General features: G+C 41.0%; 1 protein-coding gene across 1 annotated transcript; it reads right to left on the bottom strand.

Moving 5' to 3' along the window:
- Positions 1–34,719: 34,719 nt before the first annotated feature.
- LOC309693305 (snaclec agglucetin subunit beta-1) lies at positions 34,720–36,852 on the bottom strand. Its single transcript, XM_082512395.1, has 5 exons — positions 36,797–36,852; positions 35,745–36,071; positions 35,439–35,530; positions 34,876–34,969; positions 34,720–34,740 (listed from the first exon to the last, which is right to left on the bottom strand). The coding sequence occupies exons 1-5, from the start codon at positions 36,816–36,818 to the stop codon at positions 34,733–34,735; spliced, it is 543 nt and encodes a 180-aa protein (XP_082368521.1). The 5' UTR covers positions 36,819–36,852; the 3' UTR covers positions 34,720–34,732.
- Positions 36,853–72,089: the final 35,237 nt, after the last annotated feature.

Genomic DNA, 72,089 nt, shown 5'->3' with positions numbered 1-72,089 from the left:
CAACTAGCGCTATAGTTAGAAAAACCTCTTTGAACAATTGATGACGAAGAGCATCATAAGGGGAACCTGAGGGCTTCAGGCGAGAAACCAACTCCTGCAGGCAGAGCAAAGAAACTGGCTCAAACCTGTCAAAGACAGCAGAGCTAGGGACAGGGATAGAAGGGTCGATAATGGACTGGGAATCTGCGCTTTGACAGATAGCACTTTATCAATAAAAAAGTGTAGGAAGTTTTCACAAATTTCCTGAGAGGACTCGACACCAACAGTCTGTGGAGCATGAAGGACCATGTCAATAGTCTTAAATAAGATGTGAGGCTTACGACAATTTGACTGAATAATAGCAGCAAAATGTTTCCTTTTAGCATCTTTTACAGTCTCCTGATAGGAATTCCAGTAGTTTTGTAATATTTGGTATGACACCTGAAATTGATCCTTCTTCCATTTGCGTTCAGCTCTCCTACACTTTCTTCTGGCAGCACGGGTGTCTTCATTCAGCCAGGGTTCAAATTTGGCTTTAACTTGCCTACAGGTAGAGACAGGTAGATTGTGAGTTAAAACAAGATCCAACGTGTACCCATATTTTTGTGTAGGCACAGACACAGGTTGCACAAGATCAAAAGATAAGATAAGATAGAACTGTGCTCCCCCAGCACACCACAGCATAGAAAAGTACTCCAGCAACCACCGACTGGTAAAACATCCTCAGGAGCTTCCTGCAGATGTTAAAAGACCTCAGCCTCCTGAGGAAGTACAGTCGGCTTTGGGCTTTTTTATACAGGTGCTCTGTGTTGCATGACCAGTCCAGTTTATTGTCCACCCACAGCCCGAGGTACTTGTACTTGTTGACCACCTCCACCTCCTCCCCCTCTATCTGAACCGGCAGTGGACCTTCTCTGGACCTCCCGAAGTCCACAACCAGTTCCTTAGTCTTTGAGGTGTTGAGTTGCAGGTGGTTTGTGTGACTCCATGTGACAAAGTTCCTCACCAGACTTCTGTACTCCTCTTCCTGATCATCCCAGATACACCCCATGATGGCCGTGTCATCTGCAAACTTCTGAATATGGCATAATTCAGAGTTGTAGCAGAAGTCAGAGGTGTACAGGGTGAAGAGAAGAGGGGACAGCACAGTTCCCTGTGGTGCTCCTGTGCTGCTGACCACAGTGTCAGACGTGATGTCCTTCAGCCTGACGTACTGTGGCCTGTCGGTGAGGTAGTCGGAGATCCAAGCCACCAGGCAGGGGTCCACCTCCGTCCTGTTCAGTTTTTCCTGAAGCATACAGGGCCGGATGGTATTAAAGGCACTGGAAAAGTCAAGAAACAGGATCCTGACCGTGCCTTTTCCCCCATCCAGGTGTGAGTGGGCTCTATGCAGGAGGTACAGGATGGCATCCTCCACTCCGACACCCGCCTTGTATGCAAACTGTAGTGGGTCCTGGGCATGTTGTACCTGTGGTCGGAGGAGGTTGAGGAAGAGCCGCTCTAGACTCTTCATAAGATGTCTCAAAAGAGTCAATAAGATTTAAAAAAGTCCTTTGCCATTGGCTTGTCAGGGCAGCACACGTGAATATTGAAGCCCCCAATAATAAGGACATGATCATATTTTGGCATAATTTCAGCCAACAGATCATAAAAGTCATTTAAGAAGTTCTTATTGTATTTTGGAGGTCTGTAAACCACAGCACAGAGCACTGTGTGAGAGCGACCTAGCTCAAACACACTCAGTTCAAAGCTACTAGGTGATGTTGATAAGGGCAGTGGTTTACATTTATACTGCTTCTTAAAAACAACCGCTAGTCCTCCTAGAGTTGACTCTAGCAATAAAAAAAACAACACAAACACAACATTAGAGAACATTAGTGAACAAACAGCATGATGAAGCCCAAGGAAGTCACCAGACAGGCCAGGGATAAAGTTGTAGATGAATTTAAAGCAGTGTTAAGTTATTAAAAAAAAAAAAAAGAAAGAAAAATTCCCCAAGCTTTGAACATCTCAAGGAGCACTGTTCAAAAGTGTGCGACAACTGCAAACCTACCAAGCCATGGCCGTCCACCTAAACTGACAGACCGAGCAAGGAGAGCACAGAGAAGCTTCCAAGAGGCCCATAGTCACTCTGGTGGCGGTGGCATCATGCTGTGGGGATGCTTTTCTTCAGCAGGGACAGGGACTCTGGTCAGAGCTGAAGGGGAAAATGGATGGTACTAAATACAGGTCAATCCCGGAAGAAAACCTGTAGGAGGCTGTGAAGGAGATTCACCTAACAGCAAGACGATGACCCTAAAATTACAGCAAGTGCTACAAAGGAATAGTTTAGATCAAAGGATATTCGTGTTAGAATGGCCCAGGCAAAGTCCAGACCTAAATCCCATTGAGTATCTGTGGCAAGACATGAAAATTACTGTACACCAGTGATGGGAATAACGGCATTACAAGTAACGGCGTTACTAACAGCGTTACTTTTTTCAGTAACGAGTAATCGAACTAATTACTATTCCTATCGTTACAACGCCGTTACAGTTACTAACAAGAAAACGCATTACTATTTTTCAACAAACAGACGGTTGAAGCTGTGTCCAGCTTACTGCATCTTATATCAGTTGCAGGGGAGTAGCTGTAAGTAATCTGGACGCGACAGCTTTAAGCAGCTGCGCGCGCTCCCACGGATGGTAATCACGATCACTGTCTACAGTGGTTCCCAAACTTTTTTTGCTGGGTCCCCCGTTGTTTTACAAGGAAAATGTCCCTCCCCCGCGCGCACACGTACGCACGCACAAACACATCCTCCAACCACACACACCCATATTTTGCTCCATTGTGGTTTATTTCACACCTCAAACAGTAATCTGCAATAAATGACAGGTAGTAAGAAAATAAACTACTAACTCTTTTACGCTATGTCCACACCTACACGGGTATTTTTGAAAACGCAGCTGTTTCGTCCTCATGTAAACGGCGTTTCGAATCACCAAAAACTGAGATTTTTTAAAACTCCTTTTTTGCGTTTACGTGTGGACTTAAATACAGTAACAAAGTATTTGTATCTCATGACTTCCCACCCCTGACACCAAACAATTAAAGTCTTTAACATTACCATGACATCATTGCTGTTAAAGGGTAGTGACACCTTGGCTCATGTGATTAGGTAGAGGATCATGAGGGGGTCCTTTGTCCCTCTTTGGGGTGTCACTCCCACTGGGTTTAAATCTGGGACTCTCCACCATTTGACCCTAGAACTGAAGAAAGCTTCTCAGATGAGAAGTGATACCACAGTATGAGAGTTATTTAATTCAAATAAGTTTTACAGTAAGTACATTTAATCCTAAATCACCTTTAACCACCAAATTATTCTTTATTAATTCTTTCAGATCAAGAAGAAGATCTGCGTCTGTAAACCAACTGAACGGAGGACAAAACTGAGTTTATTTCATCTGAATTGAACAAAGCATTGAAAACAAAGCTGATAATAAACTTATTCCCCTTTGTATGAAAACAAAAAATGTAAAAAAAAGATTGAAGTAGTTTTGTTTTCATTAATGGATTAATTATCGTTTGATTTATTTCTAAAATCCTGTTTTACTTTTCACTCTTTTTTGATTGACTATTTTATGAATTAATAAACATATTTTTTCTTGTTTTACTTCCTGTAAGCATCCAGCAGTTTTAATTGTGTTATCTGATTATGTACACCATATAAACCATTTTTTATATAAATTTGAAAGTCATTACATAAATTAAAATTTGCTGGGATGCAAATGATAGTCTGGGCTCTCTTAGCTGTCTGTAACGGTTGTTAAGTGAGTGAGTTTAAAGGGGAAAAAAAGTGGTTCACAGCATGCATTTAAACTGTATTTTCAAATTATGACAACCTTAACTTTAAGTAAAACTACCATTAAGATATCTACATACAAGTAACAAATGGTGCTATTAATATTATTTATTTATTTATTCATCATCAGGATTGGGGATGGGTGGGGTCATATGAAAATGCTTAGAAAATTTATAAAATGGGCATCAGCTTTTAATAATCGTCCAATTGCATCGTCTAAAAGTTCGTAGTCTGTGAGGGCTGTTTGCGTAGTTGCTCCTTCCCACTAAACACTGGACATCGGATAGACGTGCAGATCATGTCTATATTTGGTCAACTGGTCCATGACAAATTCTGGACATTTGTACAACATCCAAACAAGTTCCACAATTTTTACATCCAACCATGACGGTCAACATTTGAACTTTGGACTGCGTAATTTTTTTGAACATCTATGAAGGGTGCAGGACATTTACATGATGAATAAATGTAATATTTTTTTTTAATTTACAAATCCTAATATTGATGTTTTCAATTTGGTACATATGAATACGGATTATGTATTTATTCAGTAAATGTGGGTGAGTTTTGGGGGGTTATTTTACATTTTCCTTAACTTAATTGTTTGTAACCAGGTTAAATGTAAATGTGTAAAATGTGTTGAAAACATTTAGATCCATTTTAAAATGTAAAATAATAATGGTTAAAGTAAATATCTTAAGAGAGAATTTGAATTATATACAGTTCATTTTTTACAAGTATCCTGTGTTATTGTGAAAAGCTTTGTAAGAGGAAGTGAGTGTGTTTGTGATCATCCATGTCGAAACGTTCATGCTCTTCATGGCGTTTCGGCCGATGACACGAAATACCATCATGTGGTGGCCTCGCTGGATCCACTGTCCACCCGCCGTGTGATGACCCTCCTGCGGGATCCCCCCACCCAAAGGAAATACACCACTCTCAAGGTGCTGCTGCTGCGCTACTCCCTCTTTGAAAAGCAGAGTGGCCGAGAAACTTGTCTCTCTCTCTCGAGCTTAAGTGATGGTACCGCACTCGAGTTCATGGAGAGCATGCTGCCGTTGCTAGGAATGGATGACAGCGGATTCCTCTTCACTCACGCACTCCTTCGACAGCTGCCAGTGCGAGCTGGCCTTGCCAACTCCCTGCTGCTGGCCACAAAGGATTACCACTCACTAGCCATTCTCCTGGCTACCAGGAGCTTCGGTATCCAGGCAATAGTTCCTGTCTCACCGGGGGCCTCCAACTCACTGATGGTGGCTGGGATCGCAGCACTGCAGAAAAGGGCAGTGTTTTTACCATCAGCTTGACAGCGTCATGCCACCTTTGCAGTTTTAAGGCCTCTATCTAATAACACGAGCCAAGATGTAAAAATGGGTGTGGGTCACAATCAGTCAAGATTTCTAGTGAACCCATTGTGAAACCTGGCCCCACCCTATCATGTTATTCACTAAGGTCAGATGGCCCAGGGTGTGAGTGGGTGTTACGGCGTCTGAGAAGGGATCTCAAAACTGGATTATAGATGGCAGAGAGTTGGTGTCGTAAACCCCGCCTCTGTTCAAAGATGGTCGCTCACAGTGGACATAGATGGCTTCTTTCACTCCTCTTTCAAACCATCTGTCCTCTCTGTCCAAAATGTGAACATTGGCATCTTTGAAAGAGTGTCCTTTGTCCTTTAGATGCAGATGGACTGCTGAATCTTGTCCCGTGGAGGTGGCTCTTCTATGTTGTGCCATTCACTTGTGAAGTGGCTGTTTGGTCTCTCCAATGTAGAGGTCTGGGCATTCCTCGCTGCACTGTACAGCATACACCACATTGTTACATTTGTTTTTAGAAGTTCTGTCTTTGGTATGAACCAGTTTTTGTCTGAGTGTGTGGCTGTGTCTGAAGTACACTGGAATGTCGTGCTTGGAGAAGACTCTCCTGAGTTTCTCTGACAAATCTGCTACAAAGGGGAGGTGGGAGTCAAAGAGGAGATACTAGTCCGTGTGTGTGGGTTTCTGGTAAACTTCAGAGTTGAGGTTTCCATTCTCCTCAATGCACATGCCACACTCCAAAAATGGCAAACTGTTATCTTTTGTGTCTTCCCTGGTGAACTTTATGTTTTTATCCCCAGAGGGTTAAAACAGCGTTTCTGTCGCTGTCACAGTGTAACTCATTTTAACCCAGTAACCTGAAGGGTCCATCAAAGTGACCAATCACATTAGGACTCTGGCCTCCTTTGGGCTTCGCCTCCAAACTGTCAAAAGTCAAAGTGATCTGTGCGAGTAAAGTTGAGTTTCATGAGCAGATAAACTGCCCACATCCGCTGTAAAACTACTGCAGTGCGAGCAAAGGAGAAACTCTGATGGGCGCAGTGTTTTGTTGGCGACTTCTACCCATACGGATTGTTCAATTTGCACACAAGGAATTCAGTTGCACCCTTAAAACGAAATGATTTGCTCAAATTATGTTTTTTTTTTCTCGTGCAGGACTTATGATATAAAGATCAGTCCATACTTGTGGGTTCAGTGGGTTATGTAGTGCAGTCTAGATAGGAAAAAGGGCAGAAGAAAGTTGGCACCCTTGTCTTGTTCCCCTGTGAAGTGTGGTGCTTGAAGATGTTAACCCAGTGATTGTGACTACAGTCTGTGGTGAGTTTTAGTGTTTTGATCCATGATAACAGACTTTTCCAAATCCAAATTTTGTAATGTAGAAGTAATTTACAGCTGACACCATCAAAAACGTTGCTGCCTCCAGTGTAGTTACTATCGTTTCTTTGTAGATGTGATTTGTTTGATGAATTTTATTAAACAATATATGTTTATTATTAGCTTGTTGGCCCTTAGTAAACCCTGTTTTATTGATGTGAATTACAAATAAGGTGACAGTTTCAGTTCTGGTGGATAAAGCTTTACTTATGAATTTTTTTTTATGATATATGGGTTGATAACGTGAAGTGAAAGTGTGATTTTTGTTTGGTTTTATTATTATTGTATCATTGTGCATTAATTCTGACAGATTTAACAAGTGCAATACTTGAATCAGCCACACCAAATGCTCATGTGTTTACATGCTCAGATAGCTGAAGGAGGGAGAACATATTCACTCCTCCAAGCTCACTCATATAAGAAATTTCAAAATATAATTTCTAAGTAAAATTAAAAGCTCTAGTACTTGCCTACTGGTGTTGGCCAGAGGGGCCGATGGCGCGATATGGCAGCCTCGCTTCTGTCAGTCTGCCCCAGGGCAGCTGTGGCTACAACCGTAGCTTGCCTCCACCAGTGTGTGAATGTGAGAGTGAATGAATAGTGGCATTATAAAGCGCTTTGGGTGCCTTGAAAAGCGCTATATAAAATCCAATCCATTATTATTATTAATTATTATTTATGAACACCAAAATATATGTTTTTTTATTCGAGTCTGACCTGTGGCCCTTTGCTAAATGTTTTCCCTTCTCTTTCCACTTTCCTGTCTGTTTACACTTTCTCTAGCCATTAAGGGCTAAAAATGTGAGACTGACAGCTAAGGGGGTGAAAATTCCTGTACAATGTGTGACTGTCACGGTTCACTGAGGACTCACACGTGGAACTCTTCGGTTTGAGGAGACACAGTGGGGTTTATTTCACATTCACCAGGTGTATTTACAGACAGTGCAGGGAACTGTGCTATATACAAGTGTGACAGGGGTCAGGACTCCAGGGAATCCAAGGTGGAGAGGACGGGGGAAAGCATTCGTTCTTCTTCACTCACTCACTGCTTGCTTCCAGCTATTCTCCAATCATCCAATACTGGGGATCTTCACCGGGAAACAGGGATGGGTCCCTGGGATCTAAACATAGAGTTTTATTTATACAACACCAAATCACAACAACAGACACATTTTTTGAATTTTAAGGTAGACCCTAGGGTCTACAATATTACATAAAGGCAAAACTTAACAATCATATGACCTCCCCCCCATGAGCAAGCACTTTGGTGACAGTGGAAAGAAAAAACTCTCTTTTAACAGGCAGAAACCTGAAGTGATCTAATGGCGTGATATGGTACTACAAGGTCATTAAGGTAAGATGGGGCCTGATTATTTAAGACCTTGTATGTGAGGAGCAGGATTTTGAATTCAATTCTGGATGTAACAGGGAGCCACAGAGGGAAGCCAAAACAGGAGAAATATGCTCTCTCTTTCTAGTCCCTGTCAGGACTCTTGCTGCAGCATTTTGGATTAACTGAAGGCTTTTCAGGGAGTTTTTAGGACTTCCTGATAATAACGAATTACAGTAGTCCAGCCTAGAAGTAAAAATGCATGAACTGGTTTTTCATTATCACTCTGAGACAGGATATTTCTAATTTTAGAGATATTGTGCAAATGGAAAGAAAGCAGTCTTGCATAATTGTTTAATATGTGCATTGAAGGACATATCCTGTCTTGACACCAGTGGGTCAGGGCGCTGACCTCCTCCTTGTAAGCCGTCTCATCACCGTTGGTGATAAGACCCACCACTGTAGTGTCGTCCGCAAACTTCACAATGATGTTGGAGTTGTTAGTGGCCGTGCAGTCATAGGTGTAGAGTGAGTACAGGAGAGGGCTCAGTATACAACCCTGTGGAGCACCAGTGTTCAGTGTGATGGGGGATGAGGTGATGCTGCCCAGTCTGACCACTTGGCGTCTGTCAGACAGGAAGTTAAGGATCCAGCTGCAGAGGGAGCTGCTCAGTCCTAGATCCTGCAGTTTCCTGTCCAGCTTCGAGGGAACGATGGTATTGAATGCTGAGCTGTAATCTACAAACAGCATTCTCACATACGTGTCTCTCTTCTGTGTGTGAGAGGGCAGTATGTAGTGTCAGGGCTATGGCATCATCAGTGGACCTGTTGTGGCGGTATGCGAACTGTAGAGGGTCCAGTGAGTCGGGTAGTGAAGAGCAAACGAAGTCCCTGATCAGCTTCTTGAAGCATTTGCTCACGATGGGGGTCAGGGCTACAGGTCGCCAGTCGTTCAATGAGGAGATGGTGGAGGATTTGGGTACAGGGATGATGGTGGCCATTTTGAAGCAGGCTGGGACTACAGACAGAGAGAGGGAAAGGTTGAAGATGTGTGTAAACACTCCAGCCATGCTTTTCCCAGTAAGATCCTGTGACCTGTCCGCACGGTGCACAGAGAACCCCGGTAGTTGTATTGCAGAGTCCGGTACCTTATCCGATAGCCAGGTGTCTTTGAGGCAGATCACGCAGCAGTCCCACATCTCTCGCTGGAATGAGATCCGTGCCCGAAGCTCGCATAGCTTGTTCTCCAGAGACTGCACATTAGCCAGTAATAAACTGGGTAACGGTGGTCTGCTAGTGCACCGTCTCAGTCGAACCAGAACGCCAGATCTTCTCCCTCTGCGTCGGCGTTTGCGGCCTCCAGGGTCAGAGAACAAAGGCGTCTCAGGTGAGATGAATGGGGGGTCTGCAAACGGAGGGTCCGTGTTGCAAAACTTGAACTCCGGAAAGTGATGAGAAAGTCCGTCTTTTATGTCCAGTAAGGTTTGTCAGTCGTACACAAGGAGACATGTGCTACTCGTGAAAAAATAAAGGAAAAGTAAAATTAAACACAAAAAACAGCTGTTGCTTGGGGGAGCTCGCGACGAGGCTGCCATACTCGGCGCCATCTTAGCCAGTTAAAATGTATTTGTTATTAAAATTATTATTGTATTAAAATGTAATCTTACTTCATTTTCTTAATGTCACATGCTCCGGTTATACTAGCCTAATGACTATCACTGGCTCTTTAAATCTCTTTTGGCACACCTATAACCAAATAAGTTTCAGTGTCTGCATAGTTTCTTTGCATAGTGTGTAAATCAAAAGACCTTCAGATTCAGAGAAGGTTTCAGAAGCAAATCAAGTCATTGAACCGCATCAGGTACTTGTATATCTCTGAGTATAAATTATTTATAGATCAACCGTTAACTTTCTTTGCTTGTTGGTACTTGTTGCTGTACTGGTTGCAAAATATTTAAATGGTGTATGTGGTGTTGTATGCTGTAGTTGAGAAAACTGAGTATTAAGTTGCTGTTTTGCTTTTTTTTCTAGACTACTTCTTCTGAACCATGGGTCATAAAACTCTCATTTGTGCAGGTAAATCCAAACAGTAAAAACATTTTTTGTGGGTGACATCTGGTCACAGAGATTTTTATATTCATTGACTCATTTGTATTGCTTTACATGCAAGTCCACAGTATCATAGAAACTCAATAACAATGGTAGAGTTTAGCTTGGTGATACAATACGCTACCAAACTTTTGAAACAAACAGTGAGCTTGGTCTATAAACACTGAAATTTTGCAAACTTCATCTTTTCAGAGTTTTAAGAAGCAATTTCTATCACAGTCAGAGAGATCTTTTCATCCAGTGACTCATTTGCATCATTTTACATACAATTCCCACAGTGTCATTGAAACTCCACAAGAATAATAGAGTTTAACTGTGTTATGACAGAGTACAGTGCAATCTAAGGAGTTTGGAAAGAGTCTGGACTTCTTTAAGTTTCTTGACGATGTTTCATCTATCATCTGAGAAGCTTCTTCCATTCTGAGAAGAATTGGTGGAGTGTCCCAGATTTTAAGCCCTATTGGAAGTGTCCCTGACAGGGTCGTGGACCAACTATTGATAAATGCCAAATCACACGAGCCAAGATTTGAAAATGGTATTTAGAGAACTCTAAACACCCCCCATTAAAAAGACATGTCAAGAGACCAAATGTGATATGATTCTCTGCATTTATAACAAATCTAACACCAAGGTTTTTGCAAGCCTAAATAAAAAAACAGTATAAAACAATTTATAGGAAATGTTAAGCTTGCTCAGTTAATTGGTGTCATCGACATCAAAGGAGAGTTATTGTGTGTAATCGTTATAGAAAGATTTAGCCATCCTGTACAAATGGGGAAGAAAGAAGAAGAAAAAAAATGGATGGTAAATTATTATGTCAAAGTTAGGATTTTTGTAACTTTCCATTTTACAATACATTAGATATGAACAATTCTTTTTATTATTCATGTTTACTACCTACTGCATCATTGAATAATGAATTACTTAGGAATTTAGTTAGGTGATTCAAAGCCTATATGTCAAGATATGTGTTCAGTTTTAAATTAATTAATTATCATACATGTGTAAAACAATTGTTACTCTTTTTACTCTTTCTGTAACTTCATAGAAAATGACAAAAAAGATGATATATTTATACATTCAGTTTGGATATATCATCAACTGAATATGGCAATATTCAGTAGATGAGTGCTAGTCATTCTTCTTTGGTTTGCAGGAATTTTCATAATGCATTTGATGACCACCACCAGACCTGCACTGCTTTCAGCAGGGTCCAATATAACAGGTAAACAAGCATGCACTGCAGTAGCTCAGTCAGTGTTTTGTTTAGTTTTTTTCATCCATCCATCCAGCCAGCCATCCATCCATTTTGTTCTTCTTGTCCGGGGCCGGGTTGTGGGGGCAGCAGCCCAAGCAGAGAAGCCCAGACCTCCCTCTCCCCAACCACCTCCTCCAGCTTGTCCGGGGGAACACCCAGGCGTTCCCAGGCCAGCCGAGAGATATAATCTCTCCAGCGTGTCCTGGGTCTGCCCCGGGGCCTCCTCCCTGTGGGACATGCCCGGAACACCTCATCCAGGAGGCGCCTAGGAGGCATCCTTGTCAGATGCCCGAACCACCTCAACTGGCTCCTTTCGATGTGAAGGAGCAGCGGCTCTACTCTGGGCCCCTCCCGAAAGGTTGAACTTCTTACCCTATCTCTAAGGGAGATGCAAGCCACCCTTTGGAGGAAACCCATTTCCACTGCTTGCATCCGCGATCTTGTTCTTTTGGTCACTACTCACAGCTTGTGACCATAGGTGAGGGTAGGGACGTAGATCGACTGGTAAATTGAGAGTTTCATCTTTACACTCAGCCCTGTCTTCACCACAACAGACCAGTACAGTGTCCGCATCACTGCGGCCACAGCACCAATCCGTCTGTCGATCTCCCACCCCCTTCTCCCGTCACTTGTGAACAAGACCCAGAGGTACTTAAACTCCTCCACTTGGGACAGGAACTTGTCCCTGACCCGGAGTGGGCACTGGCGGAGCACCCACCAGGAACGAGTCTGGCCTGTTGCCGGCGATGCGGACCAAGCTCTTGCAACGGTTGTGTAAGGACTGAATGGCCCGTAGCAATAGGCCAGACACCCATTACTCCTGGATCACCCGCCACAGCATCCCCCGAGGGACACGGTCGAAAGTCTTCTCCAAGTCCAAAAAACACAGAATGTCAAGAATGTCTTAACCAAGCCCGATAGGACTCTGGCTATTAAGAAATTCTTGCGCTAAAATATGTACTGTGCTTTCAATAACACATATGTGGTATTAAAATACGCCAAATGTTTTCCTTTTAAGCACATTTTACATAAAACCGATTTACCAGTAGGCCGCCATTGTTATTTACTTCTCAATGCACTCTGGGTAACCTTTCCAGTTTGAACCAGAGCAACCCGAGAGAGAGAATGAAAATAGTCAACTGCACTTAGTTTAGATGAAGATGAAAACAATCCGTCACACGAGGACGAGAGAGTGAGGGAAAATTACTGGTGTCTATGCGGCTACTGCTTGCCAATGACAACGGTGACCGAGAAGGTTTGTTGTAAAGCACCAAAACTTTTTGAAGCCGTATGTCTTAATCCAGATGTTCTTTGGGCAGCCCTTGTTAGCCTCCATGACCAGTATCCAGTCTTTAAGAAAGGGGACCGGAGGGTGTGTTCCAACTACAGGGGACTCACACTCCTCAGCCTCTCTGGGAAAGTCTATGCCAGGGTGCTGGAGAGGAGAGTTCGTCTGTTAGTTATTTCAAATACATTTTTATATTTTTTTTGAGCAATGATAAACCCAGCTGGATTTTACTAAAATTGAGGAGATTTTTTGGTGATTATAATGACAGTGAATTAATACATTGTCATACTTAAAGGGAAAACTAAAAGTAGACAAAAGTAGTAAGATCAGCTTAATCTAATAATTTCCAGTTTTTTGTTTTGTTTTTGTTTTTCAAGCCAAGAGGACACGGTTGGGTTTCGAGCCATATCTGAACTGAATTCTTGGCCAGCATTTATTGCAGATCTGTTTCTGACTGAATATTCCCGAGACCTACTGGATTGACGTGTTTATCAGAATCAGAATCAGAATCAGAATACTTTATTGATCCCTGGGGGAAATTATTTTTTTGTTACAGTGCTCCATTATAAACCAACATAAACCAACATTAAGACAAGACAGACAATACGCTAACAAAGAATAGTACAATATATATATATATATATATATATATATATATATATATATATATATATATATATATATATATATATATATATATACATACATAAGTCACTCATTAATAAATAGCTAGAAAAGAAACATGTGTAGTTGTAGCAGCAAACAGTGTGTTAAGTGGATGCGTTGTACAGGGAGATGGCCACAGGCAGGAAAGATTTCCTGTGTCGTTCAGTGGTGCTTTTCGGTAATCTCAGTCTCTCACTGAACGTGCTCCTGTGACTGACCAGCATGTCATGGAGTGGGTGGGAGGTGTTATCCAACATTGTCTTTATCTTGGACAGCATCCGCCTCTCCGACACCACCTTGAGGGAGTCCAGCTCCATCCCCACAACATTACTGCCCTTACGGATTAGTTTATTAAGTCTGTTGGCATCTGCGACGCTCAGCCTGCTCCCCCAGCATGCAACAGCATAAAGGATCGCACTGGCCACAACAGACTCGTAGAAAATCCTGAGCATTTTCTGGCAGATGTTGAAGGACCTCAGTCGCCTCAAAAAATAGAGACGACTCTGGCCCTTCCTGTAAAGTGCTGTGGTGTTTGTAGCCCAGTCCAGTTTATTGTCAATGTGTACTCCAAGGTATTTATAGTCCTCAGATTTGCCAACCAATTAATATTTTAAAGTTGCAGACGTTTTTCATCTCTTAAAACCAGCTTGTTTCTTAAATTCCTTATTTCATGTTTCTTGATTTCACGAGACAGATAATTCATTGGAACAAACTCACTGAATAAAACAGTATTTTAGAATAAAATAGTTATGAGATGGGAAACAAAATATATTTTTGGTTGGTAGGTTTAACTTGAGTAATCAGATGTGTATTTATGCATGAGAAAGTTGATGCTCTTTGGTGATGCAGTTTGTCTGTTTTTAATTGAAGAAAGAAAGGCTAATCTGCTGGTTTTTTTTAAGTGCTTCAGCAGTATCACTTCATCAATAAATCCCTGACCTGGTATGAGGCTCAGAGCTTCTGCAGATTAAAGTACACCGACTTAGCAACCATAAATAACATGGATGATGAAAACCAGCTGATCAACACACTGGACGTGACATCATCATGGATTGGACTTTACAATGGACAGACCAACAGGTGGCTTTGGTCTGATGGCAGCGGTGTAACGAGCTTCACCCAATGGAGCCCTGGTGAACCAAACAACTATGGAGGGGTTGAGGCATGTGGACAGATGAATGATAACGGCCTCTGGAATGACGTGCCATGTGGATTTGCCATGGCTTATGTGTGTTATGAAAGTGAGTAAATGACACAGTGATCTTTAAAGCAAATGTAAACTGATGCAATTACATACAGTGATTAAGTTGAAATAAAACCTTCAGGATTTTGATATGAATTATTTAATGGTGAAGATAAATATAAATTTATATTTCTTATATCTAAAACAAAGAAAGAAAAATCATTAGCTGGGTAGCACACAAAATGATAGCCCAGGTGTGATTCTTTTAAATGTGTGCACATATATGAATCAATACACAATTACGATGGTTTAAGGCATTTAGCCACACTATGGCCCTCCTAAATGTAAATCTGGCTCTAAAAATCTTACCTGATTTCTACTTTTCTTGGAAGAAAAAAGATGTCTAACTTCCTTTTATTCCTCTCTCCTTGTATGTTTTTAGTTCAGCAGGATGGCAGCAAGAAGTATGTGGTTTACACACAGGGACAAACCTGGCCAAACAGTCAAGATCTGTGCAGGCAGAAGCACACTGATCTGGCATGTGTGCATACAGCACAGGAAAATTTAGCGATTGCTGCAGTTACAAACGTAGTGTGGTTCGGTCTGTTTAAAGATTCCTGGTACTGGTCAGATGGAACAAAGACCTCCTTCAGGTACTGGAAAAGAGGCGGAAGTTATAGTGGAAACTGTGTTTCTGTGGAAGGATCACAGCAGGGACGCTGGGTACCAGCTGACTGTAACCAGAAAGCAACATTTATCTGTGAAGGCGGTAAGTTCCTGAAATACAAAAGCAATAAGTCATTTCTTGGAAAAAGTGTGATGTCAAAACTCGGATAGAAAAATAATAATATTCATAATAAGGATCGCAATCAACACAACGCTCAGATGAACCAAAACAACTTTCTTCTTCCTTTCCTAGATGTAAGAGCATTCATCAAGACAGTCTAAATAATGGCTGAGATTATATTTCTGTGTTTTTATTCTGCAGGTCTCAAGCTAAAGAAGATGGTCATAAAGATGAAGGTGCAGTCTGATGTGGATCTCACTGACTCTACTACTTCCAGCCTATTCCTACAGAAGGTACAAACATAGCTTCAAGGGTCCACCAGGGGAAACTGGTTATACTGCAAGAGTTCATAAAATTACAGTAAACAGAACATCAACCAAAAACTACCTACAGAAAAAAATAATACCAGTATGCAAAAAGTCTTGAGTAGAGTCAAAAATATAAAAAGAGTAATATTTTCAGTGAAGCACATCTGAAGCATTTTGTTATTTATGACATCATGAACTCATCCCTGAAGTCTAGCAAGACTGTCAATTCTATTTTTATACATAATACATTATGGTCTGTGTGCATTTGTTTTTGAAAGTAATAGAAACTAAATAAAAATATTTAAATTCAACACTTAAGTATCTCCTCAAAGTCCAACTGATGATTTAAAAATGGTTTAATTATTATAGTTATCTTAATGTTACACAGAGAGGTATGAAGCTGTGTGCTAAATCTGGAGAGTTCAGTTCAGTTTTATTTGTCATATGCAAGTTAGCACAGGGTCAACATCGCAATGAAATGTGTTTGATGAGCAGAAGACAGTCACTCAGCAGAATGGTACAGTAGAAAAAAAAATAATAAAAAAAAATAGAAAAATAGTAAGAGCAAAATATTAATAACATGCAGTAAAAGAAAAAAGAGATTTTCAGTTAACTGACTAAATATATATATATATATATATATATATATATATATATATATATATATATATATATATATATATATATATGTGTGTGTATATATATATATATATATATGTGTGTGTGTATATATAAATATATGTACACACTAGTGATTAAATAAAGAAAATCTTAAATAGGAATGTGTGGGGAGGGCAGATGTGCACTTTTTTTGTGGAGTGGAGTGACCAGTGCAGATTATACAGAGTACTTGTGAAGCTGCAGGGTAGCTTCTGTGTTGTGTGTGTTTAAGTGTTGTGGTTGAGGTGTCGTATGGCTTGATGGTAGAAACTGTTTTTAAGTCTTGTAGTCCGAGCAGACAGGCTCCTGTAACGTCTGCCAGATGGTAACAAGGAGAAGAGCTGATGTGCTGGGTGGCTGTGGTCCTTGATGATGCTGTGTGCTTTACAGAGGCATCGCTGAAGATAAATGTCCTGAATGGCAGGAAGCCTCATGTCAGTGATGTGCTCTGCTGGCAGAGCAGCTTCCGTACCAAACTGTAATGCAGCTCGTCAGCAAGCTCTCAATTGCACACCTGTAGAAATTTGAGGTGATGTTGGCGTTCATGTCAAACTTCCTCAGCCTCCGCAGGAAGTAAAGCCACTGGCGAGCTTTCCTGATAGCAGTGTCTGTGTGAAGGGTCCAGGAGAAGTCCTCGTGATGTTGACTCCAAGGAATTTGAAGCTGCTGACCCTTTCAACCTTGACACTGTTGATGGGTGTCAGGGACCAAGCAGTAAAGCATAAAGGACACAGGTGGTTTTAATTCAAAAAAGGGGTTTTATTGACCCAAAAATATATTTAACAAAGCCAAAACTTAAACAGGCAGACCAATAAAAGAGGTCAACTCAATAGACTAAACTAAAGCCTCAAACAAACATATGACAAACTGACCTGCTGAAATGACACACAGGGGAACTTAAATACCAGTTTAGCTAAACCAAATGACACACACGGGCAGTGCTTTAAGTGGCCCAAAAGAGGTGCCGGTACTCTATTCTTTTTCCGCCTCCCCTGAGGTAACAACAACTATATTTAATGGGTTTTATATACAACAGTCAACAGACAACCTTATACAAAATAATAAATCATTTTATTAGTTTGTGGATTTGCTTGAGCTAGAAAGAGCTACTGAACATAAATAAAATGTGCAAAAAGGTATTGAAATTTTTTTTTAACAAAATGTACATAAAATAAATTATAAACTAATTTGTATTTTGCTCTCTCTCTTGAGTCCCTGCTGGTATCAGCAGCAGCACTTGTAAAGTGTACCTGCAGAGCTTGGTAGTTCTCCCATACTGCTTTCACTGTTCTCTCACTTGAAGCAACCCAAACATAATAACCATAGAACAGTAGAATATAATCTTGAGTCTTGAAGATGGTTCATTTCTTTACCCCTGAAAAATATACAAAAGCAGATTCAGCAAAATACAATCACAGTACACCAAATGAAAAATGAGAAATACTGTACAAATCATTTTACCTAGAAAAGGCTCCAGCACGTTTTGGGCTCCACTTTCCTTTCACTTTGGGCTTCGCAGTTTGTGGATGCTGCACTTCTCCTCCCTAGTGCCAGCCATGTCTGCACATATGTTTGTGCGTTAAACTGATCCAAGGGTGGTCCGTTGCATTTCAGGAAAATCATATTTGAAAGCCTTTTGATGTCGAGAGAGTTTCTTTTATCTGTCAAAGTATCATTCATTGAGCTGAAAGCTCGCTCGCTCGCATTCACTTGTTGATACTGCAATGGTGCGGACAGCTGTAAGAAGCGGCTTCAGGGCTGCTGGTGTCTTGGAAGCTTTAAGGTCTTTATACGCCCTAAATCCTAGGACACTTTCCCTCTCCCCAACTCTGAATCTCTGACATAAACGTCTGACCGCTGCATCCCCATATTGAATATCTAGAGATGCAGGCCAGGAGTCAGACTGGAGGACCTTGATGTCTGAGAGGAGGTGACTATCTGTCTTTTCAGATGAGGTTTTACTGACATGCGAGGAAGTTGTTGGAGTCATCCTGCACTTAACATTTTCAGCCAGCCTACGGAAAAATTGGCCATGGTTGATTTTTATAACCCTCTGATTTTCATGCAGGCATACATTTCTGAAGATTTTCTCCTTTTCAGCTTCAATGGCAGTTTGTGTGTAGGGACCAGGTGTGGATACCATTGACTCAAACACCCGGATTTGTCGGTCCAGCTGCCTGTCGGCTTGATCCAAAGTCATGTCCTGTCTCTGGAGCATTCTTGAGAGGTCACTGAGTTCTGTGAGAGCGTCATACATGATGCCAAGATTGACCACAAAAGAAACAGTAGTGAGAACATCATTGAGTCCTTTGTATTTTGCTCTCTCTCTTGAGTCCCTGCTGGTATCAGCAGCAGCACTTGTAAAGTGTACCTGCAGAGCTTGGTAGTTCTCCCATACTGCTTTCACTGTTCTCTCACTTGAAGCAACCCAACGCACTGATAAAACACGGCCTATGACAAGGTGACGTTGGTGATTTTCACTGGAAATAGCTGACCGCAGGCACACGACAAGCACAGACTTTCCACTTATTGTAGTGGATTCATCAATGAGCACACACAATTTTCTTTCATTCATCACTATGTCATTGACTACCTTCTTTTTCATTTCAGCTGCAATGTGATCCAGTATATTTGCACATGAGTTATTAGAGTGCAAAACTCTGCCCATCTTGACACCATTTAAGACTTGCAACTGGACATCTATTGGCATGTCTGTAAAAGGACGCCCATGCTTGCCAATCTTATAAGCTGCTCTAAACACATTGAAGTTGAAGCGTAGTCAGCCTTTCTCATATCTTCAATGTGTTTTTGCATTGTATTTTGTGTTGCCTTCTCTTTTATTTCAACTGCTTTCTTGTGATAAATTGAGTCTCTGTGCTCTTTTATTTTCTTTCGTAGTGAGTTTTGTTGTGCAGCCTTGTCCCTTCCAAAAGACGAGATTAAGCACCCACTCCACTCCTGCGACACTCTCTGCCCTTGCTGCATGTCCACGCGAGCACAAACTTGACTACACACACTACAACCCAACTTTTGATTTCTGCTGATCAGCCACTTGTAATTTGTGGAGAAATACCGGACTTGTGCTTGGGACCAACATTCTGGCCACTCATGCTCGCTAACGCGGCTGTTGTCATCGGTAGAAATGGTGTCATTCTCGTCCTCGTCGTCGCAAAAAGTGCCGTCGTCCGCGGCTGCGGCACTAGTGCAGCTTTCATTAGCTTGCGTCTGACCTGCAGCGATATCATTCTGGCTCGGTGGGGTGTCAGCCAGCGAGTCCTCTGATTCTGACCTTGTTCTTTTACTACTCAGAGTCTGAAGCCAGGAGAGCATATTAAGTGTTCATTGTTTTTGTATTTTAACCGAGCAGCTGTTTGCGCGTTTTACACACCCTCTCCGGACCACGTTGAGTTGTTGACATGACAACGGCAAAAGCGACGCATGCGCTTTTCACTTGTAAAACACATTGGTGTATGGGTAATGTAGTCTCTGCTCTCGGTGGGACGAATTAGGAAGCGTGCTTGTGAAGGGCGCTCTGAAAAGCGGCAGCGCAGCCAAACGATTATAACAGATGTGCAAATGAGAGTACCGGTACGCTAAAAGCACGTTCTGGGCGCATGGAGAGGTGGCGGTACTGAGTACCGGTGCGTACCGGCCCACTTAAAGCACTGCACACGGGGGAAAACAAGATGGCTGCCATATAACCAACTAACACAAAACAATTAAACAAACATGAAACACCCCCCAGGCAATGAAGCATGTGGTGCAATCCAATTAGGCTGTCAGTGGTACTTCAGGTCTCGCAGCCCTTTGCCACACCTTTTACCAGACAGGAGAAGCCAACCCCCAGGTAACTCAAACAAAGAAAGATGTATTAATATAACATAAAACAGAACTTTGACCTTGCAAGGTTAATATGTGTGCACGCCATATAAACATTGGAAGGTGTGATGGAAAAATAAATACATTTAATAAAGAAACAATAAGTAGACTATTTTAAAGTAGTGACTGTAAATTAAACTAAAGTGAATCAACGGGTGGTGAGGTGTGGAGCTTACCATGTGTGGCATGCCATCACAATGTGGATGGGCTGGTGTTCCCTGACTGGTTGTTTCCCGTAGTCCACTATAATTTCTCTAGTTTTGCTGATGTTGAGAGTCAGGTTATTTTCCAGACACCACTGGTACAGCACCATCACCTCCTCTCTATAGGCCGTCTCATCATTGTCTGTGATGAGGCCTATGATGGTTGTGTCATCCGCAAACTTGATGATGATGTTGGACTCGTGTTTAGGAACAGGGAATATAGGAGGGGGCTGAGCACGCAACCCTGTGGCGTGCCTGTGTTTAGGATGAGTGGTGAGGAGGTATGCTTACCAACTCTCACCACCTGGGGCCTGTTTGTGAGGAAGTTTAGAATCCATCTACAGATTGTTTTTCCCAGCCCGAGGTCGACGAGTTTTGAGGGGATGATGGTGTTAAATGCCGAGCTGTAGTCGATGAAGAGCATCCTTGCATATGTATTCCCTTTTTCCAGGTGAGTGAGAGTATGTCAAACAATTCTTTTCTTTGATTGTATTTTTCTTTTAGTTGGAAACAATCCTGAGAGATCAAGGGGTGACTGATGTCCAACTTAAATATAAACGTGTATTTCAACCTCAGTTGAAGACCACTGAGAACACGGGTACGAGAGGCCTCCGTACAGGGAGCATCTATCATGCTAACCTTAATTTGAAACATACCAATCATTTTGTGCAAAGTAATTTAGTAAAAGAACAAACAAACAATCAGTGAAAAGTTTTTTTCCTCTCTTTACAGGATGCTGAGTGCAGAAGTGCCAATGTCGTTTTACTGCAACATTAGTGGTTATAGTGGTTTGTAGAGCTGATGGATGGAAACAGATTATTTAAAGATTGTTGCGTTCCCCAGCAAATTTATTTACCCTATACTTGTGTAGTTCATAACAGCTGATGTATATTCTAACCTAAGTTATTAAGTAAATTAAACTTTTACTTACTTTAAGAGTGTAATTAAAACAGTAGATCTTGTCCTCATTTTCCCCCTAAGGTTTTTGGTCATAATATTGTAACTATGGGTGGGAAGAAGAACCTATGCAATATAACATTAAATATTGTAATAATATGAACTCAAAATCAAAGTGCTAATAATAGATGCAAATCACTTTCAAGCTTTGAAAGCTTTGCATTACAGTGCTTTGGACATGGCATCTAAGTGCTTTATTTTGAAAAGACTTTCAATTTTTAAAAAACAATTGTGTGAAGAAAATTTTTTTCTGCTTCTTTCAGTCAGTAGAAAAAACCCCAAACATATTTATAGCTGCAACCAGACTGCTCCATTACTTTGTAGTGACTCTGATGTTTTCATTTGGTCACCATATTGTTATACGATAGCCATCTCTCCTAATCTGTGTTTATGGAGGCATGTGTTCTGTCTACAATAAAATAACTTTCTGAATGTTGAACCTTCTTATCCAGTGTTTTTCTGTTGTATTTATCCCCCCTTGCCTCACAGCACAGGTCTGAGAGAGATCATTTTTAAAACTAACAGTCTGAGATCACCTGGACAGGTAGAATCTCAGCCATGATAAAACCTTTCCAATAACTCTGGTAAGATGTTCTAGTCTATCCCAAAAAAATACAGTCATCCACAGTGGCTTCATGTGTCTGGCCCGTCGGTGTGTGGGAGCTGAGTCTTCAGTCCTGCAGAGAATACATGCAGGAAGAGGTGGAACTTCATTTTTATGGGCACACAATCAGCCAATCACATGCAAAGACTGAGATCACACCATTATGTGAAAGAAGGGCAGACGTTCTGAAGACGGTGGTACAGGCCAGGTATGCAGAGAGACGGGGAGCCGCATTTAAATGCAAGCGTGTCAGAAAAAGTAACAAGTGAACACATAAAATGAGCAGCATCTGACTACATTTCACTGATGTTGGAGACTGCAAAGCTGAATGCAGGATTTATAAAATTAGAAGATGGATAATGTGATACGCATTTTTATTTTTTAGCCATTTTCCATTGTGGAGAATAAAAGGTTTCAAACTTTTCCAGGCTTTAAACCTCATACGTTCTCCCTATTAGCAGTGAATGCATAAAAACAAGGCTTTTATGAAAACACTGAATAAAAAATTTCTTCTTGAAAAAGACTAAATGTACAGTTCAGTATTGAATATTACATAAAATAAACTATGTACAAAGTGTCTTTGAATGGCAGAGATGCAGAAATGTGTGCATGTAGCACAGAGGTATTGCTCGTGTCTGAGCGCATAAATGAGTCACTGGCCTGAATGTGGCATGAAGCCATTTATAATTCTTACTCAATTTGATCTGCTGCTCACCACAAATAAGCAAGTAGAAAAATTTTTTGGACTTTTATTTATATTTTCACAGCTTTTACACTTTTTCCTACTGATAAAAACTTCCCGTATGATCATTCATACTACACAAAGTAATTATGAAATAAACAATTAACTTGTAGAACCAAAATGTTCCCGGTATTTGAGGCAAGAGGGAGTATGTTATGTTATGTGAAGGTGCAGCCAGAGCTCTGTTCTTGTTGTGTTTCTGGGTGTAAAATAAAGGACTTCACATTTAACTTTAACTTGTGATCTCCTCATAAAAAATCTGCCTAACATGTCTCTGCAGCAGCAGGAGACAATAAACATGTGACAGTATGTTGTGGTCAGATCCAGAGGTGGGACCAAGTCATTGTTTTGCAAGTCTCAAGTAAGTCTCAAGTCTTTATCCTCAAGTCTCAAGTCAAGTCTCAAGTAATGTCAGGCAAGTCAGAGTCGAGTCTCAAGTCACTGGTGTAAAAGTCCAAGTAAAGTCACAAGTCTGAAACTTTGAATTTCAAGTCCTTTCGAGTCTTTAAAAAAAACAAACGAAAAAATAATGTTGCAGTTATGCTAAATGTAAATATTAGACCATGTAATTTTAAAATCTGTGTTTTTCTCAACACATACAAAATAGTGAATTAGAAAATATACACAAATTGTGAAATTGCACCTCTTTAAAATGCAGCTCAATTAAACCTAGCTCCAAGAATAATTTTCACCGACAGTTCTGAGATAAGCTGCATGTTATTCTTGGATGGGGTTGTAGGACCAGCTTTAAAATCGCATGACAAAAATATCATACACATTAAAAAAAACTGCATCACCAACGTAGCCTGGACAACATTTGCTAGTTAGATGAAGTCAGCTATCTCATCGTAGCATATTTATATGCATATTTATAATCATACGGTTCTTGGAGTGAGTGCATACACTCATGAAGTTTAGTAACTTCCGGTCACTGCAACAAGTCCAGGTACAGTTTACCGACGGATGGGTGCAGGACCTTGAAATGCACCGTGTAGAACAAAAGACCATCGTACGTATCATAAGTTTACCAGTCTCACAAATTGTCGTCATAAATACACATTCGTTAACCGTTTATTAATATAACCTTTGAGCTCAACAGTAATTAATTAGTAGTGGAAATAATTTCTGGTTCATTACAGAAATGTAGCAGTGACAATAATATTGTATGCTGTAATCGTACTGGACAATTAGTGATACAAAAACCCTGTTTTATCCTGTGAATAAAAGTATATGTTTTTGTCAATGTACCATAATAACAGAAGCGAAACGCAATATTGTGTCAGGACAATTCACTATTTATGCACAATAAATAAAGGAGCATAGCGTGACAATTTCTGTTCAGCGCCAGACTTGCTTGTAACCTATATCACTAATTATGTTATGAAAATGACGTATTAACTACTAAAAAACACTGACCTTCGTGTAAATGCTTGGAGCAGACTAACATGTGAGCTGGAGTGTTCTGGGACGTTATATTTGATCTTTGAATGGCTGCAATCCAGGCCACCCGTCGCGTCTTTGTTACTTCGGAAACATGGCTCGAACAATTTCTCTTCAACGACGTAATCCGATAACAACCGATCTCTTTACCCGTCGGCTTCCCGTGGCTGTCATGCGACCGGCTATTGCAGTTAATAATACAACAGCTTCTTGACATTTTTGTGTTTCTTTTTATCGCTGTGTGACTGATTTTAATTGAAAGCCTGCGTGCGCTAGTACCGCTTGCCACGAGTTCCCAGAATCCTTTGCGGTTCTACCCGTGAATGACGTCACATTTTCAATCTCCATATAATATGCATGTTAAATTTTATATTTGGGGTGAAATATCAAGTCTTTTCAAGTAAACCGGTTCAAGTCCAATTCAAGTCCCAAGTCATTGGTGTAAAAGTCCAAGTCAAGTCACAAGTCTTAGAACATTTTTTCAAGTCAAGTCTAAAGTCATAAAATCGAGTCCAAGTCATGTGACTCGAGTCCACACCTCTGGTCAGATCTTGTTGCTTTGTCTGTGTAAAAGGAAGGAAGCAAAAACTTATAAAAAGTATTTGTGGTCTTCACAGCTCTTTGGTATCTGCTGTGCTGCTGCTTCACTCTCTCTCTTTACAGAAAGTTGTAGAAGTTTTCAGACGTGTCACTGCTGGATGTGAGGATGGGAGCCACTTTGCTCTGTGAGCTGGGCCTATTCTGTGAGTACATCACTGACTCCTATTGTTTGATTCATACTGATCCATAAACATGTTTTAGTAAGAAGAACAGAGCATCAGTCGTTTGTACCATTTCAGGTCATGTGATCAGAGGACTCATGTTTGTTACCAACATGTTTGTTTGTAGACTGGATTAGATTTTAGTGGACTGACTTAGATCAGAGTGGAGCTGGTTTAGTTTATCTAAGAAAGGTTTGTTTAGTTTGATAATGTCTGAAGTCTCTGTCTTTATTGTAGTGCTCTGCACACTCCTCTGCACTGGACACACTCAAGGTGACTGAACAGTTTTCACTTTATTTTATTGACTTCTTTTTATTCATTTGGTAAAGATTCATCTCAATCTACTGCATCAGTTTTAAGCACTTTCTGGTTTTGCTCATTTTTGCAACACATTTATAATTTTTATGAACATGTTGCTTCTTGACTAAATAAAATAGAAGAATTTTGAAGATTTTCCTGCAAGTAGCAGGTTTTATGACATTAACATATGCTTTTTTTTTTTTTTTAATGTATGTATCTGTTTTACTTTAATTTTCATAACAGCAGATAAACCCAGGGCCACACTGACAGTAGAAACAACAATCATACCAGTAGGGGGCAGTGTGACACTGACCTGCTCTGTGCAGAGCTCTGATGGATGGAAATATGAGTGGTTCAGACGAACCCATAGAACCTTTGAACTTCAAATCAGAGATCAACAAAACAGAGATATCAGAGTATCTCAAGGAGGAATCTACAGCTGCAGAGGAACAAGAGGAAACCCAGCTTACTACACTGATATAAGTGATGATGTCACCATTAAGAAAACTCGTAAGTTCAGTAAATTAGTTTACTAAATATACAGTAAACTAAATTACTACATTCAGTCATGATTATCAAACATACAATGTTAAGGTTTCTCTGTTGATTTCATGTTTCTATTTGTATCTCTGTTTTAACCTATGTACTGTTAATATGTGTGAACAGTTTCCAATAAAGTTGTTGTAAAACAACAACCCAACTGGCCTCAGATATTCAGAGGTGAGACGATCACTCTGACATGTGAGGTGCAGGAAGGAGGTGAAACCACTGAGTGGGAGTATGGATGGAGAGGACCCAGGACACCCACACAGTGGACACACAATAATGATGTGACATTCAGAGTTTCTGAGTCCAGCAGTGGAGACTACATGTGTAAGAGTCGACGCAGAGATGACTCATATTCTTCAACAGAATGGAGTGAAGCCTTCACATTGTCAGGATCAAGTAAGTCATGTTTGTTGTGTGAGCCCAGGATGAATTCAATGGTCTACAAAGGATGTTACATTGTTACATTGTGACAAAGAGCTGCAGCTGATAGTAGCTCATTGTTGGCAGTTTGTCACCACTTTGTCTCCTGAACCTTCAGCTGGTATAGGGACAGCAATGCTGACCTGCTGCTCCATAACCTGAGTACAATAATGATATAAATAATGATAAAAAATGTTTTTTGTAAGCAGGGTGTCACGATCCTGGGTCTTATGACCCAGTGTTTTGAGTTTTAGTTCATTTTGATGTTCATAGTGTATGTTTAAGCTTATTAGGTTTCCTGTGTTCATTTGCTTATTAGCTCCCCCTTGTGTTTTCAACCCCTGTGAAGTCTCCCTTGCCCTTCATGTGTTTCATGTCTGTTGTCTTATGTTGTCATGTCTTCCTCTCATGTTTCCTGTTTGATTTTGAAGAAATCTCGTGTTTTTTATATTATGGAGTATGTTTTGAGTCCTTTGTTGTACTGTTTCTTTTTTCCCTAGATTTCAGTCATGGTTATCATAGGTTTAGTTCTTTGGCTTTGTAATATGGCTTCCCTGTGTTCAATGTTGTGTCTACTGTGACCTCTTTGTACCATGTTTCTGGTCCCTATAGTCTGTCTTCTCAGTTGCTGTTAAGTTTGCATGTTTAGAGTTCAGTCAGTGTGTTTCCTGTTTTACTTTGAAGGTCCATGTCTCATGTGAGTATTTCTAGTTATGCTTCCCTTGTCTTTGGTTTGTGTGTGTGCATGTGTGTGTATACATGTTTAGACATCTTTGTAAGGACAAAAAATTGGTATGCTACTATATTTGTGGGGACCAAGAGTCCATTGTGGGGACAAAATGCTCGTCCCTGCAAGTTTGAAGGTATTTTTAAGACTCAAAATGTGGTTTTAGTGTCAGGGTTACAATTAGGTTATGGTTAGGTTTAGGCTAAGGGTCAAGGTTAGGGATTAATTTTTAATGGTTAGGGTTAGGGTAAGGGGTTAGGGCAAACATTATGTCAATGAAGGTCCTCACTAAGACAGCTGAACGAGCGTGTGTGTTTGTGTGTCTTGTGTAAATGTTGTAAGGTAAAAAAAAAAAGTGTAATGTGATCTGCAGGAAGTTACAGCGAGATGAGCAGGATTTTTTTTTCCTCTTACAGGAAGGCAAGTGTTGATTTCTTCTCACGATGCAGGACGAAGTTGTCTAGCCAAAGTAAACTGTTGCAGTCTAAAAATGAAAAAAAACATCAAAATGAAACTATGTAAAAGGCATTACAGCTATGTATTAGAGGAATAAGTAGGGATGGGTATCGTTTAGGTTTTATCCGATACCGGTGCCAAATCGGTACTTTTGAAATGGTGCCGGTGCTTAAACGGTGTTCAAACCGGTGCTTAAAGAATGGAGAACACAAAATTGGTCCAAAAACCTCTCATGTTCAGCTGGTTTTTTGTAAAAAGATAACAACGTTAGCCTTTTCTGCAGCTATGTGGCATATATGGTATCACTCTTGGCTGGAAGCAGTGCTTAATCAATGGAAAAAACACAAACTTTGTCCTAAACCTCTCATGTTCAGCTGTTTCCCTCTTTTTCCTTTGGTCATTTTAGCCTTTTTGGCCAGGGTGAAGGGAGTATCTGCCATCAAACAAGAAGACAGCCGCATGTAGCTATGATGATGTTTGCTAGTTCACCTTACATGCATTAATGTAATAATGTGGTTAGCCTACTCAACGTAAATTACACACGAACAACATTAAGCTACTCACGCAGAGAAGAACGGCTGCTGCTGCCATCATCATCCGTCATCATTTCTGCTACACTGGCAGGGCTAGGGGCCAGGACTCTCCTCTTCGTGTTTTTGGGGGATATTGCTAACTCCGGGTCCGATAACAGGCAACCCACGCACAGTAGATGCGCTTGGTGTGAGGTCTCGCAGCACGCTATCATATGGCGCATTTCTGGGCTTTTAAAAAAAACGCTATGCGTCGCCAGGTGTTTCATCGGATTTGAGGTGTTACCTCCTTTGACAGTATCACAGTATCAGCTTAAAGCACTTGTTGCAGGCTGCTGAGTTTGCATCTTTTGCTGTGAAGTACAGCCAGACTTCTGACCGCTTCGCCTTGGGCATTTTTAAAGAAGTCCAGACGCTTTTCTTTGCAAACTCCTTTGACTACGATGACCTGGATGACTGAGAACCTTCACAGACACTTACTTCTATTGTTACTTCTATTGTTTGTCCTAACAACCAGAGATGGGCGGTAACGCGTAACTGTAATCTGATTACTTTTTTCAAGTAAGGAGTAAAGTATTGCAACTATTACTATTGCAAATAATACTATTGCAAATAAAGTAATTTGATTACTGTTACTTTCCTGTAAGCATGCTGCGTTATGTCGTTACTAAACTGCGATTTGTTTGTGAGAGTGTCTCATGACAATGATGTAAGCGCGTGCGACCTCTGTGGTAACAGACACGTGCAGATCAACAATGGATAGAGTGCGTGGAAGTACTGACCTTACTTTGAATTTGATTCCCTAAAAAGTGAAAAAAAAAAAAATAGTGTCCGCTGTTCACTCTGCGTGGGAAGAAAACTTCTTTCTACACCGAAAAATTAAACTTCAGATCTGAGCAAGTACCCAGCACACTGCCATGGGAATGTGAAATTCACAGAGAAACCCCCGGATCCCACGCTGACATGACCGCTGAAGCACCAACAATGCTCCACCTGCACCACTCCTGATAAAAAACAGATTTAAGAGCAACAGGACTTAGTGCCACCCAATCAATCAAACCCCTTCATAAAGCCTGGAGAGCAGTTACAGTAGGTTGAAAATCTGGCCTGTCTAGTGCAAAATATAGTGAACTGATGGGTGGGTCATAACTTTAGCACAATATCAGTGTTTAAAGAAATTTAAAGGATAGATCAAAATAGTGAGTTGTAATTATAATTATTGTTATTTTTCTGTTTTTTTTAAAAATTTCTTTTAAATTATATCAATTTATTAGATTAGATTGAAATGGGTGAATTAAGAACTGTTTACTGAAAATAGTTTTGGTGCTTTGCAGTGCAAAATGTCTGAATGGTCAGTCCATCTTCATTTTCAAGACTTAACTCTTTATATTTTATCATAAAGAATGAAGTTAAACTAATTCAGTGTTATTTATATAGCACCAAATCACAACAATATCTCCTTCGAGATATCTGTTAAATCCTGTTTTACTTTTCCCTCTTTTTAAAACTGTTTTGTTGCTTGTTTTACTTTCTATAAGTGCCCAGCAGTTTTATTTATCTAATTATGTGCATCATATCAGCCATTTGTTATATTAAGGCTCTCCAACTCCAGTCCTCTGCACAGCTGAATCAAATGAATGGCTTGTTATCAGCCTTTTGCCAAACTTGATACCATACTAAAAAGTAAGTCAATCATTTGATTGAACCTTTGTATAGGAGAGACCAAGCAACCACTCCACAGGGGCATGACTCAACACAGGAGAGCCACTTTAGCAGAATAAGACTCAGCTGTGCAGCTGCAATCAAATGACAAAGGAGACCCTTTGTGGATGTATATGGTCGTATTTTGGACTGAGAAGACACATACCCTGAAAGAGGAGTAAAAGAGGCCATCTACATCTACTGTGAACCATCAGCTACAATTGCATTCTAATATTACAAGTAGTTAAACAACTCAAACATATTTCTCTAACTTTTAGAGAAACATAAAAATTATTAATACTGTTAACTTCTTTAAAATCCTAAACAAATTCAAACTTGCATACCCAGTTATTAAAAAAATCATTACTGCTGTAGAAGAACTCCACCCTGGGAAAAGAAAAATAGTTCAGTTAAAGTTTAGTTCATTTGGATGTTTAGGAAGAGGAGGGAAGTTTTGGGATCCAATAAACAACCAAAGTCAGTTTGCAATGTAAATACTGTCTTCAAGTGGAAAACAGGGGGAGTGATTCACCTCTTACTTTCAGGCTTTTGATGTGCTTCTCTGTTTATAGTGGACAAAAACTATTTTTTGTAGTGGCAAAAATTATTTGTGTGGCATCTTATTTGATGCAGAACAACCGATTGCTTGACCATTTAATAGTTTTAAATGATCATGTTAAAATGCCTGGCAGCATTTTTAGGTAAGTAGTTGGATATAACTTTGTTGTTTGCAAAACTTGTGCAGGTTTCTAGAATTTTCCATCTTAATTTGTATTTCAAGTTATTAAAATGATTTGTTAAACATGTTTTTGATTTTTGCAGTAATAAAAACAACTTTTTAAATTAAGACATTTGAGGTTGTGCTGAAAAGAATGATACCCAACAAGGCAGGGTAAAGAGTTTGAAAAGGTGAAATATAGAAGTACAATCAAAAGTAGTCAAAAATGGCCAATTATACCCCAGACCTCAGAGGGTTAATCATCACAGAGACCTGGCTACATCATCACCATTCACCACAATGATAGAAATGAAGACTCTGGGAACAGCAGAGATGTGTCAAGGGACAGTGAAACACCATTTAAGACCACTTGGAGACATACAACTTCTTGAATGTGTCAATGGACTTGATTAAGGCTTCATGTTCTGTAATGGGGTATTGACAATGGATAATATGAGAGATTCTGTGTAGTGTATGTCCCATTTTCAGTGCTTGAGTTGTGTATGACAGTGTCTCTTCACTGAAAGCTAAAACTTTTTTTTCTTCTTGCAAAACTCTCTGAAAGTTATCAGGCCTAACAGCTTCCTCCAAGTTGTGTACTGAGAATTCTGTGCTCAGAAACAACGACAAACGTCCCACTTCACTGAGCTTCTGTCAAGTATATTCATACTTTGTAGGGTCTTGTCTGCATTTATTGTAGAGGGACTAGACAAAATGAATAATTGTCATTTTGCTCAACTGAGGCACCTCATGTTGTTTTATGACACCAAGCTTGCACACACCACTTGACATCTGCTGATGCAGGCTCCAGAGTCAAGTTCTTCGGTTCTTCCAGGTTGCTTACCTAAATAATCTTCTTTTGGTTTGTTGTGACATCTGCAGACATATCTCCAAAGGTCCTTTCGAATGCACATCTCTTGACAGTGAAAAAACTGAACCAACTTTTCTGCTACTGCCCCAGTCTTTAGTCTTTCCTTCACTTTCTGTGGTCCGATTCCTCCATGCAAAACTGGAGCATTTCACCGCAGTCTGTTTCTGCTGGCGAATCTGGTGAGTCTGTCCAGCCATCAGCTCCATCTACCACTCAACCACCAGATCAACTGCCTGCAGCAGCCATGTCGCCATCACATCCACCACCTGCAACAACCTTCCCAACGACTTTTCAACTGCCTGCTACTCCACTGTCTGGTCCTACACATCCATGTCCACGTCCAGCATGGCCTGCATGCCCACTGTCACCTCCAGCACAGCCTGCTCATCCATCAACCAAACCACACAAACACTGGCGACCTTCCAGACCATCTACCGGGGAGCTTCGCAGCCGCCATTTTCCATGCTGTCGGCCTCTGAACCTGCTTCGCCTGCGCCTCTGCCTCTGGCTTTGTTCTGATCTTTGGGTGGAGAGCGGTTGGAAAGAAAGCATACACCTTGCTAATAATGCACCTGTCTCTGTGTGGACATACACCAGTAAGGAAAGGAGCCAAGTTCTTGGGAGTATTCCAGTCAGAAATTACCTGATGTACAGTCACACCTCATCATCCTCGCTTTCTCAGACTATTCCACGTAAATGAAGCAAATTTTTAAACTTTAAAATAATTTCATTGCATTTTCTTCTTTTGTATGTTGAACTTAACATGACTTATTTATTAATTCCATTACAGTTCAGCCACATGTGAATACACTTCACATCATTCAGTTTATGCCATTTCACTTTAGTTAGATTTATTGTTAGCTCCTTCTCACATGAACATTCCTTTTCACCATATTTCATATTTGATTCAAATATATAAGAATACATTTTCTGACCTCTTCCTCTCTATACTCTGTTTGTTATGATATACTCAAAAGAGTATATATCAGACATTCTCTAAAAATGTTCTTTGCTTTCCTGACCAAGCATCTAAAGGTTTCTCTCCCTCATGGCATACAACAAGATGGGTTGTATGCCATGCTTACACACACACACACACACACACACACACACACACACACACACACACACACACACACACACACACACACTTAAACATATACTTTAATGTAGAATAAAAGATGAATAACTATTATCAAAAGCACATACAGATAAACTCTGTCATAGCATTCTTTATCATTTTTAACATATGAGGCTGGATGTTAAGACTTTTTACCCTCTCAGATATAATGAGAGGTATATCAGGAGGGCTTTGTTCTCTTTCAATCCCATCTTTCTCAACAATATACTGTATAATGGTTACTGCAGGACTGCCCTACAGTAGCCTTCCTACCCTCTACCACATGTTCCACTCTCTACTTTGCTTGTGCTTTTGTCGTTGTTTCTGCATATCAAGTGAAATGAATTACTTATTATTATAACTTAAAAAATAAAAACCTTAAAAATTGAATAAATCAATATTAAGGCCGTTGCAAATTCAAAAGAAAAGTGCATTTTATATGAAGCACCTCCCATGACATTTGCATTTCACTATTGTTAAGGTTCAAAAATTGAGGAGGGAGAGTACAAACCACCCATGGTCCAGAAGCTCTTGGTCAAACAATGATTTTTAATGAATACACACGTGTGGGAAGACAACTCTGTACGCAGACAGCAAGTGATCTTCAACTTAATCAAAGCATAAACAGATTTTTATAGCATCAGGGTTTGATTTACTGACGCCCCTTCATACGTCACAGACAGGATATATACATACGTCAAATCAACACCACAATGACTTTTAAGACAGAACATCATCTTCTATTTTCATGGCCGGCACTTCCTTTCTACCTTTCAGTTCCTCTTTCTTGCCGAGACGACAAGGACGGTTCCTCTTTTACCGAGACACTTTCGCAGTTCCAATCCAGACATGACTAATCTCTCTCTCCTCTAAATAAATCTAACTCATGTGTGTGTGTCACGACCTCACATGCTCTCTGTGTCACCTCTTCACCTGTTGCACTTCTGACCTTTCACTAGACCAGAGGCTCACTGAGACTATGTGTATGTCTTCTACTAAATAAATGTTTTAACCAAGAACCTCTACTAAAACCTTAATATGAAATGACCTGATATATAAGTGTTTTGTAAGCATGTATTGCAATTCCTTCTATGTTCTAGTTTTCCCTCAGCATGTATCACCTGAACAGTCACGTCAGTGAAGCTTAAGACCTTTAAAGAACCTGAACATCAACTCAAATAAGCACAGATATGCATTGTGTACACAATAGTTATAACTGCATCTGAAATACAAAATTAACATCATCATAAACATCTTAAGGCCATCTTAAAGCTATCTGTTACATTGTTAAAGCAATGATCATACTGCAGATTATATTATTAATGCAATGGTAATAATGATGATTATTTAACAATAGCAGTAAAATAATTTCCCTGCTCCACACTATCTAAATATCAGGAAAAATATACTTTGAGAAGATCCAGACAATAATCAAGTGAAATAATTTGCCAGTGCAGTAATATAATTCATGCTTGCCCGCAGTCAAAGCCAGGGCTATCTTTTTGTGTGGCAGACATGCTCTGTACTGTCCATGTTTGTACAACAAAAGTGTGAACTGTTACTGCGAGGTCTTGAAATAAGGAGTCACAATAAATTGTTACAACACATAATGTCATCTCAAACAGTGTTTTGGTGATATATGTAAAGTAAGCCATTCTAGGAAAAATTGTTTAATGGATTAAAAAATCCATCTTCAACATCAGTTGTCCAAAATATCCACTAACTCTCCTATGTACATGTCTTGCTTCTCTAACTTTCTATTAAAAATGCTCAACCCTAGCCTCTGATACACTCACTCACTTTATAACATGTTATAAAAGATATGACAAATGCAGTATCCAGTGTGAGTTGAGTTTGCATGCTGTGGTTGGATTGAGTTCTCAATATTTATCTTCCTGTAAGTGTCATCTAAGACTTGCATCATCAGACAAGTCTGAGAATAACTTTAGATATCTAAAAAAACAAAACAAAGAAAACATATACATATGTTTTTTTGATTTAGATATTGGATCAAAGGTCAAAAAGCAAAACAAGAACTGGTGTGGGGGACTGCATGGAAATAAATATCAAAGAAAAACACTGGATAAGAAGGTTCAACATTCAGAAAGTTATTTTATTGTAGACAGACCACATGCCTCCATAAACATGGATTAAGAGAGGTGGCTGTCTTCATTAGCAAGGTAATAGAGCAGTCTGGTTACAACTATAAATATTTTTTTTGACTGACTGGAAGAAGAAAACTTTTTATTATACATTTTTTTTAAGCTGATCTTTGAAAAATGTGTCTACCAGTGCTTTGGACATTGCGTTTAAGTGCTTTATTTTGCAAAGTTTGAAAGTGATTTGAATTTGAATTCAAATTAATGCAATATTTAATATTTTATTACATAATAACTATTTCCCTTCTATAGTTACAATATTATGACCAAAAATCTTAAGGGGGAAATTGGAGACAAGATCCAGTGTTTGTAAGAAGTTTACTCTGCTTAATAAGTAGATTAGAATATACATCAGCTGTTATGAACTACACAAGTATAGGGTAAATAAATTTGCTGGGGAACGCAACAATCTTTAAATAATCTGTTTCCATCCATCAGCTCTACAAACCACTATAACCACTAATGTTGCAGTAAAACGACATTGGCACTTCTGCACTCAGCATCCTGTAAAGAGAGGAAAAAAACCTTTTCACTGATTGTTTGTTTGTTCTTTTACTAAATTACTTTTTACAAAATGATTGGTATGTTTCGAATTAAGGTTAGCATGATAGATGCTCCCTGTACGGAGGCCTCTCGTACCCGTGTTCTCAGTGGTCTTCAACTGAGGTTGAAATACACGTTTATATTTAAGTTGGACATCAGTCACCCCTTGATCTCTCAGGATTGTTTCCAACTAAAAGAAAAATACGATCAAAGAAAAGAATTGTTTGACATACTCTCCAGATTTAGCACACAGCTTCATACCTCTCTGTGTAACATTAAGATAACTATAATAATTAAACCATTTTTAAATCATCAGTTGGACTTATTGGAGTGTTGAATTTAAATATGTAGTAACAGTCTCTATTGCTTTCAAAAACAAATGCACACAGACCATAATGTATTATGTATAAAAATAGAATTGACAGTCTTGCTAGACCTCAGGGATGAGTTCATGATGTCATAAATAACAAAGTGCTTCAGATGTGCTTCACTGAAAATATTACTCTTTTTATATTTTTGACTCTACTCAAGACTTTTTGCATACTGGTATTATTTTTTTCTGTAGGTAGTTTTTGGTTGATGTTCTGTTTACTGTAATTTTATGAACTCTTGCAGTATAACCAGTTTCCCCTGGTGGACCCTTGAAGCTATGTTTGTACCTTCTGTAGGAATAGGCTGGAAGTAGTAGAGTCAGTGAGATCCACATCAGACTGCACCTTCATCTTTATGACCATCTTCTTTAGCTTGAGACCTGCAGAATACAAACCCAGAAATATAATCTCAGCCATTATTTCGACTGTCTTGATGAATGCTCTTACATCCAGGAAAGGAAGAAGAAAGCTGTTGTGTTGATTGCGATCCTTATTATGAATATTATTATTTTTCTATCCAAGTTCAGACACCTAATTAAAAACATCACATTTTTCTAGGAACTCATTTATTGCTTTTGTATTTCAGGAACTTACCTCCTTGACACATGAATGTTCCTTTCTGGTTACAGTCAGCTGGTATCCAGCGTCCCTGCTGTGATCCTTCCACAGTAACACAGTTTCCATTATAACTTCCGCCTCTTTTCCAGTACCTGAAGGAGGTCTTTGTTCCATCTGACCAGTACCAGGAATCTTTAAACAGACCGAACCACACTACGTTTGTAACTGCAGCAATCGCTAAATTTTCCTGTGCTGTATGCACACATGCCAGATCAGTGTGCTTCTGCCTGCACAGATCTTGACTGTTTGGCCAGGTTTGTCCCTGTGTGTAAACCACATACTTCTTGCTGCCATCCTGCTGAACTAAAAACATACAAGGAGAGAGGAATAAAAGGAAGTTAGACATCTTTTTTCTTCCAAGAAAAGTAGAAATCAGGTAAGAGATTTAGAGTCAGATTTATGATCAGCAAGGCCATGACGTTTGTTCATATAAATACTGATGGAAAACTTAGGCTTGCTTTGTTACGTCAAAAAAATCACATTGGATAACAACCAGAACTTTCCATATAAATTGAATGAATTGAATACACATAAGAAGGACATTGTCTTATAGACACAGAATTAGAGCTTTAATGACTTCTTTTTAAGAAAAATATCAGTTTTTGCACAATGAGATGTTAAAACAAATACTAGTATTCATTTTGAAGTTAGTAGAATTGGTCTTAAAGTTCTTAAAGACTTTCTCTTCAGTGTGATTTGTTTAATTATTATTATTTGTGTGTGTGTGTGTGTGTGTGTGTGTGTGTGTGTGTGTGTGTGTGTGTGGGGTTATATTTAAAAAGGGCCCTCAATTGTTTATATTGTGTAAAGTATGTATTCATATATATGTATACATTTAAAAGAACCACGCCTATGCCATTATTTTGTGTGCTACTCAGATGAAGACTTCCTGTCTAGTTTAAGATATAAGCATTATGAATTCATGATCAAATAATTCATATTAAACTCCTATAAGTTTTGTTCATTTTGATAACTGTGTGTAATTACATCAGTTTACATTTACAAAAATCAGTGTGTCATTTACTCACTTTCATAACACACATAAGCCATGGCAAATCCACATGGCGCGTCATTCCAGAGGCTATCATACATCTCTCCACATGACTCAATGCCTCCAGCGTTGTTTGGTTCACCAGGGCTCCATTGGGTGAAGCTCGCTATACCGCTGCCATCAGACCAAAGCCACCTGTTGATCTGTCCATCGTAGAGTCCAATCCATGACGATGTCACGTTACCGCCCAGTGTGTTGATCAGCTGGTTTTCATCATCCATGTCATTTATGGTGGCTAAGTCGGTGTACTTTAATCTGCAGAAGCTCTGAGCCTCATACCAGGTCAGGGATTTATTGATGAAGTGATACTGCTGATGTACTAAAAAAAAAACCCCAACAGGTTAACCTTTCATTCTTCAATGAAAACAGACAAACTGCATCAACAACGAGCATCAAGTTTGTCACGCATAACTACAAACCTGACTATTCTAATTAAACCTACCAACAGGAATACACAATAAAGATATGCTTTGTGTCTCGTCCTATAACTGGTTTCATTTCATAATACCGTTTTTTGAGTCTGTTCAAATAACCTTGTCTCAGCATTGTTTCATTCAATTTGTGTGTATGTGTGTGTGTGTGTGTGTGTGTGTGTGTGTTTAAATGTTTAGAGGGTACCCAGTTTTAAGAGATGAAAATAATGAGTTTTTAATGGTCAAAGTTTTAAGCATTTAAAAGTTAGGGTACTGTGTTTGCAAATGCTAACAAATGTTCCTTTAATTAAAAAAAGAATACATGATTTCATTTTATTCTTATTACTGAAATTATCTTAAATGCATTTTTCAAAATTATAATTTAAGGTGATTTTTAACATCCATACATCCTCATATTTCATAGGAAGGACGGGTTACACTCTGGACAGGTTGCTGCTCCATCACAAAGAGCCAAGAGCTAATGAGTCATGCAAATGGGTTTAAATCTGGTACTAGCAAGATGTACCTAATAAAGTCAGCGCATGGCCTGCACAAATATCCCGATCTGTTATTGAGAATTTGTTCTCCAACCTGGATGAGTGCAGTCTAGAATTGTAAAATATTTATTGGTTGTGGCAAATCTGATGAAAATGCTAACCTAGTGTGTCTCAGGAATATTCAGTCAGAAACATATCAGCAAATAATGCTGGCCAATCATTTAGTTCACTGTGTCCTCTTAGCTTGAAATAAAAAAAAGAAATTTTTGGGTTTAACTAATCTTACTACTTTTATCCACCTCTAATTTTACTATTTCACTTTTTGATGATTCATAGCTCAGTCATGTTTTACATGCTTTTCATTCTGTGAAGAAAACCCCATCACAATAATTCTCAAAAGTGTAAAAATAAATATAGTAGTAATAAAATAATCACTTCTTACACATGGAACTAATTTAAATTTGTTACAATTTCCATTTAACTATGATAATGTATTGATAGAGTGTCATTACAAATCACCCAAAAATCTCCATGATTACATATGCAATACAATTGTAACGAAATCCAGTTGATTTCAATGATCAAAAATGTGCTTTAAAAAAACAAAACACTGATTAAGTTGCTGAGGTGCATGCTTACTTACCTGTTATACTGGAACCTGCTGAAAGCAGTGCAATTCTGGTGGTGGTCATCAAATGCATTATGAAAATTCCTGCAACAAAAAAAAGTAGAATGACTAGAACTGATCCACTGAATGTTGCTAAACTAAAAATCTCTGTGACTAGGTGCCTTCTTTCAACCCAGAAAAGATGCTTCCAGGATTGCAGCATTTGAATGCCTATAGATCCATCTTAGTGTTTGTTTCAAAAATCTTTCAATCATAATATTTTCAGTATAGTATTCAAGGCAGTTTTTCAACTCCTTCACCAAATGTTTTTTAAACAAAAACAACAAACATTATTAATGTAATAATGCAAATGTTGGGTGTTTTTCTCTTGTAATGAGTTTTTAAGAGTAGAACTGCAACATAGTTAAACATTGTTTACTTTTTAGTTAACTCTTTTATTATCATTCTTCAAAATAATTTACAAAAATGAGTTTTCACTGCTTGGACGTACCTGCACAAATGAGAGTTTTATGACCCATAGCTTAGAAGAAATAGTCTGGAAAGAAAAGAAGCAAAACAGCAACCTTAAACTCAATTTTCTAAACTACAGCATATCCATTTACAATTTAAAACTAAATTTCGTGACCAGTAACAACAAGTACCAAGAAGTAAAGAAAGGTAATAATTGATTTATAAAAATAATTTATAATCAGAGACATACCTGAGTACATCCCTGATATAGTCCACCAATTTGTTTTGTTTCTAAAGCTTCCTGTAAATCTGAAGGTCTTTTTATTTACACATTATGCAAAGCATTTATGAAGACACTGAAACTTATTTGATTACAGGTGTGCCATAAGATATTTAAAGAGCCAGTCACAGTCTTCAGGCAAGTCTAACTAGAACTTATGACGTCAAGAACATCAAATTTTAATATTGTGCTGTTTGCAAAATCATTAAGTGATATATAAGTGATATATAAGTGATATATATGTGATATCTATCTATCTATCTATCTATCTATCTATCTATCTATCTATCTATCTATCTATCTATCTATCTATCTATATATTATATACATATATATATATATATGTATTTATATATATATATATAAAAAAAAAAGTATATATATATATATATATATATATATGTGTGTACGATAGGTAGGTGTATGAGTTTTTGGAGAAGCAAGAGCGAGACGAGCTACAGGAAGCACCTGGCTTGGAGGCGAAGAAAATGTTCTTTTCAAACTGTGTCAAAAGTCGTCAACAGAAAATTTGTGATGTAGGTGTGATGTATCTGCTTTGACACATGAGGGAGCGTCATAAATAATACCCTGATGATATAAAAACAACTGCTTGTGTATTATTGGGCGGAGATCGATGCTGATTGTGTGCAGTGTTCATCTCCCCACACGTGTGTTCATTAAAATCATCGTTTGATCTAACCCTCCTGGACAAAATTGTGATTTTGAATCCCTCCTCAATATTTGAACCCTTAACAATGGCAACTGCTTCAACGCTACCCGAAATTGAACCTCCCCCACCCTCATTCAGATCTGGCGTTTGGAAATATCTTGGTTTTCATGTGACGAATGACCCTGATGGTAAGCGCGTCATTGACAAAAGTAAAACAGTATGTTGGATGTGCCACGCAATGCTCAATTACATTGGTGGGAGCTAGTGCATTAGCGCAGTTAGCTCGTTAACGTGTTGACTCCATCCAGCCCCACGCACGGGGCGATCCGCGGTAACTCGTTAACGGAGATTTGCCGCATTATGGCGTTAATGTCATTTAAACAAGATTAACGCTGACAGCATCCTAGTGCAAAGACAAGTGGAAGCAGACAAAAACAACAAGCAGCATGCTACAAACTTTACCCGAGTCATTTAGACAGCCGTTAGCACATGATTCTCCTTATGGGGACCTGATATGTTTAATATGCTGCTGAGAATACAGCCCAGAAGAAGAGTATAGTAAAGCTTTTATTTTGGAAAGAGACATTTCTCTGTAATAAACTCTCTTTTCCAAAGATGAGTGATTTCTCGATCAGAGATTTTTTTTTTATTATTTTGTTGTTTAAGCAACATTAAATTTAAAAATTGTACTTTTGAGTTAAAATATATATTTATACTTTTAATGAATGACAAATTAAAAAAGCATGAACATTTTTTTGTATCGAAAAAATAACGAACCAAATTCAAATTCAAATTATTTGTCACGTACACAGTCATACACAGTACGATATGTAGTGAAATGCTTGGACAACTGCTCGTGACCTAAAGAAAACAAAAAAGGAAAAGGCTATGAATAAGATAGGAAATAAATATGAAAAATTAAAAAGGGTAAATTTAACTAAGAAGGAATAAAATATAAATTAAGGTTAAAAATGAAATAACTGTACAACAAAAATTAGAATGAAGGGTAAATTTAACTGGGAAGAATAAGATAAAATATATAAATTAAAGTTGAAAATAAAATAACTGTACAACAAAATACACAATATAGAACTATATAAGAATGTATGAAGAAATATAAATAAATATATACACAATAACAGCAGCGTGATTTAAGTAATGAAGTGAAAACAAAGTCCAGAATGTCCAGTGTGTGTGTAAGAACCATATGTGTGGGTCAGTACTGTGTGGTGGTGTGATTGAGAGACCGTATCGCCTGCGGGAAGAAGCTCCTCCTCAGTCTCTCTGTGTTGGTCTTCAGGGAGCGGAATCGCTTTCCTGACCTCAGCAGAGAGAACAGTCTGTTGTTGGGATGGCTGAGGTCCTTCACGATCTTCCTGGCCTTGGTCCAGCACCGCCTGCTGTAGATTGAGTGCAGGTCAGGGAGCTCGGAGCGGATGGTGCGCTCAGCTGACCGCACAACCCTCTGTAGAGCTCGTCTGTCCTGCATGGTGCTGTTCCCGAACCAGGTTAAGATGTTTCCCGTCAGGATGCTCTCTATGGTGCACGAGTAAAAGTTCCTGAGCACCTTGGAGGGCAGTTGGAAGTCTCTCAAGCGTCTGAGGTGGTAGAGACGCTGACGGGCCTTTTTCACCACGGTGTTGATGTGACAGGACCATGACAGGTCCTGCGTGATGTGAACTCCGAGGTATTTGAAGCTGTTCACTCTCTCCACTGGGCACTCGTTGATGACGGGGGTCTGGTAGTTCCTCTCCTGCTTAGTGCTGAAGTGCACTATCAGCTCCTTTGTCTTACTGACGTTTAGAAGGAGGTTGTTCCTCTGGCACCAGTTCTCCAGATTCCTAATCTCCTTCAGGTAGGCCGTCTCGTTGTTATCAGAGATCAGGCCCACCACGACGGTGTCGTCAGCAAACTTGATGATGGTGGTGGAGCTGGTAGTGGCCACACAGTCATATGTGTACAAAGAGTACAGCAGGGGGCTCAGGACACACCCCTGGGGGGCTCCAGTGCTGAGAGTGGTGGAGGCTGAGACATGTCCGCCCATCCTTACTGCCTGTGGTCTGCCAGTTAGGAAGTTGGAGATCCACTGACACATAGATGAGCTGAGTCCCAGATGCTCCAGCTTGGTGGTGAGTGTGGAGGGAATTATGGTGTTAAATGCAGAGCTGTAGTCTATGAAGAGCATTTTAACATAATTCCCCCTTCTAGTGTCCAAGTGAGTGAGTGATGTGTGGAGGAGATGAGAGATGGCATCGTCTGTGGAACGATTTGGACGGTAAGCGAACTGTAGTGGGTCCAGTGTGTCTGGTAGTGAAGAAATGATGAAGTCTCTGACCAGGCGTTCAAAGCACTTCATCACTACTGAGGTGAGGGCTACAGGGCGATAGTCATTGAGAGAAGCAGGGTGGGGTTTCTTCGGGACAGGAACAATGATGGACTCTTTGAAGCATGTGGGGATCACCGACTGAGATAGAGAGATGTTGAATATCTCAGTGAACACAGGAGCTAGCTGGTATGCGCAGTCTCTTAGGATACGACCTGGGATGCCGTCTGGTCCTGCTGCTTTCCTGGTGTTCACTCTCTTGAAGGCTCTCCTTACTTCATGCTCGGAGATGACGAGCACGTTTCCGGTGCTGGCAGTATCTTCCTGTCTGCAGCCGTTAGCGCCGCTAACACTAGCATTGTTGGAGTCCTTAGCTGCAGCCTCGAAGCGAGCATAGAAAGTGTTCAGCTCGTCTGCCAGAGTCACGGCCGCGTTCGTCATACCGGTTGTTGGTGCTTTATAGTCCGTTATTGTCCTTAGTCCCCGCCACAGGCTCCTAGAGTCACTCTGTTGGAGTTGTGACTCTAGTTTCCTCCCGTAGCGCTGCTTCGCCTCTTTCACCGCCCTCCGCACGTTATATGACGCGGCTTTGTACGGGTCCATGTCCCCCGTCATGAGTCCCGTGTTGTAGGCAGCGGTGCGGGATCTCAGAGCGTCGCGGATGGTTTTATCCACCCACGGCTTCTGGTTGGGAAACGTTGTGATAGTCTTTGTCTCCACGGTATCATCCGCTAGTTTCCCGATGAATCCCACAACCGCTTCCGTAAACACGTTGACATCATCATCGGAGCTGTTTCTGAACATGCCCCAGTCTGCGTCATCGAGTGTGTCCTGTAACGCGGCCACCGATTGATCCGTCCAGCGCGCGACCTTCCTCTGAACCGGAACTTCCTGTTTCAGCCTTTGTTTATATTTTGGCATGAGGAAGATGGCGGCGTGATCAGATTTGCCAAAAGGAGGGCGGGATTGTGCCTTGTAGCCGTCCTTGACCGTAGTGTAGCAGTGGTCCAGTGTCCTTTCACCCCTGGTGGGGCAGGTGATGTGTTGATAAAAGTTCGGCGCTGCGCGTTTGAGGTTGGCGCTATTAAAGTCCCCCGTCACAATAAGCACAGCGTCCCGGTGTTGTGTCTGGTGCTGTGTGAGTGCCTCATGCAGCTCGCATAAGGCGGTGACCGTGTCCGCTTGTGGTGGAATATAAACGGCACTTACAATGACCGATGTAAATTCCCGAGGTAGATAAAAAGGACGACACATGATGGACAGTAGTTCCAGATTTGGTGTGCAGGAGTGTGTGAGAGGAACAACGTTCGCACTGTTGCACCAGTTGTTGTTCACCATTAAACACACGCCGCCTCCCCTTGACTTCCCCGAGTCCCGTGTCCTGTCCATGCGGTGAACCGAGAAGAACTCGGCCGGCTGGATGGCGTGGTCCGGCACCGCTGGGTTCAGCCATGTCTCGGTGAAGCAGAGGAGATTGCAGTCCCGAATGTCTCTCTGGAACTTTATCCTGGCCCTGAGGTCATCAAGCTTGTTCTCCAGTGACTGGATGTTGGCGAGCAGGATGCTAGGCAGAGGTGTGCGGTGTGCACGAGCTCTCAGCCTGTTCCTGACGCCGGCTCGCTTCCCTCTAGGCCGCCGCCGCTTCCCTTTGTTCTCCCTCAAGATCTCACTCGGCCAGCTCGGATCCGGAGTTAAAAACTTCGAATTGTGAGTACATTGTATACCAATAGAAACAAGAGTGTCACTGTCATACCTAATGTACCCAATGGTGGTGATTTTGCCGATTTAGAAACGCTGAAAACTAACTTAAAAAACAAAGACAAAGAAAAAGTGGTCGGAGCAGTCGTGACGGCAGCCGACCTCACCGGCGCCATCTTTAATTGACACCAAAGTATCGAACCGAACCGTGAATTTTGTGTATCATTGCACCCCTGATATATATATATATATATGTATATGTATATATATATATATATGTAACCCAACCAGTGCAGGGGCCTCCCTACACCCCGGGCTCTGCGTTGTGTTAGTTTGTGTTGGATTGGGGTGCACCGCAGAGAGACCAGTCGGACACAGGCGCTCGATTTGTGGCTCGGACCGTGCCGTTTATTCGGAAGCAGGGGCAAACACCACTCCAACTCTGCTGCTGGCCCTTTTTGAATCACAGCAAACACTCCGTGACTATCAACATTGCAAAATACAACAACACATATACACAGAATACACATTAATGATTCAATTTTTAAAAAGTTCATATTTGCCAAGTAAAGTCATTAGATAGCAATATGCAAACCAGTGTAAGGTACGGAGCCCTGCAGGGGACATGGGAGAAAAAAAAATTAAGACGGACTTTTGCGAGATCTTGCAAAACCATTGCGAACCGTGCCAAGTTGATCTGAGTAGGTACTAATAAAAAAAAAAAAGGCAGGCTGTGGTAAACTCAAACTTTATCTGGCGGGTAATGAAAATCCAAAACATGGAATATAAGGTACAAAAGACACTGAAAACCAAAACCTACAGAAATCTCAACTGAGAATTAATACTTGTGGAGCGCACATGTGCAGGGAAAGACAGTGGTAGCCCTTTTCTATCAGTACCTACTTGTGTCAGCTTGACACGGCTTTCAGGGTTTTCTGTTAGGTGATAGTACCTGGTAACAGGTACTTTTTTACTCGACTGGGGTTCCAAGCGAGCCACTGGATTTAAGAATCCCTCTGACATGGCCTGTTCCAGCTCCCAAAAGAGACCTGCAGTCTCCACTTCAGACCTGCAGCTGAAGATGAGGCACTGAAATGGTTTATGTGAGAAACAGAGAAAAGTCTTTTTAGTCACTAACTAATGTTACTGTTACTGTACTTATTATTATGATTGTCATACTGTAAGAGAATCAGGCCGGACTCTTCTTAAGCTCCATTATAGAGCTATACTTAACTTTCAGATTGCGGGTTTCTTGTGGTTCCTAGAGTATTTCAGGTCCCTTTTCTGTGGAACCAACTCCCAGTTTGGATTCAGGAGTCAGACACCCTTTCTACTTTTAAGATTAGGCTTTCCTTTTTGATAAAGCATACAGTTAGGGCTGCATCAGGTGGCTCTGAGTCCTCTCTTAGTTACGCTGCATTATGCCCAGAAATGATTCATTCTTAGTTTACCCTGCTTGGTTTCAGCTGCCATCATATCTAATAGAGTCACTAACACATTATAACTCTGAAAGAATTTGTCTTAAAGGCTCATGGAAATGCCACTATGCTTAGTTATCTGTGTTATGTGATCTTTTCTTGGCTGCAGAGCGTCCTGGCAATACCAAGAGGAATTTGAATATGGCTGCAGTCAACTACAGGAGGTTGTTTGAATGGAAAATCATCCTTATTTGTTTTGTCTCAAACCCTACAAAAAAAAAAAAAGACAACAAAAAACCCCACTCTATTTATTACATATTATGTTAGTATTACATTACAACAAAACAAAAACAAGCCTTAAAAATAGCTACTTAAAAATTAGATATGTAGACCTGTAAATAATATATATAAACTTGTAAAGATCCAAACTAAATATTATTGAATTTGCAAAGTGAAATCTTTCTATTAGAACTTTGTGTGTAATTACAGTCACTTGAAGGATGACTCAGAACTTTTGTCACTTGACATTATGCATCTACTTTACATATATGACATCACAAACGTTTTCCTGTTGCAAATCAGATATGACGTGTACACGCGTACACACACACACACACACACACACACACACACACACACACACACACGTATACATATACATACGTATACGTATATATACACATATACATACATATAAATACACATACATATGTATACATATCTACATATCTACATATATAGTTTGTTTATGTTACACCTCATCTCAAAACCAAATTTCCACTATTTGAATGTGTCTACGTCATAATATTTCCTTGTCTATGACAATGATTAAAAAAGGATTTTTTTAATCATTGTCCAAATATGATTAAAAAAAAAACTTAGTTTAACCAACACTCTGCTACTAGTTCTATTAAGGAGTGAATACATAATTCTTCTTCTCTGGGTGCAACTTTCACTCCAACATTTTTTCTTTGAATCAAAGAGCAAAAGCAAAACAAGTTTTAATGGGGGAGGACATAGGAAATCATCAATAAAAACAAAAGGAAAAAGTAATTTTATTGTGGACAGACCTCACGCCACCATAAACATGGATTAGGACTGTGGTTCAGGGGGTTGGGAAGCGTATCTGTAACCGGAAGGTCGCCGGTTCAATCCCCGGGCTCTCTGTCCTGGTCGTTGTGTCCTTGGGCAAGACACTTTACCCTACCGCCTACTGGTGTTGGCCAGAGGGGCTGATGGCAGCCTCACTTCTATCATCTACCCCAGGGCAGTTGTGGCTAAAACCGTAGCTTGCCTCCACCAGTGTGAATGTAAGAGTGAATGAATAGTGGCATTGTAAAGCGCTTTGGGTGCCTTGAAAAGCGCTATATAAATCCAATCTATTATTAGGAGAGGTGGCTGTCCCATAGAAATATGTTGGCCACATGTAAGCAAAAGAATGACTAATGGAGGAAGCAGTCTGGTGACAACTATAAATGTTTTTATTAATTTTTTATTTGAATTATACTGACAGCTTGAAGCAAAAAAATAAAAAAAATAAAAATCTAATCATCACGCTTTTTTAAGCCTTTGCAAAATAAAGCACTTAGACAACATTGTTCAAACAATTACTAGGCACATTTTTAAAGCTTAAAACATTATTTGCATCTATTAGTAGCACTTGGATTTTAGTTCATGTTATTACATTAGATAAAATATTTTAGAAGCACTGCTTTCCAGCTATAGTTAAGGTTTTTATGACTACTTCGGGGCTAAAAGGGATGAGATCCAGTGTTCTTAAATTACTGACTTAAGTTCAGTTATAATATCCATTACCTGTTATGATAAACTTCCCGAGGCAAGATACAATCTTTAAATAATGCATTTCCACAAACCAATAATTCTGCAGAACAAGCACTTCTGCAGTCAGCATCCTATAAAGAGAGAAAAACATTTTCTGGTGTTTGTTGGCACCTTATCTAAATTACTTTGCACAAAATCATTGGTATTTTTCACATTTACCAAATATACACTACCACTCAAACGTTTGGAGACACTTTCTCATTAGTTTCTCATGGTTTTTCTTTATTTTTACTAGTTTCTACATTGTGGATACAAACTTAAGACATTGAATATATGAAGAAAGATATATGGAATTATTTAGCAAAGAAATTGATACATAACTCTATAAATATGTCTTATAGTTTGGATTCCTGAAAGCAGCAGGCCTTTGCTTTGTTGACAGTGCAGCAAACCCTTGGTCTTCTCTCAATCAGCTTCATGATGTAGTAAACTGAAATGGTTTTCACTTCACAGGTGTGCCTTGCCAGGGTTCATTTGTGGAATTTCTGCACTTCTTATTGGGGTTGAGACCATCAGTTGTGTTGTGCAGAAGTCAGGTTGGTACACAGCTGACAGCCCTATTTGACAACTGTTAGAATTCATATGGCAAGAACCAGTCAGCTACAATCACTAACACAAAAACAACGACTACATAACACACTAACTACACACTACAGGCTAAACGCCACAAATCTCTAAGATCTCAAAACTCGCTGTCTCCCTCTCTCTCGCTGTCGTCACTCCCCCTCTTCCTAAACAGTTAAATCCCACATGGAGTCAGTGAGATCCAAACCAAAGTTTCATGCCAAAATGTAAAAAATAGAAAACGTATGTTACAGTCAGCTGGTATCCAGAGTCCCGTCTGTGACCCTTCCACAGTAACACAGTTTCCACTATAACTTCCACTTCTTTTCCAGTACCTGAATGAGGTCTTTGTTCCATCTGACCAGACCCAGGAATCTTTAAACAGACCCATCCACACTCTGTAGGTTAGTGTATTAATCGCTACATTTCCCTCTTCTGAATGCACACATGCCAGATCAGTGTGCTTCTGTCTGCAGAAATTCTGACTGCTCGGCCAGGTTTGTCCCTGTAAGTAATGCACATTCTTCTTGCTGCCATCCTGGTGAGCTAGACACACAAAAAAAGACAGGAGTAAAAGGAAATCAGGTCTCATATTTCTGCCAAGAAAAGTCATAGTCACATACAAGCGATACAAAAGGTGTACTAACAGCAGGGTCACAATGTTTCTGGTGATAAACACAGGCATGCACTTTATAAATTTGGTCAGTAAATTACTTCCTGCTTTATAAAACTCTGCTTGTTTATGTGCTGCTAATGTGCTCCACTGCTGTTGGATTATGTCTGTCATTGTTGATCACATATTAGTTGACAAACTGAACTTTTTATTTCCTTTAGCCATATGCTAATCTTCATAGAAATGATTTTACAGCTTATTTAACAAAAGTTAAACTGTATGGATATCTTTTTTAGGAGAAAAACATCAATTTTTACACAATGAGAGGCTGATGTATTGTTTTTGTGAGTATTCCTGTTCAAGCTAGTAGATATGCTCAAAGTTCCCAGACCCCTTTTCTTGTCCATGAATCGCTTAGTTTTTTTCCTGTTTTGATTTGTAGTTTTGTGTTCTGAACCATTTTAACGAGTTTCAACAGCACACTCTCGAGTTTGTTTTAAGGGTAGCAACCTCCTGAACCTCCCCACCATTGATTGGCTATGAGATTTCTAATGTTCTAATGTTAAATTGCAGATATATCCAGGAATATATCCTTTTGAAAATATTCAATTTTCATAGTATCCCATCCAGATATTTCAGTTTCAGTGGACCAAAAGTGGTGAATCAAACCCTCAGAATGACACCACTAACATGTCTACAAGTCAACTAATGACTTTTTCTTGTCTTTGTTTTTAGATATAAATAACTAATATAAACTAACCTTTATCAGTATCAAAAATTATTTATATTAAAATCATTAGACAAATTAAGTTCAGATTAAGCAGTACGAACTCATAAGATCTCAGAGTTGCTGTTAATATTAATCACTTTGTTTTTAAGGTGTGTTTTTATCTACATTACTTTAATTGCATTACTTACTTTCGTAACACACATAAGCTTTGTTTACACCACATGGTGCGTCATTCCAGAAGCCATTAGCATACATCTCTCCACATGACTCAATGCCTCCAGAGTTGATTGGTTCATCAGGGCTCCATTTGGTGAAGTCTGCTCTGCCGCTGCCATCAGACCAAAGCCACCTTTTATACTGTCCGTTGTAAAGCCCAATCCAGCTGGCTCAAACATTGCTGCCCAGTGTGCTGATCAGCTGGTTTTCATCATTCATGTTATTTATGGTGGCCAGGTCATTGTACTTCAATCTGCAAAAGCTCTGAGCCTCATACCAGTTCAGGGATTCATTGACGAAGTGGTAATGCGCTAAAGAGATTAGTTTGTCCTTTTTATTGAAATATAGACAAACAATATCAACACAGAGGTTCAATTTGTCAAGGATAATTAGAGCACAGTGGTCTTTGATCAGTGGTTGTTGATCAATGGTCATGAGAATTCGCATATTAATGATCAAGGAACTGACCTCCCAGCCCATTGTTCCTTCAGTGGGCTGGTTTATAAGATTTGGGGAAACCTGCAGTCAGCTGAGACTGAAGAAGTCACTTGGATAAGTGACGAAACGTTTCTCCCACTGAAAACGCTACGTCCAGATCAACAGAATCAACTTTTGAAGATTTACTTACCTGGATGATTGAGAATGCATCAAGACACATACAGTAACTGGGAACAAGGCTTAAGTACTAACAGACAACTAGAAAGAGGAAGTAGAACTAGACATGACACACAAGAGGTTTAAGACCACCAAAATAAAACAGGCAGTAACAAAAGACGGGACACTCAGATGACACAAAGACAGAAAAATAAACAACCACCGAGACCAGACTGAGCCGGAAATAGAACCAGAGGGAGGCAGGAAATACCAGAGATATGTAAAAGAGATACCCCCTGAGACACACAGGATGCGACAACACAATATTCAATAAAACTGTAAAAACAAGTATAGAACCAAAAGGGTAATCACCTGTAAATTCATGAAATTCTTACAACAGTAATTAAATTTGGTGATTTGTGATTTCCCTTAAACTCTGATACTGTATTGTTGCAGTGTCAGTACAAATCACAAAACCATCTCCTTGATCACTGACCTAAATTACATTACACATAATGCAAAAGTGCAACTGATAAAAACAAACTCAGAACAGGTTGCTGCTGTGCAATCTTATTTACCTGTTTCTTTTGACCCTGTTAAAAGCAGTCCAGTCCTGGTGGTAGTCATCAAATACAATAGGAAAATTCCTGCAACCCAACCCAGACGTGTTGTGGAATGAATGAGGACCCAAGATGCAGATGGCGGGGGAGATGCGAATGAGGATTTATTTACAGTGAAATATAACCAAAGCCAGGACAGAACTAAACAAACCTAGACTGGGGAAACTAATAACAAAAGGAGGGCGAGACACAGGGCGAGACACAGGGCGAGACACAGGGCGAGACACAGAGAGAGACACAGAGACGCCGAGGATTCACCGAGGATGAACACAAACGACACGACGAGGGACACTGGCAGACACACCCTATAAATACACAGAAGGTAATGAGGGAATGGCACACAGGAGGGGATCACAGCTGAACCTAATTCACCAGACGAGACACGAACCTTCAAAGTAAAACAGGAAACACACAGACTGTTTTACAACACAAACACGGGGACACGAACAGAGCACCGAGGACAGACACAGGTAGGGCTGATAAAACACTAAACTCCAGGTTCAACACTAAACTAATACAAAATCAGAATAAACACAAAACACAAAATGAAATCCAAGGAAACACAAAACGCTGGGTCAAAATGACCCAGGACCATGACAATATCAAGCATGAATAAATATTTAAATGCATTACTCATATATATCGTGGCACATTTCTTTACAAATGTACAGTTTCACCTGTAAATCAACTTACTAGATTATGTTAAGGGTTCAAATATTTAGGAGGGAAACAGGAGGAATCCAAAATCACAACACTGGTCCAGGAGAGTTAGGTCAAACGATGATTTTAATGAACACACGTGTGGGGAGATGAACACTACATTGTTTTTAGAGCATCAGGGTATTATTTATGACGCCCCCTCATGCGTCAAGCAGATACAATATATGCATAACTTTCAAAACCACAAATGTTCTGTTTTGACACAGTCAGAAAAGAACATTTTCTTCGCCTCCAAGCCAGGTGCTTCCTGTAGCTCGTCTCGCTCTTGCTTCTCCAAAACCTCAGATGCATGCTCTGCAACAAAACTGTCAATTCTGCAGGCACTCTGTTTCACCTCTCACCTCGCCTACTAAAACTCACAACCAGACAGAGGCCACTCTCATATGTGTAAAAATCTAACTAAAACTATATATGTATATATTGAATAAATGCTTTAATTAAATGCCACTACTCAAAGCTTAATAAAAAAAGAATATAAACGAATAAAAGATAATAATGAATAACCTGATTATTCAAAACCTCATCCAGACAGCTCCTAAAAATAACAACCAAAAAATGCACACTTTACAGAGGAAACAAAGACATTTTAGAAGTATATTTCCTGACTTATTCTGAGTCATCTGTTACCAAGCAAACTCCAACGCAGCAGGTTGCTGAATACACTCAGGCCTCTGCTCAGCTACTATTTTACTGTAAGATTAACCATCTAAGCTCCACATCACTTACACTCTGCTTAGTTTCACTTTCTGGGTGCAAAAGCATGCTCTGCAAAAGCATGCAGTTTCCTGTCAAGACTTTTGGCACAGACTGTACTCAGAGTTGGGCCTTTCTTATATAACCCAATATAATCAGCATATAAGCATTTAAGATTCTAAATTTAAACTCAACAGTTTAAAGTGGTCATAACTGCGCCTGTAATAAAGGTTAGTGTGATTATGATAACACCTGTAATACAAATTATAACATAATGCCAACAGCTTCAATAAATACTTTGATGAAATGATGATTAATGCTATGATAAAGATGATTATGAACAGTAGCAGTGAATAATTTCTTTAATCCTACAATTACTAAGTACTTAATGATCTAATATGCATTAACTTGGCAACAGTGGGGCGGTAGAAAGTCACTTTTGTCAAGAAACCCCCCCCCCACCAGCTCAACCAGGCTCAACAAGCCATCTGAGTGGGGGTGATGGGAGGACAATGGGAGGAGCCAGGTGTATACAAGTCTACCCACCCCTGCTCACTGCCTCTGACTGAGGGCAACTCAGGAACTGAATCTGGCACCCCTTCCCTTGGTTCCTAAGCACAAGCCATGCATTGAGGCCTGACCACATCTAGCTAGTATTTCTCATACTCACACACTAGATCATGTTCCTTCTACTGTTGTTCCTACTCCCTCCAGTGGTGAACAATTAGACAGCACTGTAGTTGGTAAATATTTTACCACTGTGCCAAAGTCAATTAGATTTCAATATAACATCATATCAGTTCATTTCTGTGCTTAAACTATGCAACAACCCAGAACATCATTTTTTTATGCCCACGTCATATTTGTTGTTAGTATCATCAGTACCTACATCATTAGTATTGTATATCCTTACACAACTACAAGAAGAATTTGGTTTTCACTCAGATCTAAGAAATAACACAATAACACTGCAGGGTATTCAATGAATGCAATGCAGAGGTTAGGGTCGAGTGGGGTCGTCTTCACAAATGCACAAATTAAATTCCCTTTTTATTCTGAATAACACTGAATAAGTGTGGCTAGGGGGGACACTCTCATAGGGTTTAAAATCTGGGACTCTTCAGGAATTGCTCTTAGAACTGAATAAGCTTCGGGGATAATAATAATGTATACTTTATTGATCCCCGTGGGGAAATTCCTCTCTGCTTTTAACCCATTCACTCAGTGAAGCAGTGGGCTGCCACTGGGAGCCCAGGGAGCAGTGTGTAGGGACGGTACCTTGCTCAGGGGTACCTCAGGGTAGCTGTTCAGGGGACTTGAACCCCTGAGCTTCCGATCACAGGGCCAACACTTTACCTACTGAGTTATCCCTGCCCTGAACCTAAAGAAGTCCTGACATTTTCATTCCAAGACATATTCCCATAGAAGTTGATTATCTTGTTAATATGGTTACATCATCACTGAAAATGGCTCTGGAAGTGATGGCTCCTTTGAAAGAGAAAACCTCAAGTCAGAATTACTTGACTCCCTGGTACAACTCTCAAACACCTTAAAGCATAAACTTGAGAGAAAATATTATTTCACCATTTTAGAACATCTTGATTTATCCATGAAAAAGAGTTTGTTGTTGTTTGTTGAAGAAAATGAGAACCATCCCAGATTTTCCTTCAGCACGGTAGCAAGGCTAGCAAAGAGCCAGCGCTCAGCTGAACTATCTGTTGAGTATTCCTTTAACCTTAACTGTTAGGGTTAACCCTAACCCTGACTTCATGAATTTCCTAATAAATGAAAGGTTAACAATTAGAGGAAACAATTACTCAATAATAGAGACAGTGTCATTATGTATAGCTAGTTTCAATACTGTTGATATTAGAGTCCTGTCTTATTGATCCTTCTGAACTTCAATAATTAACTCAATCAGTCAATTTGACTTCCTCCTCCATCTTTTAGTTCCCATGCCTTTACGACTGTTTAAATTATCCTATTATTAATTAACCGTTAAACCTCAAATATGATCAATCTATCTCTATTAATAGGCTACATACCACAGGCCTTTAAGGTGGCAATAATCTGACCGTTTAAAAAGTCATCACTTGACAAAGCTATCCTAGCTACTTATAGGCCAATCTCAAGACTTTTTATCTTAAAAAGTCTTGAAAGACTAGTTTTAAAACCGCTAACTGATCATCTGCAGAGGAATAGTTTATATGAAGAGTTTTAGTCAGGTTTCAGAGCTCATCACAGAACTGAAAAGGCTTTTGTGAAGGTTACAAATGATCTGGAGCTGGAATCTATCCCAGCAACATGGGTTAAGAGGCAGGGTACTCCCAGGACAGGTCGCCAGTCCGATGCAGTATTAACATAGAGTGATACAAAACCATTCGCACTCCCATTCAGTCCTATGAGCAATTTAGAATCTCAAATTAACCCAGCTCCACTAACTGCATGACTTTGGACTGTGGGAGAAGGCTGGAATACCCGGAGAGAACCCATGACCAGTAAGAGCAAGATCATAATTAATGCTCATAGACACAGCTGAGTCATGAGCATCAGCTGTGCAAATACAATGATGTTGTGTGCCATGCTTCTCTAATATATTTATAGCTATTATCAGGCAAAAATACTTTACATTACTAGATAGTTTTTAGCACTAAATCTTCATCCTAAAATTGCAGGTGAAACCACCCAGCTGTGTTCACCATGAAAATGACCACCACCCATTTTCATTTGAGCATTCCACCCCAAAAGTGGCTCAAACAAAGTTTTCCAGGTAAAAGCCCAAGGCATGAAATAATTGTTTAAGGTCTCAAGTACGATGTGTTACGTGTCGTGACTAGGATTACAATCATATTTGCTACATCTGACATTGTTTTTCACATGATGGATGTTGCATAATGCAAACTGAATCAATGTGGCAAGAAGATTTTATTATCTTATAAAATTCTGCACTATTTTTTTTATCTCATACTTTGTCAGCAGATTTCCCCAGGCTTCAATAAAAGTATAAAAAGTGCAAATGTTTTATGTCTTTTACATCATATAATCCCTCACAATTAAAATGAAGTGAATTCAGTTTCAGTGTAAAGAAATGTGACCAAAGTTAGATCCCATTTCACCAAAAAGAAACATGCATTCAGAGTGCTGCCTGCTTTCAAAGTAAATTCATCGTTAAAAGTGGGTGTGTTTGGAAATCATGTGCCAAGGGTTTTACAAGGCACTTCAGAGCCATAAATATACTGAACAAAGAGACGTGTTTGTCACTCAGAAGCTTTCGCTTGGCAACAGATGGTCAGTACCTACAGGTAGGAGTACACTTTAAATGTTTTCTTACTTTTAATTCTTTTAATGCTGATAAATGTATTTGGATTACATCCGTGAAAAGTAAACATTTTGCAGTTTCATCACTTGTAATCAGTAATAATTGTTTTCATTTCTTTACACAGTGCAATGAAAATTGGACAATGAACATAATGCATTGTGTGAAGATAAAAAAAGAAAAACATGTTGAACCTGTTTTGTTAATTTCTAAAAAATATGCGTTGAGGTGATTTTAATATTTTTGCTGTGGATAACTTTTAGTTTTCCCGATTTCAATGAAGCATTAAGCAGAGATATTGCAGTCTTCAGCAAGTTGTTTTATAGGCTAATTTGCAAAAACAAATATGTCGAATTCAGTTATGACAGCAAATACATTAAAAGTAGCACAATAGGCACTGAGAAAAAAAATGTCAGAATTTAACCTTTAAATGATCACATTGTGTCCAAGTGGCATCATGGATGACCCAAGCTGTATAGTTATATTTACCATTGTTTTATACATAAAATAATTCCTCTTATGAATTTGTCAATCTGCATTGTAACACTTTTAACATGAAATGTCTGACCGGTGTGGAAAAGATTATAGAAAGTTATGTGTGGTCATGTAACATTTTTTTTTAAATAGAAAAAAAATTCTGTTTTACTTTTTCTCCTCCATTAGGTCCATAAAACTAGTTAAGACCATCACATAATGGGGAACACCAGAGCAGGTGTTTATGAAGACCGCAATTTGGCTGGAGGAATTCTTCTGTCCACCTCTCTGCTGGGCATGGTTACCTATATCTGCGTTTTCTTTTATCAGCGCAGGCTCATTAAGCACATCCGCTGTCCTCTTACCTATATGATCTGCGTGGATATTGTAAATTTTTTCATGGGAATAAGTGTAGGAAGTGGATATGTTGAGTCTATCTCCGACTGTGGAATCTCTTGCAGTTCTTCATGGCTTTCAGTCACATGGGTGTTGACCAGATTATATGGAGTGATTTTACATCTCCTGACCTCTGCTTGGTGCCTGCATCGCTTTATTCATCCAAAAAGCGAATCCAAACAGTGCTATTTTTTAACAGTAATTTCCATTTTGATTTGTGTTTTGTCCCCTGTTTATGCATTTGTAAAACAGGTGGCCATCTACGTTTTGGGAGTTATCACCATTGGGTTGGCTTTGGGTGTCATTATAAACTTTAGATTGTCAGCTGCATCTCCTGCACCTGCCAAAGAGAAGAAACTGATCACGGCACTCGCCATGTATATTTTCTTGGTTGTCTTCCTCCCCAGTTTTATTCTTGAGTGCCTATTCAACATCATCGGCACCTCTGACAGTGAAATGATTTATAAGAATGTTCTATTCTTCACAAACCTTCAGCTAATTTTCAATGGCCTCCTGTGTTTCTTAATCATGAAGTTGTCTGCTGGTGTAGAAGAAGAAGAAGAGGAAGAAGAAGAAGAAGAAGAGCAGCAACAACCACAACAACTGTTGCAACTACAACAGAAACAACAGTGGCAACAGCCACTACATGATCAGTCGCAACAACCACAAAGTCAATGGCCTCGGTGGCAACAACCTCAAAAACATCAGTGGCAACAACCACAACATCAGCAGGAGCAACCGGAACAACGTCAATTGCAACCACCGCAACAACAGGGCTGGAGACGTGATGCTTCTATATTTACTATACATAATGGACAAAACTCACATTAAATTTCTGCACCAGACTTATGTGAGTTTGTAGATGGATATGTTGGACAAACGCCTCAACATTGTCTTTGTCTGTGGACATCACTTTCTATTTTAAACTTATTTTGCTTCATTTGTTAAAGAGGGATGGCGGCTTCACTAGAAGTTAATCTCCAGCAGTATTTAGAAGATTGCATTTCTTCTCATATTCATATTGCAGTGAATGTAATGAAGATAAAATCCAAGTTGAAGATCAGCATTGTACTCTCACTGTTAATGCTTGATTTTAAATCCAATGTATATCAAAGAAAAGCAAGTAATTTATTTTTATAGAGGAAAACATTATACTTTACACACTTTGCATTCTAAAACTTCCATTCAATAAAAAAATGTAAACACATTTGTCTTTTTAATAAACATTGGCTATATTTGATGCTCATATTTTATCTGAACTTAACAGAGAAAAGAACAAAGAAGTATAAAACAATTATTATTTTTTTCATTTTAATAACTGCATTAAACAAAAGGCACAGCCCTCATCAAACAGTCTATTCCCACACAAAAAAAATGTTTTTTTAGTGATATCTGTCGAATAAAAGCACGGTCACCACCCTATCAATCTACACAAATCACTTACTTTACTCTGACACAGTTTTCAACTAGTCAGTGGATATTTTTTAAGAAACTGTTTCTCTTACTTCCCCCTGGAAAGAGATAAAAGGTCAAGATCAGCCAGATTGAATGCTGAGCTTGTCAAAAATCAAAACCTCAACTCAGGTAATGCATTTGAGAAACATATCTGACTGTAAAATTCCCATGCATAGGTCACTTTTGGTAAAATTATCATGTTAAACATGGCTCTAGGTTAGAGACTTAGAGGATGTGTAGGTGTGCAGAGGTATGTCTATGATGACACCTCAGTGTAAGAACAATAACTTCCTTTATGACTTTCCATGAGCAGTGAAGAGTTGTAAACGTCATGGTCCTTGGTCGTTGACCCAGCATTTTGTGTTTGGACTTTGAAACGCATGTTTTTTTTTTAATGTTCTGAGATCTGAGTCATTAGTTCCAGTTTTATTCATGGTTTGAGTTTTTATTGTCTTCATATTTTTTAGTTATCTGGTTTTTCATAGTTGTAATGTCTTAGTATTTGGCCCTTTGTTCATCATAGGCACCTTGTGTTCCCTGTGCCTTCTTGTCAAGTTTTCTTTTAATTTTTTTTTATCTCTGCTTGTAAAACCACTTAGTTACTTCCTGTTTTATTTTATCCTGTCTTTCATCTTGTGTGTGCTGTGCTTAGTTTTGATTCTATTGTCTTGTCTAGCATGATTATCTATATCACTAAAGCACTTCTGGATGGATGCAAACTGCATTTCGTTGCCCTGTACCTGTGCATGTGCAATGACAATAAAGTTGAATTCTATTCTATTCTATTCTATTCTATTCTATTAGTTTCAGCTGTGTTTCCCCATGTTTCCCTCCCTCGTTATTTCAGTATATTTAGAGCTATAGTTTTTCCTAGTTGCTTGTTACGATGCCTGTTTACCTTCCTCTGTTTGTTTAGCTGGTCTACCTTTAGTTTAGATTAATTTCACTTTGTTTTCTGTTGTTGAAAGTACCCTATAACAATCACAGCTGTCTGTTGTGTCTTTACTTTCATTTGTGTAAAAATAATTAAATAAAAATTTGTACACACTGATGACAGCGATACTGAACATTTCTGTTGGTGCTGCTGTTTCTGCAGCTGTTAGCCACCAACCAGCTGTTGCTGTTGTTTAGTGGGCTCTTGTCTTGTTTTTCAGGCAGTACCTGCAAACGTGTGTAGATTGATGACAAGTCAAAGGACAAATAAAAGAGGCACATGTTTTATAACCTACTTTACAGCCCTGCTGTTGTGCTGTAATAAATACGGTTTAATGAGGTAAGAATGTTGGTTGCATTATGTGTAATATCCATGAGTGTTGGCATTGCAGTTATTCTCAACTCAGGGTGGAGGTAGGGTGTGTTTCACAGCCTGTGACCACTTTTCATGAAAGGGTTAAGGTCGATTTATTTTTGTATATTTTAATACATAGTTTTTATATATATTTTATATGTTTATATTTTTATATATTTATTTGAGTATTTATTCTAGTTAGTTATACTGTTGTATCTGTTGTTTGGAAGCATATTGCAGTACTAAGACCTAAGAAACCATGTTTCATTCCATGTCAAACAACTGAATGACAATAAAGCTGAGCCTTAGTCTGATCTCTGTCTCTCTTCCACACTGTGCCTTTTTTCCTGTCTTTCTCCCATCACCGCTTACCAATTGCAGTAGATAGCTGCTCCTCCCTTAGCTTGATTGCGCTCGAAGTTTCTTCCTGTTAAAAGAGAGTTTCATTCCCACTTTCACCAAGTGCTTGGTGACAGTGCTTTAGGCTTTAAGAGCTTTGTGGGTATTTCACACAAATACCAGTTAAAGAATCATTCTTATGCTCTAAATGCTCTAAATGCTGCCTGTGTCAGTGTAAATTTGATAAGCATGTAATGAAGATTTCAAAGATGGTTAAGGCTAGTTTGAATTGTTTTAAGTTAATTGAGCATTACATACCTACTTCAGCAGCTTAGTTATTTATGCATCCCATGGTATTCTCTCATGCTTCAGCATGTGATATTCTTATATAATCAATTTTTTAAAAACAATGGATAAAAAAATCTGTTTGGTGACATCATTGTCACATTTTAAAGAAATATAATTTATTAGTTTTAAGAGTTTTAATCATTTGTGTTTTCTTAAATTAGTTTTCCACTGTATAAATGGCTGGCCTCAGAGTGTCTTGATAGATCCATCCAAAGACACGATAGTAATCGTATTACTAGGAGCATGTTGAATGGCAACCACAAGATATTGTATTGAAGATCTAAATTTGGACAATCAGAATTTTCCATGCAGGCTTCCCAAATCAAGATAAATCAGTGATTTTTGTTAATTCATTATGTAATGGAGGGTAAAGGTGAATCCCATTTCATTAAAAAGCATAGGAATGTTGCTCATGGTAAATGTTCTTCCAAGCCTGGTGTCATTATGTTCATTCGAATCAGCTGTTTCCACACATGTTTGTACTTCCCCTGATCACCTCCGGTGTGTATTTAATCTCTGAGTGGCTTTCATTCCTTGTCTGGTCGTCCTGCTATACTGCTGTGCTCATGCCATGGTTTCTAGGATTTTAATGTACAAGCCTTCTCATATTTCAGGTTTTTCATATCAGGTGCCCATGTTCACATTCATGTTTTGTTTTTTTTTTTTTTTTGGGGGGGTTGTGTTTAGCCTTAGTTCATCCAGTTTAGGTTAATGTGTAGTTTCTCCTTTGCCCTTTGTTTTGTAGTGTCAAAACCAGCCTTTAATAAACGGCTCATTTTCTGTTAAGTTTAAGTTTTGTTGACAGATGTCTGCACTTGGCTCCTCCTCCTCACTCCACACAGTCAGCTTCCTTGACTGTAACAATTAAAGGTTTTTGTCAATTAAAAACAGCACAAAACATAGTAAAATTTCCAGTTACAATGTTTTCGCATTGCCAAGACTTCTTTCCTGCCAACGTTTCTTTCAAAGTAAATAAGATACATATTTCTTCCGCACTTCATCATTACTCGACATATACGAGAATCCATTGAGACTCATCCTTCATCTTGAACCACCATGTGACGTGCACACTGTAGAAGGGGAAAGGACAGATAGAGACGGGCACATTTGGATGGAAACATTTAAATGATTTATTATTGATACAAAGCTCACTATCACATGCAACAGACCAAACTATAAAAGTTATATGAGGTTGTAAAAGAGACAAAAGTACACACATGCAGTCTTTGGTGACAAACTCTACTATGGAAGATATCTACAGATACAATGACCTAGATCACTGGTTTGTGGACTTCAGCCTTAACCTGAATGTGAGCATTCCCCATACTTATTTCCTTGGAAGGTAAATGAGCCTCCCTGTGAAATGCTTTCAGTCAGCTTTGTTTCTACTTTTCAACGTGTGTCAGCATGTTGTTGAAGTTGTAGTCCTTGCAGTTGATCAGTGTAAGTGGGATTCACCATAGTTTCAATAGCAAAACTGCACCATTTATATTTTACGTAATGTCTGGATGTAGAATAACAAAAATAACCATTGGTTGTGACCACTGGATGTTTACTGGATGTTTACAAACCTGATAATCAACTGATAATTTCAATTGTGATATCAACATCTGGGTTAGGTGGTTGGTCAATACAGGAAAAAACGTCTCGATTTTACATGCCAGGCTTCGACCTGATTCCTTTTGTGTTAAAATTATTTTCTAATATAGCTTTTTGGTAAGTGACTGGAAAAAATTTCAATCCAAATTCCACAAATTCTGTGTACTTGGGGTGCTGTAACTCATAATATGAAAGTGAAATTTTGCATTTTGCAATACAACCATTATAGCCCATCCATCCATCCATCCATCTTCATCCGCTTTATCCGAGGCCGGGTCGCGGGGGCAGCATCCTAAGTAAAGAGGCCCAGACCTTCCTCTCCCCAACCACCTCCTCCAGCTTATCCGGGGGAACACCAAGGCGTTCCCAGGCCAGCCGAGAGATATAATCTCTCCAGCGTGTCCTGGGTCTGCCCCGGGACCTCCTCCCGGTGGGACATGCCTGGAACACCTCACCCAGGAGGCGCCCAGGGGGCATCCTTGTCAGATGCACGAACCACCTCAGCTGGCTCCTTTTGATGTGGAGCAGTAGCGGCTCTACTCTGAGCCCCTCCCGGATGGCCGAACTTCTCACCCTATCTCTAAGGGAGAGGCCAGCCACCCTTCGGAGGAACCTCATTTCTGCCGCTTGTATCCGCGATTTCGTTCTTTCGGTCACTACCCACAGCTCGTGGCCATAGGTGAGGGTAGGGACGTAGATCGACCAGTAAATTGAGAGCTTCGCTTTTACACTCAGCTCCCTCTTCACCACGATGGACCGGTGCAGCGTCTGCATTACTGCAGCTGCAGCCTCAATCCGTCTGTCGATCTCCGGCTCCCTTCTCCCATCACTCGCGAACAAGACCCCGAGATACTTGAACTCCTCCACTTGGGGCAGGAACTCATCCCCGACCCGGAGTGGGCACTCCACCCTTTTCCGGCTGAGAACCATGGCCTCAGATTTGGAGGTGCTGATCCTCATTCCCGCTGCTTCACACTTGGCTGCGAACCGTTCCAGTGCGAGCTGGAGGCCCCCACCCGATGAAGTCAACAGAACCACATCATCCGCAAAAATCAGAGATGAGATTCTGAGGCCACCAAAGTGAAAGCCCTCCGCCACTTGGCTGCGCCTAGAAATCCTGTCCATAAAAATTATGAACAGAACCGGAGACAAAGGGCAGCCCTGGCGGAGCCCATCACCCACCGGGAACGAGTTCGACTTATTGCCGGCAATGCGAACCAAGCTCTTGCAACGGTTGTATAGGGATCGAATGGCCCGTAGCAATGGGCCAGACACCCCATACTCCCGCAACACCTCCCACAGGACACCCCGAGGGACACGGTCGAATGCCTTCTCCAAGTCCACAAAACACATGTAGACTGGTTGGGCAAACTCCCATGCACCCTCAAGTATCCTGGAGAGGATAAAGAGCTGGTCCAGTGTTCCGTGACCAGGACGAAAACCGCATTGTTCCTCCTGTATCCGAGGTTCGACTAACGGACGAACTCTCCTTTCCAGCACCCTGGCATAGACTTTCCCAGGGAGGCTGAGGAGTGTGATCCCCCTGTAGTTGGAACACACCCTCCGGTCCCCCTTCTTAAAGATGGGGACCACCACCCCGGTCTGCCAGTCCACAGGTACTGCCCCTGATCTCCACGCAACATTGCAGAGGCGTGTCAACCAGGACAGCCCTACAACGTCCAGAGCCTTCAGGAACTCGGGGCGGACCTCATCAACACCAGGGGCTCTGCCACCAAGGAGTTGTTTAACTGCCTCAGTGACCTCGCCCCCGGAAATTGGCGGGTCATTCCCCTCATCCCCAGACTCTGCTTCCTCCTCGGAAGACGTGTCAGTGGGATTAAGGAGGTCCTCGAAGTATTCCTTCCACCGCCTGACAATTTTCTCAGTCGACGTCAGCAGCACTCTGCCAGCACTATGCACGGTGCAGGTAGAGCACCGCTTTCCCCTCCTGAGACGCCTGATGGTTTGCCAGAATCTCTTCGAGGCAGTCCGAAAGTCTTTTTCCAGGGCCTCTCCGAACTCCTCCCACACCCGAGTTTTTGCTTCAGCCACTGCCCGAGCCGCATTCCACTTGGCCTGTCGATACCTGTCGGCTGCCTCCAGAGTCCCACAGGCTAACCAAGCCATATAGGACTGCTTCTTCAGCCTGGTGGCTCCCTTCACCTCTGGTGTCCACCATTTGGTTCGGGGGTTACCACCACGGCAGGCACCAACCACCTTGTGGCCGCAGCTCAATGCAGCAGCTTCGGCAATGGAGACGCTGAACATGGTCCATTCGGACTCAATGTCCCCAGTCTCCCTCGGAATGGTGTTGAAGCTCTGCCGGAGGTGTGCGTTGAAGATCTCGCGGACTGGGGCCTCTGCTAGACGTTCCCAGCACACCCTCACTACGCGTTTAGGTGCATCAGGTCTGTCCAGCGTCCTCCCCCGCCACCTGATCCAACTCACCACCAGGTGGTGATCAGTTGACAGCTCAGCCCCTCTCTTTACCCGAGTGTCCAGAACATATGGTCGCAGGTCTGGTGATACGATTACAAAATCGATCATCGACCTACGGCCTAGAGCGTCCTGGTGCCACGTGCACTTATGGACACTCTTATGTTCGAACAGGGTGTTCGTTATGGCCAAACTGTGATTAGCACAGAAGTCCAATAACAAAGCACCGCTCGGGTTCAGATCAGGGAGGCCGTTCCTCCCAATCACGCCCCTCCAGGTCTCGCTGTCGTCACCCACATGAGCATTGAAGTCTCCCAGCAGGACAACAGAGTCTCCAGGTGGAGCACCTTCCAGCACCCCTCCCAGGGACTCTAAGAAGGCTGGGTACTCCGAACTGCCACTCGGCGCATAAGCACAGATGACAGTCAGGAGTCCAGGAGACTGGTTCCAGAGCCCAAGCCATGCGTAGAGGTGAGCCCGACTATATCTAGCCGGTACCTCTCAACCTCACGCACTAACTCAGGCTCCTTCCCCACCAGAGAGGTGACATTCCATGTCCCTATTGCCAGTCTTGGCAGCCGGGGGTCAGTCCGCCAGGGCCTCCGCTCCTGGCCGCCACTCGGCACACAATGCACCCGACCCCTATGGCGCCTCCTGCGGGTTGTGGGCCTGTGGGAGGATGGGCCCATGTCTCCTCTTCGGGCTGTGCCCGGCCGGGCCCCATGGACTAAGGCCCGGCCACCAGACGCTCGCCCTCAGGCACCCTCCCCGGGCCTGGCTCCAGGGCGGGGCGCCGGTAACCCTATCCCGGGCAGGGTAAACTGTTCCCTCAATATTCTTTTCATAAGGGTCTTCTGAATCGCTCTTTGTCTGGTCCCTCACCCAGGACCAATTTGCCATGGGAGACCCTACCAGGGGGCAAAAGCCCCCAGACAACATAGCCCCTGGGATCCCTGGGACACACAAACCCCTCCACCACGATAAGGTAGCGATTCAAGGAGGAGCAATTATAGCCCACATTTTAATAATACGTCTGCATTAAGTGCATAGTAATTACATAAATTGCAAAAAAGTGCAATAAACTACAAAAACATTTTAAATTGTTTTTGATTTTTTAACATATATTTCTAGTTTGAGAAATTTAAGAGGCTTATCCCTCAAAAATGTAAATACAAAATAGTTGCACAAACTAGTTTCCCACCAAAGGAAATTTATTTTAAGTGTCTTCATAGTTTTATTTTTGAGATACACCAATTTTCATATACTGCAGGAAAAACGAAAAAATATATTATAGTGCAAATTTGCAAAAAAAAAAATAGCATATGCATCAAAATAAAATATTTCCAGCAGTGCAATATGAGTCCTCAGCATCCCAGAAACGACACAGAAAGTCAAAAAGTCAAACATAACTTTTAAAAACACAAGTATAGGCTCATAAGGCCACAATGGTAAAAAACTACATTTCTGCAAAATGACATCACTTCCGGTTTCGGGCAGGTCATGCCGGACATGTGATAGTTCACGCTGATGGACGTAGGAAGTGTTACAAACAGCTGATCGGATCGGCAAAGCGTGTTTCTGGAATATTATGTTTTTGTTGCTGCAAGTGCTTTTTATGCAGTTTTTGCAAAGCTATATGTGGAAGGAAACTGTGACCTAGGACAAGCTGATGGCATAAGATGTAAGTACAACTCCTCCGGTTTCATATGCAAAAAAAATGATTGCGCTAGCTCACGTGGTTGCAGTGCTACCGGGATTTAAAAATAGTTAAGCAAAATGGAGCGTGTCCGCTCCGACCGGCTTTAAAGGGTTAAACAAATTCAAATCCTGAATGTGTCTATGAATAAGTGTCAACAAGCAATGAGTTAACAAGCTTAGCCTGCACTAACCTGCCTGGTCTTTTACTGCAACCCATGAGAAATGCATTGTTTTTCAAGCTCTAAAATGAATGACGACATTACATGAAAGGTTTAAATTTCACATGCTGAGTAATTCCTACTTCTTGAAAATAACCTGGATGGGGGAAAAGGCACGGTCAGGATCCTGTTTCTTGACTTTTCCAGTGCCTTTAATACCATCCGGCCCTGTATGCTTCAGGAAAAACTGAACAGGATGGAGGTGGACCCCTGCCTGGTGGCTTGGATCTCCGACTACCTCACCGACAGACCACAGTACGTCAGGCTGAAGGACATCACGTCTGACACAGTGGTCAGCAGCACAGGAGCACCACAGGGAACTGTGCTGTCCCCTCTTCTCTTCACCCTGTACACCTCTGACTTCTGCTACAACTCTGAATTATGCCACATTCAGAAGTTTGCAGACGACACAGCCATCATGGGGTGTATCTGGGATGATCAGGAAGAGGAGTACAGAAGTCTGGTGAGGAACTTTGTCGCATGGAGTCACACAAACCACCTGCAACTCAACACCTCAAAGACTAAGGAACTGGTTGTGGACTTCGGGAGGTCTAGAGCAGGTCCACTGCCGGTTCAGATAGAGGGGGAGGAGGTGGAGGTGGTCAACAAGTACAAGTACCTCGGGCTGTGGGTGGACAATAAACTGGACTGGTCATGCAACACAGAGCACCTGTATAAAAAAGCCCAAAGCCGACTGTACTTCCTCAGGAGGCTGAGGTCTTTTAACATCTGCAGGAAGCTCCTGAGGATGTTTTACCAGTCGGTGGTTGCTGGAGTACTTTTCTATGCTGTGGTGTGCTGGGGGAGCAGCACAGCAAAGAAGGACTCATCCAGGCTGGAGAAACTGATCAGGAGGGCTAGCTCTGTGGTCGGCATGAAGCTGGACACTCTGGTGACAGTGGCAGAGAAAAGGACATTAAAGAAACTGATGGACATTATGGACAATGCCAGGCATCCTCTGCACACGGCCATTAACAACCAGAAGAGTCTGTTCAGTGACAGGTTGCTTCTCCCAAAGACAAGAACTAACAGACTTAAAAACTCCTTTGTCCCACACGCCATCAGACTGTTTAACTCCTCTCTGGAGGGGAGAGGGAGGGGAAACAGGAGGACAAAGGAGGGAACAACTAAGCTGTAGTGCCTCTTCACCTCACTGTACAATACCTTGTGCAATACTTTTGTAAATAGTCAACGGTGCAATAGACTCAATACTTGAAATGTGCAATTCACTTGTATTTTTATTTTTATTCCTATTTATTCTATTTATCCCCTTCGTATATTTTATTTATATTGTCTCTGTATTTATATATATGTGTGTGTGTATAACTCTGTAACTTCTGTCGGTGCTGTGCTTTTTTGGAAATCGAATTTCCCAGAGGAACCCACCCGAGGGATTAATAAAGTTCTATCTTATCTTATCTTATCTTATCTTAACCTCTCTTCTTCCTCTCCTCTCCTCTCCTGTCTTATCTTATCTTTTTTTTTTTTTTTTTTTTTTTAATCTTTCTCCATCTCTAATAATGTTGCACAGAAAACAATGAGCTGTGGCGGACCACCAGGTGGCTCCACTCACACCCAAGTTGAAGGGAAGTGCTGGGGGTGGAGATTTTGGCACTTTCTGTATGTGAAGTTCTGCTGAGTCAGCTAATAAAGTTGGAGTGAGACACTGAGACATCTCCTGTCGTTTTTACATACCTCCACATTGGTGACCCCTGTAGCACACATGCTAAGGTTTGAAGACGAAGCCAGCTCTGGCCTGGAAGCATCGGCTGGCACCGGACTTCCACCTCCGCCGATGGCTGTGTTTGCTGTGGCAGTTAAATTGACGGATATTTGGCTTCATGACCCTCCTTCCTGGTTCGTGCATGTAGAAGCTCAGTTTTCTCTTCGTGGAGTTTCAGCCGACGATACCAAATACCACCATGTGGTGGCCTCACTTGATCCGCTGTCCACCCGCCATGTGATGACTCTCCTCCGGGACCCCCCAGCCCAAGGCAAATACACCGCCCTCAAGGTGCTGCTGCTGCGGCGTTACTCCCTCTCTGATGCTGAGCGGACCAAGAAACTCCTTTCCCTCGCGGGCCTGGGCGATGTTACCACTCCCGAGCTCATGGAGAGCATGCTGTCCTTACTGGGCGCAGATAACGGAGAATTCCTCTTCACCCACCTCTTCCTCCGACAGCTGCCGGCTCGGGTGCGCACTGGCCTTGCCAACTCCCCGCTATTGGCCACAAAGGATTACCGCTCCCTTGTGGAAGAGGCGGATCGCATCCTCCTGGCTACCAGGAGTTTCGGCGTCCAGGTGATTGTCCCGGACTCACCAGCGGTTTCCCCCGCCCGTTCACCGATGCTCCAGGGGCCCTCCGACTCGTCCACGGTGGCTAGAATCGGTGCACGGCGGCACCGCGGAAAAGGGCTTTGTTTTTATCACCAGCGTTTTGGAGCGAAGGCACGGCACTGTCTGTCGCCTTGCAGTTTCCAGACCCAGGGAAACAGGCCTGCCAGCGCTCTGTAGCAGCTGCGACCGCTGGCAACAAGGAGAGGCTGCTTTTCACAGAGGATTCACGCTCAGGAAGGCGTTTCCTGGTGGACTCCGGCTCACAGAAGAGCCTTCTTACCCCGGCTGGCTCGGACAGGCTAGCTGAGGGCTGCGGGCCACTGCTAGCTGCGGCTAATGGCTCCCCCATCAAAACCTTCGGTGAAAGGTTGGTGACTGTTTGCTTAGATGACGGTGACTTTCAGTGGAACTTTGTTGTTGCTGCTAGCTCTGTGCCTATAATAGGCGTTGATTTTCTTTGTGCTCACGGACTGCTGGTTGATGTTGCAGACAAACAGACGTTTAATTGACACATGACACATTAACCTGTTTGACTAGGGGTGCTCAGCCCGTGGTGCATGCTAACTCAGTAGCTTCGGGTGACGCTTTTCAGTGTTTGCTTTCTGAGTTTCCCTCACTCACTGTCCCCACTTTCTCGAGCACTGTGATGAAGCACAGTAGGGCCCCCGGTATTCGCGCGTGCGCGCCGCCTCGACCCTGCCGAACTGGCTGTTGCTCGGGAGGAGTTTGCCACCATGGAGCGCCTGGGCATCGTGCAGCGTTCGAATAGTGCCTGGGCTTCCCCGTTACACATGGTGTCCAAATCTGATGGTCAGTGGCGACCTTGTGGGGATTCCCGCCGTCTCAATAATGTCACAGAGAACGATCGTTATCCCATTCCCCACATCAAATATTTTTCCGCCCATCTTGCGGGGACCTGTTTTTTCGAACATCGATTTGGTATGGGGATATCACCAGGTTCCCGTGCGCGCTGAGGATGTCCCCAAAACCGCCGTCATTACACCTTTCAGCCTTTTCGAGTTTCTGCACATGCTTTTTGGCCTGAAAGGTTCCACCCAAACCTTCCAGTGGTTGATGGACTCGGTCTTGCACGGGCTGCCCTTTGTTTTTGTATATCTTGATGATATACTGGTGGCCAGTAGTTCGGAGGAGCAACACATGTTCCATCTGCGTCAGGTTTTTCGGCGTTTGGCGGAACATGGACTGATCATTAATCCATCTATATGCCAGTTTGGGTTGCCAGTTCTCGACTTCCTCGGGCACTGTATTTCTGCCGAGGGCACGGTTCCGTTGCCTGACAAAGTTAGAGCTGTTTCAGATTTTCCGCGTCCCACGTCTGTTAAGGCACTGCAGGAATTTTTGGGGATGGTGAATTTTTACAACCGTTTTCTCCCCAGAGCGGTGCATCTGCTGCAGCCCCTTTATGGGGCGTTAAAAAGGTAAGAAGGCTAATGACTCCGTTGACTGGTTTCCGGAAATCATCCAAGCATTTTCTGATGCTAAGCCGGCGTTAGCTAATGCTGCCCTTCTCGCTCACCCATCCCCGTCGGCGCAGATTGCGTTGACCACCGATGCGTCGGACATAGTGGTGGGTGCAGTGCTGGAACAGCGAATCTCGGGTGTCTGGCAACCGCTCACCTTTTCAGCCGTACACTACGTGACAGCGAGCGCAATTACAGCGTTTTTGACAGGGAGCTACTAGCTCTCCACCTGGCGACTCGTCATTTCCGTTTTTTTCTTGGGGGTCATCACTTTACCTCGTATGTGGACCACAAACCCTTGATGTTTGCATTGTCCAAGGTTTCTGATCCATGGAGTGTGTGCCAGCAGCGCCAGTTGGCAGCCATTTTTGAGTTTACCACGGACATTCAGCACGTGGCTGGTAAGTCCAATCATGTGGCGGACTGTTTGTCCCGTGCGCTGGTTTCTCCCGTCTTTGTCGGCATAGACTACTCTGCCATAGCTGCCGATCAGAGCGGTGACCCAGACATCCTCGCGCTTAAATCCACGCAGACGGGCCTCATACTGGAAGACATACCCGTACAGGACGGCGGCCCTCTCCTGGTCTGTGACGTTTCCATCGGCCGCCCTTGTCCAGTAGTTCCTGTTTAATGGCGTCGTCAAGTTTTTGGGCCTCTTTTAAACTGGTCCTCTGTTAAAGTTTGTTTGCCCGGGCCTTCAGAAATCGGTGAAGGAATGGGCGGTGGCGTGCATTCCATGCCAGTGTGCAAAGGTTCATAAACACACCAAGGCACCCCTGGAGCAGTTCTTCATACCCGGCAAACGTTTCGATCATGTCCATGTTGATCTGGTGGGTCCTCTGCCGCAGTCACAAGGTTTTACACACCTTTTGACTATTGTTGACTGCACCACCCCATGGCTGGAGGCGGTCCCCCTGGCGGACCGCAGCAGTGGTGGCCAAGGCGCTTTTGCCAACCTGGGTCTTGCGTTTCGGCACCCCCTGTGGACATTACCTCAGACAGAGGCCCCCAGTTTGTTTCTGAGTTTTGATCAGCTATGGCTGATGGACTGAGGGCCAAGGTCCACCGCGCAACTGCATACAACCCGCAAGCTAATGCGATGCGTGAACGGTTCCACAGGTCGCTTAAGGCTGCTTTTCGCGCTTCCTTAAAGGTGGCTCCACTCACACCCAAGCTGAAGGGAAGTGCTGGGGTGGAGATTTTGGCGCTTACTGTATGTGAAGTTCTGCTGAGTCAGCTAATAAAGTTGGAGTGAGACACTGAGACATCTGTCGTTTTTACATACCTCCACAGAGCGACATTTGCACCATGATCACAGGAATGAGAAGGAGTAACTGGCCTGTGGATTTTTATGTGTGCAATATTTTTTCAATTATTTTCTTGTTGTTGAGGAATTATCTCCATGTCATCACCCAAAGCAACACTAGGTTGCAGCATGTAAAAAAAAATTCAATAGACTACTGTAAATGGGTTTGCAAACATACTTGTCATGAATGAAGTCACCAGTCAAGATATTTTAAGTGACCAAGAAGAACTGGATTGACATAATGTATCACAGGAATTAGACATAATAAAAACAGCAACATTTAATCACTATCTGATCACCATTCCTAAAATGAATGAATGGTCATGCTTGTTCAGTGAGAAATAAAAATTAGGTTAAATAAGTGTAATAATGTTCAGTAAGTGTAATAAAGTCCAGCTCCTCTGTGATTTCAAACTCACTCCAACATACAACATACAAAGACCTGGAGAGGGGCACATTCTCAGGTCATATTAGTTTCGGAGACTAAACTGAACTGAACTAAACTGAAAACTGAAGGTTTTGGGGGATTTTGTGGGAAATTACTTCAGATGTGCGTTCCGACTGAGTCCGTGAAGTTCTTGTATTTCTCTGCGTCTTTACTCTCGCACAGGTGATTCAAACAGCAATCCTTAAACTCAGCAACCAACCTACCTACTACTCTTTTTATTGTGAAGCGGGCCGGTCTGGGACACTGCCACCATACTAGTGGATTAATACATAACTTGCAGACAAAGGTCAGAAAAAGATTACATAAAATGCTGCTCTTGTTTTTCTCTTATGATAATATTCCTCTTATATCTGAAGATTTCCCAATCTTCTGACTTTTTAAATTACTGATATCACATCAGCCATATCAGTTAAAAATTTTGTTTGATCCTATTTAACTTAATGGGACTTAACCTAATGTTTTTATGCAATAGATACAAGCACCTGCATAGATTATGACTAGTCTGATGGTTAGATGAAATAAAAGAGGGCATGTGCTTGAATTCTTAGTTTTATGATCTGCTTTATATCCCTAAAGTTGCAGCTGAAAGAGACAATGTTTCTCACTTGTTACTTTTACTTTGTGGACAGTAACCTCTGTATATCAGGTAAGATGGATTTTAACCTTTTTTTCACGAGTTTTATTTTTTTATGGGCACAATGAGTACAAAATGCTTTTAATGATTTAAACACGTTGTTCTTTTCTGTGTTCGAGGTTGTGCCTTCTCATTATTATTCCCTTCGATCATGAAAGTTATATGTAAGTGTTTGATACAAAGATACACTGTTCAAATTATATATTGCTAATGAAAACTACATTTTTGCTTCAGTCTGCAGCACTGTTAAGAAAAGATAATTGAACTCTGTGAGAGTAAAGATTAGGTAGCTGCTCGCTGGCGTTGAAGAAACAGAATTAAAATCACTTCCTTAAGTTAGACTTTCAGGTCAAATGTTGACTATGAAGCAGGTGGTTGATGAACCAAAAATAAACAGTACTGGCACTCTACCGCATGTTATTTGTGCCACACTGTAAATAATAAAAATGATTATATAATGGTGATTATATGGTTTAACACCCAAAACTGTTGGTAGCAACAGCTACTTAAAGTAAAGTTTGTTGAAT

Source organism: Aulonocara stuartgranti (assembly GCF_965226115.1).
Source record: "Aulonocara stuartgranti genome assembly, chromosome: 3".
Lineage (NCBI taxonomy): Eukaryota > Metazoa > Chordata > Actinopteri > Cichliformes > Cichlidae > Aulonocara > Aulonocara stuartgranti.
The sequence above is the reverse complement of the archived record's forward strand: the minus strand, read 5'-3'. Positions and strand labels throughout refer to the sequence as shown.

Coding starts and splice junctions, on each gene's coding strand:
- LOC309693305 (XM_082512395.1), bottom strand. CDS start 36,818: ATGGCTTATGTGTGTTATGAAA. Junction 35,531..35,744: donor AACATTCATGTGTCAAGGAG/GTAAGTTCCTGA, acceptor TGTATTCTGCAG/GTCTCAAGCTAAAGAAGATG. Junction 34,970..35,438: donor CCAGCCTATTCCTACAGAAG/GTACAAACATAG, acceptor TTTTTCTTTTAG/TTGGAAACAATCCTGAGAGA.